Source organism: Panicum virgatum, chromosome 3N (genome assembly GCF_016808335.1).
Source record: "Panicum virgatum strain AP13 chromosome 3N, P.virgatum_v5, whole genome shotgun sequence".
In the NCBI taxonomy this organism is placed as follows: Eukaryota; Viridiplantae; Streptophyta; class Magnoliopsida; order Poales; family Poaceae; genus Panicum; species Panicum virgatum.
In genome coordinates, this window is record NC_053147.1 from 38853864 (window position 1) to 38925599 (window position 71736).

Below are 71736 nucleotides of genomic sequence, written 5' to 3' on the forward strand. Positions count from 1 at the left end.
CAAAGGAACTTAGTTGGATTCCTTCTCTGTTCTTATTGCAGGTCCAGTTTGTAGCCATCTGTATCTGCCTTGTTCAGAAAACAAAGACAGCAAGAGTGCCGTCCTACTAACCACCCTCCAATTTTCCTGATTCTTTCTTGCCCGAAATCCCAAAGAGAAAAAGGTCCAGTGTTTTGTTCTGATCGAGCTGTTCCTAGAGCCATCTTATAGCAAAACAGGTGTAAAGAGATCCTCAAACATCCTTTTCTTGAGATACCAACAACTACAATGGTGCACCCAACCTTGCCAGCTATCCTCAGATGCCTCACACTGCTGTGCATCTTGTCACTTACCGTGGCAGCTGATAACAATACCATGGACTCTGGTCAGATACGCCTAGACTGTGGAGCATCAAGCCCGACGGATACTTGAAAGGATCGGGTGTTCTAGTCTAAGAGGGGGAGGGGGTGAATTAGGCTCTCTAAAAAATTTAGATCTATGGCTCCAACTACTTTGCACAAAACTTAAAATAAAACAAGCTATCTAGATGTGCAACTATGGTTGTTCTAGTGTGAAACTTCTATCCCAAAAGAGTTTAGCAACCTATAGTCTTTCCTATCAAGAAACTACTCTATGAAAGTAAAGGCATACAAATTGCTAGTATGAAATGCGAAAGCTTAATGAGCGGGATAGAAGATAGCAAACTCTTGACGCGGGTGTTTATCCCATGGTTCGGATAGCCACAAAGGCACACCTACATCCACGTTGTTGTAGCACTCACTAAGAGTATTGCTACTCGGCCATCAAGTCTCTTTCGTGAACACAATCACGGTCACCTTGGCCCCGGGTTCCACTAAGGAGCTTCTCCACAAAGGATGGGGTCTCCACGTCCCCCGCACAAAGTGTCGTCGCCGCTCCACACCAAGTCGGAGGGTCGATGACGTTGCCGGCGAGCTTTACAGCTCCAAGGGGCCGGCGCACTAAGCTCTTCTTTTGGTTCACTAAAGAACCACAGCACAAAGGCTTAAGGCCTTACAATCTCACTCACTAAGAGCTAATCCTTTACACAACACTCTACAGCACAAAGGCTTAAGGCCTTACAATCTCACTCACTAAGAGCTAATCCTTTACACAACACTCTCAAATTATGCTAAGGGCTAAGGATATGATCACTATACTCTTGTATGGCTTGGAGGTGTTCTTGAGTATATGTGGGAAGTCCAGCAACTCCAGCAAGCTTCAAATGGCCGGGGGATGCCATATATATAGGCCTCCAAGTCGTAGAGCCGTTACTCCAACGGTCAGCAAAAATCTGCGTACCAACGGATGAACCGATGTCTCTGCATGGGGTAGCTTCGGTTCATCCGGTCACTCTCAGACCCGAAGTAGCCGTTGGCTTCTCTGACACAGTTGCATCAGTTCCAAGGACCATCGGTTGAACCGATGCTTGGGGTGTCGGTTCAACTGGTCACACACAACAACTGGACTAGCCGTTGGGCCTCCCTCTTCTGCTGATGTCATTACACTGGTGCTATGCTCCGATGCATCACCGGTTCAACCAGTGCAGAAGACTTGGCTCCTGCGCGCTTGACATCGTCTCTGGAATATAGTATGCCCAATGCACCAATGCCTGTCGTGATGCCGTCTGTTCAACCGGTGCCTCACATGATCTTCACTTGAGCTTCAGAGACGCTCAGACTTGCATCAAACACCAGGGCATCGGATCTTCCGACAACCATCGGATGCACCGATGCTTAGGCATCAGTTCTTCCGGTGCTACTGATTTCTGCAGAACTTGTCCAATTCAGCATTTCTTTGAGTTCTTTCTTCGTGTTTTGCTTTGCATGGCCTTTTTACTTCATCCCTGGGATCTAGAAATGTTCTCTTAACAAAACCATTAGTCCCATTGATTGCGTTGTCATTCGATCACCAAAATCACTCGAAATGGCATAAATGGTGCCATGTTCGTTACAATCTCCCCCTTTTTGGTGATTGATGATAACACAATCAAAGCAAGCATAATATTTGCAAAAATTGACAAATTTAATCGCTTGATATCAATTGAAACCAATTGAAACCACTTATACTTACTTGGATAATTACCACCATCCAATGATGGCTTGGCCTCCACCTAAAACCATGATTTCCCCATTTGTTCCTCCCCCTATCTTGCTACTTCTCTCTCATGACTTGATTCACTTAGGTATTTCTCCCCCTTTGGGATATGTCCCTTTGAGATATGCTTCTTCTCCTTAAGAAAATACCTTGCTTTGATCCACATTTCTCCTCCTTTGGAATTAAATCACCTAAAAGGTCTTGCTCCTAAAAAGGTCTTGCAAAACAATATAGCTCAAGAGAAGATTAGTAGACTAGGGAGTTAGTTCCATGACTAATGATCCAATTGTATGATATCAATGAAGATACCAATTGAAAATTTTCACTATGGTGGATCACAAAATCACGAAACTAGCATTACATGAGCTAACCTCTCCATAAGTATGTGCACAAAAAGATATTGTGAAAATCAAGTGCATAACTAGATGTTATAACTAGAGAGCTTAGATCATATCATGCACGGAGGTAGCTCCAAAAAAATATAAGGAATTGACAATGATATCAATTGAATGAATTTAGAACCTTGCATACCTCTGAGGGATTAATTTGTTTACCTTGCATGTACCAATTTGAAGGTGACTTGCATATGGTACCAATTGAAGTTGAATACCAATTGAAAGTCTTTGAAAGAAGAGCACTTGGTACACCAAGGTTAAGCAAATGTATGAGCACATAGCCTATGAACTTAGATACGAGCATTTAAGTTCAATAGAGCATGACTCAATATACATGAAAAGCACAATTTATCTAATCACTCTTATAGAGTTGTTTGTTCACATTGATCGTAAGAAACATTCTCTTAGAGTGTTAACTCCATCGTGATACTACAAAAGAAAAACTAGCAAACACATTAGTCTCAAAATCACAAATCATAAAGTGAACTCCCTCTAAATGTGTGCATTTAGTGTTTGAATCACCTAAGCAAATGTATGCACATTGATTTTGACACAAATGGGAAGTTTACCCTATAGCTTGTGCTCATGGTACACATATGAAATACATACATCATGAAGTCCATGTACCATGAAGGTTAATATTGTGTAGTTTTCTACACACTTATCAAACCATGTAGATTGCTCATGGGTTAGAGTCATGACACAAGCAACCCACCATATATAACACTAGGTGATGCAATGCAAACAACCTAGCAAGAGCAATGGAGCTATATGATGCTTGAATTGAAATCTAGCTACCATTACCTTATGGGGGACTTGGGCAACAAATGTCCAAGTTGTGAGCTTAGCTTGTTTTGTTTTGAACCTTCACTTCAACTTGTAAGCTAAGCCTCCAAATCCCCCGAAGCCATTCTTGGGCTTCAAGTCTCATTTGGAACCCACACCATTTGAGGCCCCTTCATATTGTTTATGACATTCTTGGGCACCCAAATGGAGTGATTCCAACTTCTTTCTTGCTTCCCAACCTTGTGAGCAACCACCTTACCATTGGTTTTCTTCTTGATCACATAGAAGGTGCTATTGCTTTTGTTCCTCCGGTTGGGCTTGGTGTAGATGAGAGAACTCTTGATTGTAAGCTTCTTCTTGTTCTTCTCATCCGAAAGCTTCTTCCTTGGTTGAGGGCACTTGTTGGACTTGTGGCCTTCTTTGTGGCACTTTGAGCAAGTCACGGTGGACACCTTCTCAAACTTCTTCACCATGTTCTCACGGTTATCTTGAGAAGGTTGGACATTGCTTTCTATGTCTTTGCCCTTCAATCTATACAAGTCCTTCATGAGCCTTTCCACTTCTTGCTTGAGCTCATCATTCTCATTGGCAATGAGATCATCACATGATTCTACAATAACATTCTCATTGCATCTCTCATTGCAAGGGTTAGAGCAAGGTTCATCGATTAAATCAATGCAAGAAGTTGAAGCATCTACCCTAGAAATAGGAATTGCACAAGGGATAGTTTGCTTCTTTTCCAAAGAGTCATTAGTATCATTAATGCTCTCAAATTTTAATTTGAGGTCTTCATGCTACTTGCTAAGCAATTTGAATTTGCACATCAAATCTTCAAAATTTGTAGCAAGAGAAGCATTTAAATCTTTGAGAGCACTAAGGTTTTTGATTTATTTTGATTGCTTCTTAATGACTTTTTGGTGCTCATGAACAAGGTCAAGAAGTTCATCAATTGAAGGAGAATCAGAGTCATCATCACTTAAATCGCTATCCATACCTTTGGCCATAAGGCAAGTGTTTGATGATGATCCGATGCGGGTGGTGAATTTCTTGTTTGATTCATCACTTGAACTAGCACTTGATTCTTCACCACTGCTAACCCATTCACCAAATATGGCAAATGATTCATGCTTGGGCTTCTTCTCCTTCTTTTGCTTGTTCTTCTTGAACTTCTTCTCAACCTTCATAAGTTGATGGTGAGGCCCATCTTTGAGGAAGACCACATACCCCATGGAGTTTATTTTCTTTAAGCATTTGTTCATCTTCTTTACTTGCTTGTAAAGGTAGGGGTTCATTGGCTCTTGATCATCACTTGAGGAGCTTTGGCATGCCTCCTCTTCTTCCTCTTCACTTGAGCTACCTTTGATGGCCATCTTCTTCAACTTTTTGACTTGCTAGCATGCAAGTGCACTATGTGTTGGTGAAGAAGGTGACGCTCTTGGCTTGATATCATGACGTAGCTCATGGGCGATCACCTTATTGAAGACTTGATTTGGTGTCATTGTGTTGATATCTTTCTCATATAGAATTGTGGTCACCAAATCATAGTCCGGCCTTCGGAGTGAGTGAATGATCTTGCGAATGAGTTCCAAATCTTCAATTTTCTTCACATCTAAAGAGTTAATCTCATTCACAAGAATATTCAACCGTGAGTACATAGTTTCGGCATTTTCATGATCAAGTTGCTTGAAGCTATTAAGTTTATCAATGAGAACATGATATCTTTCATTTGCAACATCTTTTGTGCCTTCATGGTTCTCACTAATAGTTTTCCATAGTACCTTAGCATTTTCGCAAGCAAACACACGGTTGAACACATTTTCACCAAGAGAGTTTAAAATAGCACACTTGGCTATAGCATCATATTGCTTCTCTTGTTGACCATTGCTTTTAGTTCCTTCACTCGTTACTCTCCAAACATTTAGGCCCTTTGCTTGGAGGTGTGATTGCATCAAAATCTTCCATCGTTGGAAGCCCATGCCATCGAAACGTGGAGGAGGTCCTAGAGAATCCATCCATTCCCCTAAAAGAGCTAACTCACTAGGCGGTGAAGACTAACCAATCAAGCGAGCCGGTAAACACAAATTTCCAATGTAATTGGCTTTCCTTGTGATAGAAGTGAGTCCCGGCTCTAATACCACTTGAAAGGATCGGGTGCTCTAGCCTAAGAGGGGGAGGGGGTGAATTAGGCACTCTAAAAAACTTAGACCTATAGCTCCAACTAGTTTGCACAAAACTTAAAATAAAACAAGCTATCTAGATGTGCAACTATGGTTGTTCTAGTGTGAAACCCTTATCCCAAAAGAGTTTAGCAACCTATAGCCTTTCCTATCAAGAAACTACTATATGAAAGTAAAGGCATACAAATTGCTAGTATGAAATGCGGAAGCTTAATGAGTGGGATAGGAGATAGCAAACTCTTGACGCGGGTGTTTATCCCGTGGTTCAGTTAACCACAAAGGCACACTTGCATCCACGTTGTTGTAGCACTCAGTAAGAGTATTGCTACTCGGCCATCAAGTCTCTTCCGTGAACACAATCACGGTCACCTTGGCCCCGGGTTCTACTAAGGAGCTTCTCCACAAAGGATGGGGGTCTCCACGTCCCCCGCACAAAGTGTTGTCGCCGCTCCACACCAAGTCGGAGGGTCGATGACATTGCCGGCGAGCTTCACAGCTCCAAGGGGCCGGCGCACCAAGCTCTTCTTTTGGTTCACTAAAGAACCACAGCACAAAGGCTTAAGGCCTTGCAATCTCACTCACTAAGAGCTAATCCTTTACACAACACTATCAAAGTGTGCTAAGGGCTAAGGATATGATCACTATGCTCTTGTATGGCTTGGAGGTGTTCTTGAGTATGTGCTGGAAAGTCCAGCAACTCCAACAAGCTTCAAATGGCCGGGGGATACCATATATATTGGCCTCCAAGTCGTGGAGCGTTGCTCCAACGGTCAGCAAAAATCTGCGTACCATTGGATGAACCGATGCCTCTGCATGGGGTAGCGTCGGTTCATCCGGTCACTCTCAGACCCGAAGTAGCCGTTGGCTTCTCTGACACAGTTGCAGCAGTTCCAGGGACCATCGATTGAACCGATGATTGGGGTGTCGGTTCAACCGGTCACACACAGCAACTGGACTAGCCGTTGGGCCTCCCTCTTCTGCTAACGTCATTACACTGGTGCTATGCTCCGATGCATCACCGGTTCAACCGGTGCTGAAGACTTGGCTCCTGCGCGCTTGACATCGTCTCTGGAACATAGTATGCCCAATGCACCGATGTCTGTCGTGATGCCGTCGGTTCAACCGGTGCCTCACATGATCTTCACTTGAGCTTCAGAGACGCTCAGACTTGCATCAAACACCAGGGCATCGGATCTTCCGACAACCATCGGATGCACCGATGCTTAGGCATCGGTTCTTCCGGTGTTACTGATTTCTGTAGAACTCATCCAATTCAGCGTTTCTTTGAGTTCTTTCTTGCATGGCGTTTTTACTTCATCCCTAGGATCTAGAAATGTTCTCTTAACAAAACCATTAGTCCCATTGATTGTGTTGTCATTCGATCACAAAAATCACTCGAAATGGTATAAATGGTGCCATGTTCGTTACAGCACTGATGCTGATGAACGGACTTGGACAGTGACATTGGTTCCAAGTTTGCGCCTTTACTGAAAGGAACTGCAGCCACTGCTTCATACCAAGACCCTGCGCTACCCTCCCCCACTACACCTTACATGACTGCTCGTATCTTCACTACTAATTACACATATTCCTTCCCCATTAGTCCTGGTCGCATGTTCGTCCGTCTCTACTTCTACCCTAGCACCTATGACAACTATGCTCCTGGAAATGCTTACTTTGGTGTCAAAGCCGGCAATCTGACCCTTTTAGATAACTTCAATGCTTCCCAAAATGCTCTGGCTATAAATGTCGCCTGCTTTTCTCTTGAATACTCCATAAATGTTACTGCAGACAGGCTAGACCTCACCTTTGCCCCATCGAGACACTACAATGGCTCCTACGCATTTGTCAATGGGATTGAAATCGTGCCCACACCTGACCTCTTCACAACACCAACTCCGACAATGGCCAATGGTGGAAACCCAAATCCCTTCCCAATCGATCCTTCAACGGGATTCCAAACGATGTACCGGCTCAATGTTGGGGGCCAGTCCATCTCTCCAAAAGGTGATATTGGCTTTTACCGATCTTGGGAAGATGACACTCTTCGCATATTTGGTGGTCAGGGGGTGACCTTCGGGAAAGACAAAAATCTTAACATCAGATATACGCCCACTGTACCAAATTACACTGCACCTGTTGATGTCTATGCATCTGCACGGTCGATGGGGCCAAAGCCAAACCCACAGGTCAACTTGAACTACAACCTTACATGGACTTTACCAGTTGACGCAGGATTCTACTACCTCCTGAGGTTCCATTTCTGCGAGATTCAGTATCCAATAACTAAGGTCAATCAGAGGTCATTCTTCATCTATATCAACAATCAGACAGCACAGCAGCAAATGGATGTCATCGCGTGGAGCGGAGGAATCGGCCGAACAACGTACACAGACTACGCTATCATCACATCTGATTCCGGTCAGATGGACTTATGGGTAGCCCTTCACCCTGATCTTTCGTCAAGACCAGAGTACTATGATGCAATATTGAATGGTCTCGTGGTCTTCAAGCTACAGAATTATGGAAATAACAGTCTTAATGGGCTCAACCCTCCACTTCCATCTGTTGAACCTAATGGGAAGCCTGGTGGAAGAAACTCAAAGGGTGTTCCACCAGGAGCCATTGGTGGAGCTGTTGGTGGCTTTGTTGTGTGCTACTGGTTTCCTTTGTTGGTGCGTGCGTCATCTGCAGAAGAAAGAAGAAGGTAGCAAAGGAGTATGGAAAATCTGATGATGGTCACTGGACTCCTCTTACTGATTACAGCAAATCACAATCAAACACCTCTGGAAAGACAACCCACACAGGCAGCCGCACATCAGTATTGCCATCTAATCTTTGCCGCCATTTCTCATTTAGTGAAATCCAGGCTGCCACCAATAACTTTGATCAAACCACTCTCCTTGGCAAAGGTGGGTTTGGGAATGTGTACCTTGGAGAGATAGACAGTGGCACAAAGGTGGCAATCAAGCGTGGCAACCCAATGTCTGAGCAGGGTGTCCATGAGTTCCAGACTGAGATTGAGATGTTGTCGAAGCTCCGTCACCGCCACCTTGTGTCAATGATTGGGTATTGTGACGATATGAATGAGATGATTCTAGTGTATGACTACATGGCCAATGGGACACTTAGGGAGCACTTGTACAACGGCAAGAAGACACCACTCTCATGGAAGAGTCGGCTTGAAATCTGCATCGGTGCAGCTCGGGGTCTGCATTACCTTCATACAGGTGCAAAGCATACTATCATACACCGGGACGTCAAGACCACAAACATTTTGTTGGATGACAAGTTGGTTGCAAAGGTTTCTGACTTTGGGCTTTCGAACACTGGCCCGAATGTTGATAACACCCATGTGAGCACGATTGTCAAGGGAAGCTTTGGATACCTCGATCCTGAGTACTTCAGACGGCAGCAGCTCACTGAGAAATCTGATGTTTACTCGTTTGGAGTTGTGCTGTTCGAGGTCCTCTGTGCGCGACCTGCCCTGAGCCCCTCACTTCTCCAAGTAGCAAGTGAGCAAGTGAGCAATTGCCGATTGGGCACTGCACTGCCAGAAGAAAGGCATTCTCGGTCAGATCATGGACCCACATCTCCAAGGCAAAATTTCTCCCCAATGCTTCATGAAATTCGCGGAGACCGCAGAGAAATGTGTGGCTGATCACAGCATTGACAGACCGTCTATGGCCGATGTCCTCTGGAACCTTGAATTTTCACTGCAGCTGCAGGAGAGCGCAGAGGACAATAGCAGCCTCACAGACGGGACATCATCAAACAGGTCACCACTTATCATGCCCGGGCTTCATTCGGACGAACCACCTACGGACACAACCACTACCACATCAACCACAACGAGCATGACAGGGCGGAGCCTTGCAAGTATGGAGTCGGATGGGCTGACCCCAAGCAGTGTCTACTCACAGCTCATGACTCCAGGTGGCAGGTGAAAGCTAACCGTAACTAACTAGTATATTTCCTGCTTCGTGGTAAAACTAACTAGTATAGTATCATGTGGTAAAACTAACTAGTATAGTATCATATAGACATGGTCACCTCATATTATAATGTCTTGTGCAAGAACCAGTATATATTTTTTCTAGTTGAAATCACTGTAATTGTATAATATTGCCAAGGTACTATCTTTCCACTGTCTTAGATAATCTGTTGAAGATTAGATTCTCAATTCAGGATCGATTTGTAATAATATCTACATGTGCAAACAAGGTGTCACTATTTAATTTCCTTGACAGTAATAATCAACTTATTTTCAGTTATTGGACCCAACTGTCCTAGTTCAGTGCAGTGCTTGATTCTGAGCCCATAGTAGTCAGAGAGCAGGGTAGCCATCTGCGTGTATATTTCTTTCTATCGCAAATAACAGTACTGTCTTATTAGGCTTCCAATATAAAAAAGGCTGAGCAATGCACCTCTTTTCCTTTGGCAGCGCCGTCACTTTGTTTTTTTTATCAGAAATATGACTCGAAACCATGACACAGTGTGTTGCTGGTTTGAACAAATTTGTCTCAAACGTTTTTCTATGTTCACACACATGCATGATAGTTTTTTCCTAAGCTTTAGTGTTACAATACTAGGTTAATTGGGCTTTGACTTTTTTAGTACATGTTAAATTGTGTTTTCCAATATCTACTCTTATATAAAAGTACATATTTATTCATCATTTATTTACCAAATTACTGAAGAGATTGTTTCAATCCTTTTAAATTATATGTTGTTATTTGGAGATGGACTAGAAACATGTTGCGCCGTTGGCGCCCCCGAGAGACCCGTCATGGTCGTATATATCCGTGCTTGTAATGTTTTGTTAGTTTGGGAAAGAGATTTTCTAGCTGAACTCTAACCATAGATCCAAACATGCATTTACTAAAGTTATACTGTGTGAAGAATAATGGATCTTGTGCGAGCTTAACCTAAATCCTAGTACTAAAGTATGGTAAATTTATCTTGCACATGCAACTTCATTGTATCACTATGCCTAGTTTACTCCAAAAATGTTTCAGTTCACTACTTCATACAATGCTGGAATTTTTATCATTCTTTAGTATTCAGCCATATGAAAACAAGTTCAATCTATTCCGTAACGGGATGTATCCTGTAGAAATCTTTCTTTTGCATGACGTTACGGCAAAGGACAAAATCTAGCAAGGCAAAGGCAAGACCAGATGGCATGCTCCTAATTTTTTCAAGTTCGAGACATTAAAAGTACTGACATGGCGCAATAGTTTTTGACCCAAATGCAGCAGTTCCTACAATCTAAGTCGCATCCTATCTTGTTTAGGACAAAAAGGGCAACGTTGGTTACAAATGCCCTTGCGTGTGCTTGCAAGTCGCGAGCATTGCGTGGGCTTGCGAGTTGTGAGCAGCAGGCAGGCTTGGCGCAGCTCGATTGTCTTCACTCTAATGGGATGGAGGGAGTCAGGAAGCACACGGGCGTCAGCAATCAGCAGCAGGAGGCGGGTGGAGTGATTCAGGAAGCACACGGGGAAGATGAGTACGCAGGCGCGAATCAACCGGAGGAAGAGGCAGGCGTCGTCATCAAGTCACGCACGCGATGCCATCGACCGCCGGGCCATCGGGTGGTCGCCGCCGCCGTCACCCGCTGGATTTGGGAACGTCGCGCAAGCTGCGGACGCCGCCTGCCGAGCGCTTGCCCGCATTCCTTGCAGCGTTAGAGGTGGAAGACGAAGCGGCGGCGCGCCGCGCGCGCCAGGGAGTGGAGCAAGGTGCCGCAAGGGAGCGACGACGGCGCGCGGGCACCGGCGCAGGCCAGCGGAATCCGTCGACGGCGGGCGCGAGCCAGAGGCTGGGGCGGTGGGGTCAGGGGGGAGGTCGGGAGGGCGACAGTGTGCCCGTTTCCGCCGGCCGCCGAAGGTCGACGCAGAGGGCGACGGCGGCTGCCGGAGCAGCGCAGAGAGATCCGCGTGGAATATGAAAAAATTTTAGAAGCGTAGGAGTATGGAGAAAGTTGGATAAATCCTTCCGTGGCCGTGTGTTTTGTCGTAGTGTACATGTTTGATTTACCGTTGGTTAACTGATCAACGGCCGGTAAAAAAGAAGCTGACGTGGAGGTCCGGAGCGTCGAGGGAATGCACCGGGTTTAGTTGGTATGATATGATATAAATGTACAAAGCACGAAGGATGAATGCCTATTTCCGTGGAGAGATTAATTAATTCATTCATATTGTGGAGAACCACGCAAGAAATGAGATGACACGGAGGATACATTGCCCATACAAAGCTTGCAAGAATTTGAGAGCATTCAACGAACCAACTATAATTAGATCGCATGTGTTGATAGGTGGTTTTGTTAAGGACTACTTGATCTCGATGTATCATGACGAGACGAGTACTCCCTCTCCGTTGATTAATCCACTCGATGAAATCATACAAGACGAGTTGTTTGACAGAATGTTTGATGCTTATGATGATTTTGATGATGGTGGAGGCGATGATGATAGTGGTGGTGGATTCCATGGTGATGATGTCGATGACGGGCCCATCAATAGTGGTAGTAGTGACGATGAACTTAGCATGGTAATTTTCTGAGCTCGTTGTTGCGTCATACCAAAGTGGAGCTATTAGTTGGTAGTGCCAAGAGGTATGCAAACTTTGAGGTGGTGCAAAAATCAGCAGAGGATAATGTATGCGAAAGATCAAAGGAATATTCGAAACACTACACCGTGCTTCATTTCATTCTTGAGCTGTTAATTTTGAAGGCTAAGCATAGTTGGTCACATGGTAGTTTCAACAATCTGCTGCATATATTAGCTTTAGGGATATGGGTAGCGAAAACAAAAAATTTCTACTGCATAAACCAGGACTACTGCAGTTATAGATCACGGGATTACCACTAGATGCGCAGGTGCGAAACTTCTGTAGCGCGTCGATGTAGTCGAACAGATCCTCACCGGAGAGTCCCACGAAAGGTTCATCCTTGTGCTGCAAGTGCAGCGCCTCCAAATTAGCAACACGTATAGAAAGAAGCGTCGCGATCCGGACTGCTAGGTCCGTGAGGGCGACCTAGGGCGTGGGCACATAGGAGGTGGGTGACCAGCAAAGGTGGCGGCAGCCTTGGGGTTTTACGGCCAAGAGGAGGGGCTTCAAGGGTTAGCCGTGGTCCCACCTACTTATATAGCCCCTAGGGGCGCCCCCCCTAGGTGGGCTCCTCTTGGGCCTCCTCTTGGGCGCCCCTCTGATCAGCTTCCCTGAGGCCTATTAGTGCACCCAAGCATAGTCTAATTTGATTTCATCTTTATTAGGCTTCTTTCTCTTAAGTTGTGACCCTATGTGCTGACGTGCGAATAGACATAGCCCGAGTACTCTTACTCGGCCTAATAGCAGACAGTGGCCTCTAGCAAGACATGTCAACTCCTATGCGCACGCAAAGATCATATCAGACGAGCACTACAAGAAAACATGCTTGTAGAGACATTATCTTTTGCATCTAGATATATTTTACATTGTCTTTACATAATTGTAGAGTCACTTTTTACTATATCGCAGAGGTGCCACTGTAACACCCTGTCTGGATACTCCGGCCGTACGCACGGATACTCCGGACATGGAGTTTCTAATTCATCTAAGTTTTGCCATCTGGGCCCCACAACCATTAAAACTAACTCATCTCTCTCACAGCTCCCTCTCACACACACTCTCTCTCTCTTGTTCACTCCCTCCCTCACCTGTTCCCTCAAGTGCTCCCCCTCTCCCTAGAGCCCTAAACCCCAAATCCCCACCCCAACTTGAGCTTAAGGCCAAGAAGGCTTCAAGATGGCGCGGAGCACCTTCTTCACATGCTCCTTCCCGGGATACTCTTGATTTCAAGTTCTTCGTTGTAACACTCTAATTTAAATTTCAGTATTAAATAATAAATTTAATTGGTTTATTTAATTTCCTAAGATTTAATTTGCTTAGCCTGGCATTTATAATTTATTTTTGCTTCATAAAGTAATTAAAATTTATCTTAGGTTCAACTTGTTTGTGCATTCATGCTGGTGCATAATTTATTTTGATTGAGTGTGATTTGAATTCAAATTCAAATTTGAATTCAAATAAGTTTAGTTTGGTTTGAATTAGAAATAGAAAAGGAAAAGAAACACAAAACCCCAACCCAACCCAGTAGCCCAAACCCGCGGCCCACCTCTCTTTCCCGCGGCCCGACCTTCTTTCCTATCGGCTCGGCCCAGCAAGCCAGCCCTCTCTCACCGCACGGGCCAGCTACCTGCACGGCGAGTCAGCCCAATACCAGCTCGTGCAGCCTCCGGCCCAGTTCGCACGCACGGCCGCTCTTGCTCTCTCCGCTTCGCCCGCGCGCCCGCCTCAGCCACTGCGCTCCTGGGCCCTCACGTCAGCACCCGCTGCCGTGATAGCGCGCTCGCCCGCGTCCCCGTCTCCGTCGCTGAACAACATGGGCCCACTTGTCAGCGCTTCCTTCTCCCTTTCCTTTCTTCTTCCCCGCGTCGACCGGCCTCTGTTCCACTCCGCCCTGCTCCGCTCCGCTCGGCCCTCCTCTATGTTGTGGGCCACCCTGGCTCCTGCAAGCCCACCGGTCAGCGCCACCGCACCCTCCTCATCTAGAAGCCACGCTCCGAGTCCAGATCATGCAACGCTAGTACGCGATCCGCTTCATCCGCGCAGCGTCCTCCCGCGATCCTCGCCGTGATCTCCGTCGCGACACCGCCGGGCACGTCTCCTCGAGATCCCTGGGCCTCTCCTTTAAACACCCCCGGCCTTCCCCTGCACCCGCACCTTCCTTTCCATGGCCACCAAACCCTAGCGCAGCCGCCTGCCTTGCTCTGCCGCGCAGCACCTCTGCTCCGCTATGAAACCACCACCCCGCTGCACCACAACCCACCAGAACCCCGCAGAAGCTTCGCCCAGTGCCCACGAGACTTGACGAGCTCATGTTTCCCCGGCCCGAGCCTTACCCTCATCGGATTTCAGCCTGAGACCTGCCGCCGGTGAGCTCATCCTCCGCTGCAATCCCACGCCGCCGATGCCGATCCGGCCAAGCTGACCCCTCCTTTGGCTTCATAGGGACTCCACGCGTCGACCTGTGGAGCCTAGGAGTCCGGAGCACCCCCGCATCGACCCTGTCACCGAGCTCCGCGCCGACCCGCCGCCCGGACCTCGCCGCCGACCACCCTGCGCTGCAGCTCCACCCACATCGAGCCCTCGATGAGCTTCGCCTTTCCATCCCCTCCCTGTTAGACCGGTAGTTATAGCCTGTAACCCGTTCCAGAGGCCGGAACGCCACCCACCGGTGTGCCTCCGCCGTGCGCAGTGCCGCCCTGCCGTTACGAGTTCACTAATGTGCAGTAGAACCCCGCACAGGCCTAGTCCAGGCTTGACCGTGCGGCACACACGCACACTGACCTAGTTTTGCCCAGACTCGAGCACTGGCGTCGCCCAGAACGCTCGCGCCAGCGAGCTTCGCCACGCAGACCCGCCGCCGCAGCTTCTAGCGCCGCCACAGACCTCCCCGAGCCCCGTTTAGAGCCCAGGTGGGTCACGCATGACGCGCTGACCACGCCTGACCCAAATCCTGGTCGAAACGACCCCCGGAGCGGTGGTCTTGGCCAAGTCCGGCGAGTTTTCCCCACGCGCCGCCACGGGACCTCTGTCCCGGCGAGCCCTGCCGCCGCCGTCGATCAGATTGGTCCTGGACCGCCCGATCTGGAATGGACGCGCGAGATTAGCTCACCTTTGGATCTGATCTGAGCCGCGAGATCTCGATCCAACGGATCATATCTGAAGATACCCCTTCGCCCTGGCCATCTTGCTGAAGAGCCCCTGAACTTCTTTGAATTCAACCCGCGGTCCAAGTCTGTTCAAAAGTATTTACAGTTAGGCCCAGTTTTTAGCGTTTTAACCCCTGAGTTTTCCCAGATTAGAACCCGCCGTCCAGACCTGCTGTTTTTGCACATTAGACCCTAGAACTAAGGTTTGATTATGTTTCGGCCCTCGGATTTTGCAGAACCCCCTGCAGCTCTGTTTTTCTTACAGTTTAGTCCCTGAATCTTGTTTTAAGAGTAGTTTTCACGTTCTAGTTCCGTTTTAGGCGTTCTTTATGTCCACGCGATCGTTGTAACACGTAGAACAGTTCTAGCTTAGTTTTGTTTGCTGTTTTTATGTATTGTTGTATTGTTTCTTAGCTTTTGCTCTTGTTTGCATGTATGTGTATGTGCTGGACTTGTTTTGGCATTGCGATCGTGAGTAGACGTTGCTCCTTCGGAGGAGTACCAGTACCCGGAGCAGCCACCATCTTCACAGCAGTTTGAGCAGCAGGAGCAGTTTGAGGAAGCCAAGTATAACATGAACAACACCTATCACTTTTAAATACAATTTCATACTGCATTTTAATACTGTATGCTTATAAGGACTTTCCTAGCCACTTTATATCATTTATATATATACCTTGGGTTGCATTTTGGTTAGTTGTGCTAGGTTGCTGCGCTATAACACACTTGGTCCTTTTTAATTAATTTGATTAATGGTATATGCAACTTAATTCTGGGAGTGGCCTGTTTGAGGGGCTCACGTCTCGTTAAAAATTGTTTTTGTTAGAAACTTGGTTTAGGGGGCTCGCACTGTGTTTTGTGCTAGCTACTCTCCATAAGGACCATACGTCATTAGAGCGACAACCTGGGACAACCGCGCAACCACAAGACTGGAATGGGACGGTCTTGGTGTAATAATTAGGTCTTTTTGGTTTGGAGTAACTTACCTGTGGGGCAGGGGAGGTAAGCTTCAATGGTCCCTGCTCCTCCGGCTTGGTCTGTGCTTGGTCTGGGCACCTGTGTCTTGTACCCCCGTGAGGTGGGCCCCATAGTCGCCGATCCACCCTCGCGGTTACTCCTTACTAACGAGATTGTTTGTAAAGGCCTCGTAGTGTGCTTGCTAGCCATCTCACCTAAGGAAGTATGATGAACAACTAGAGTTGCCCACGACTTGTGGGTAAAGATGTGCAACCTCTGCAGAGTGTGAAACTGGTATACTAGCCGTGCTCACAGTCATGAGTGGCCCAGATCCTCCTTTTGATTAGTGGGATTACCTTGGTGGTTTCGGTTGGGTTATCAGTAGTTCATGGTTAATTTTGGTTAATTACTATGTAACTGGGTTATGGTAAATCATCAACTTGTAGTAATCAGCTTTAATAAAATTTTACCAAGATTAAAAGCTAATGCAGTTAAGTCAGCCAACCTTAGAGCCTCATAGTTTGTGTTATACTTGTTGAGTATGAGTTGTGTACTCACCCTTGCCTCCTCTACACTTTTTCCTCTTGTCCTTTTGGGGATACTCTACTGCTGCTCAATTCCTACCGACGTGAGGGTGTTCACCCGGAGCTACCAGGAGTACGAGGACTTCTAGGCGTTCGTCTCCCAGTCGACGTCCCTGTGGTGCCCAGCTTCCGAGAGATTTCGTATATGTATTTTACGCTTCCGTTGTATCAGACATTTTGTCATTAATGTAATAAATAACATTTGTACTCATTTTATTATATCTTTTTACGTGATATGTGCTGTGATATATTGTTCATTCTGTTGTATATACGTGTGACTTGATTCTGGTACGTATATGATTGCTCGGTTTATGTCCTTTTATAAACCGGGTGTTACATTCGTGCAAGAAAAGCTCGTTCTAGGTATTCAAACTTGTGCCGGCCCGATCTATATTTCTAGGAGGTTCTAAGTGATTTCCTTTGGTCAATCATCTCGATGAACTAGGATTCAAGAGGGTTTCAATTTTGGTTGGTTAGTTTTTCCACCACGAGAATTTGTGTTCTTTGTAGAAAAAGTGCTGTCGGATCCGGAAACTCCGGGCTAGAGCACGGAAACTTCGGGCTAGAGTCCGGAAACTCCATACTTGGGGGTCCCGACACTCCGGGTATTGGTCTGGATGTTCCGGATCCCTGAAAATGTTGTCATTACAAATCATTACTTGGCGTGTTTTTGTGTAGATTATTAGTACTGATACGTGTTTAATGACTAATTTATCATTACAAATCATAATCGCATTTCTCATATCATATGCATAGGTGTAGCAGCCGCAGCGGAGGAGGTTGTGTACCAGGTGGTTGCGGAGCCACAGGAGCCGTCGGAGCAGGCCCAGCAGGAGGAGAGGCGTGAGGATCAGGCCCAAGGCCCAGTTCACCCCAGTATAGAGAAGCAGCCCGAAGGCAAGCCCCGGTGCATGTCCTATTATTTTAAAATATGACTCTCTCTCTCTCTCTCTCTTACACACACACACACATATATATATATACATATATATATATACATATATATATACATATATATATATATATATATTAGTTGTGCATTACGTTGATAGGAATTGAATGAGACTCTAGATGCATAATCCCTAGGTTCCATGAGTCTTACACTAATAGATGTAGGACGATAGTCTTGCTATGCTAAATAGGATTCGATAGAAGTTGAGTAATTTCCTGTTACTCGCGAGATATAGGTTGTATTTATGTTTCCGTATAGGATATATACTGAATTTATGAATGAAAGGAAGTGAAATTTTAGACCGGACGGGGGGGGGGGGGGGGGTTGTAGCTCCGTCTGTGTCGGTTAAGGACCGTTCATTGTCTGGCCCTGTTGATCGTGTTTGAACTATACTAACTGCATGCCGGGAGTAAGAGGTAGTCGAAACCGGTAAGCCTAGTACTACCTCGCTTCGAAAGTACAGGACTTCAACTCACCTCCTGGGGTAGTCGAGTAGTCGCAGAGAAATGGGATGCATGTATTTACTATTAGTGGTCTCACGTTGAGCTCAGCTGACCATATGATGGTGGGGCGGTCCTGTAGTTCGAGGTGGGGAGGGGAATGGTTGGTGCGTGTGGTCCGATGGGGCTTTTGCGTGCCGTGATGGTTAGGTCCACCTTGCAAGGTTAAATCGGATCGATTCACCGCCAGTCGCTCTCGGATATGAGCACCTTGATTGCTGCACCACATCATAGTAAGGAAATGAAACGAAATGAGTTGATAAATGTTGATGTTATATGATCAATTATTAATTTCTCCTTGATTGTTATAGAAAGGAAAATTATAGATGTTTAGCAAAAGTTATTACTATAATTTGAAGCTAAAATCTGGAAATTAAGGATCCTTTGTAGATGCTATCTCTGCAAAATAAACTACTAGCCAGAAAGCTTTGCATGTCTAGATATGTGGGCTAAGTATACCCAATAGTCGGGTAAGTCTTGCTGAGTATTAGTTGCTCAGGGCTTTGCTGCAAATTTATTACAGGTCCTTCCCACATCGATTTTTGTCCCTGCTGTGCCAAGTTTATCCGCCGAGATGCAGAAGGTTGGGTAGTAGTTGAGTCTGAGGAGTTGTTCCTGGAGTTGGCGGGGTGCACGCTTTTGGTCAGTATGGAGGAGGGGTAGACCTTTTTATTTCTAAACTTGGGTTTCTTATGTTTTAAAAATTTATAAAATTATGTAAATATCTGTAAACCGGTTTGTAAAACTTAATGTTTTATAATCGTATTGTAGTTGTATTTTAAGTATTATCGTGCTTGTACCATCTGCGCTCACCTTCGCGTGAGACTACCGGTGTTGTTTCGATCGGACCGTGGGTTGAAAAAGAGCCGTCAAATTAAGCCATTAAGCTAATGCGCTTGATGTGTTCAAATAACGGCCATTACGCTTAATTTAGAGTTTTAATTTGGCGGTTCCGTCATAGCTAGTATCAGAGCGAAACACATTGGGGGTGGTACGAGCATGACTAATTTTCAGAAATTATAAATTAAAAATGAATTTTTGACATAGAATGAAAGTAATTTAGTAGTATGGGGGGAATTATTCGTAATAGCCCTATATAGCTCTGTATAGTTTGTGTTAGAGTTGTAATTAGAGGATTGGTTTGGTTGAGAGATTAACGCAGAACGTCCATGCATCATGTTAAGTGTGTTATTTCGCTTGCATGTGGAAGATGACTTCGTCCATGCATCATGTTAAGTGTGTTATTTCGCTTGCATGTGGAAGATGACTTTGGTACTCATGCATCATGACATTCATTAATTGAAAAGTGCATTTGGGAATTTATTTGGGGGTTATCACTTAAGACTTAGAATTTCAATTCATTTCCTGGGGGCAGACCGGTCTGACCGGTCCTTGCCACCGGTCTAACTGGTTCTTCTATGTTGAGCCGATAGTGTCAGGCAGACCGGTCTGACCGGTTGGTGGCACCGGTCTGACTGGTTGAGGCAGTCAGCACATATGACAGTGGGTCTACATGTTGTAGCTTCTGCAAATTCTTCCTTGATTTGGATATTAGTTGCTATCGTGATTATTATTTCTATGTAATCATGATAATGTGACTAAACCAATCATGGTTGAATGCAGAATGGCAAACGAGGTTGGCGGAGCGCCACCGCCACCCCCGGATTTGGTTCTGGCCATTGCGGCCATACTCACTGGGCGTGACGAGCAGACGGCACTCCACCGCCGGCTTATGGAGCAGGGGGCAGCAGCGCGGCCAGGACACCAACCGCCACCTGTTCCTGGGTACCAGGAGTTCTTGGGGACCCATCCGCCAGTCTTTCACAAAGCAGATGAGCCACTGGAAGCGGACAGTTGGCTCAAGACCATCAAGTCAAAGTTCACCCTATACCCATACAATGATGATGACAAGGCAGGGTTTGCAGCACAGCAGCTCAGGGGTCCTACACGCACATGGTGGGACAATCACGTGGCAATGTACCCAGCTGGCACTCGGTTTTCTTGGAACAAGTTCAAGGAAGCTTTTAGAGCACACCATATTCCTGCAGGGGTTATTCGTAGAAAGCTCACTGAGTTCTTGGCTCTGAAGCAGAGCAACAACAGTGTGATACAGTATGCACAGGCTTTCAACACACTGTCTCAATATGATGGGTACCATGTAGACACTGATGAGAAGAAACAGGCGTGCTTCAGGTAGGGGCTTAGCTGCAAGCTCCAGGATCGCCTGGCAATGTTCAAGTTTAACACTTTCAGTGAGCTAGTCAATGGGGTTATCGTTCCGGAGGTTGCCCACCTAGCTCACAAGGCAGAAAAGAAAAGGAAGGCACCGGCAGCGGGGACCTCTAGCAGCAACCCCCAGAGATTCCGCCTCGTGCAGACTGGGCCACAGAGAGCCCCCCTTCCAGCACCAGCCTGCATCCAGGCCAACGCAGCAGCAGTGGGGCTATCGGCCACCTCAGTACTTACTGCCGCAGGGGGTAGCCAGGCCTCCTGTGCCACAACAGGTTGAGCAGAAGGTCTGGGTGCCGCAGCAGGGGACACATCCCAATCTTTATCCATGCTACAACTGTGGGCAGATTGGTCACTTCGCACGTGACTGCCAGATGCCGCCCAAGCAAGGCCAGCAATCAAGTCAACAGAGTCAGAATGGTAAAGTTGTGCACTTCAAGCCGGGACAGGTGCACTACACTACCCTTGAGGGTATTCCCGAGGGAGCTCCGGTGATGGCGGGTACGTTTTCAGTAAACGACCAACCTGTTACAGTTTTGTTTGATTCTGGGGCGTCTCACACATTTATTAGCAAAGAGTGCGTTCTTAAACTTGGGTTGGAAATGGAATGTCTAAAAAGTCCTTACAGTATTCACTCACCTGGGGGTCAAATAATCACAAATCAAATGACTAGGCAAGTGCCTCTACAATTGCACGGGAAAGTCTACCCCACGTATTTCATAATTTTACCAACACATAAGGTAGATATTATTCTTGGCATGAATTGGATGAGGGTTCATGGAGTCATTTTAGACACTATATCACAGTCTGTGCACATCAATTCTCCCATTCATGGTTCGATGACCTTGCACCTTGGAGGTCATAAATCATTGAACCCTATTGTCAATCACACTGAGAGCAAAAGTTTGGCAGAAATACCGGTGGTGTGCGAGTATCCCGATGTTTTTCCGGATGACTTACCGGGAATGCCACCAGATCGCAACATAGAATTTGTTTTTGAATTGCAACCGGGAACGACACCAATTTCCCGAAGACCTTATCGGATGCCACCCAATGAGCTGGCAGAATTAAAGAAACAATTGCAGGAATTGCTCAATAAGGATTATATCCGTCCTAGCACGTCACCATGGGGCTGTCCTGCACTCTTTGTTAAAAAGAAGGATCAAAGCCTCAGGTTGTGTGTGGACTATAGACTTCTGAATGCCGTCACAATCAAGAATAAATATCCACTTCCCCGGATTGACATCCTATTTGATCAGCTATTTGGAGCCAAAGTATTTTCCAAGATTGATCTCCGCTCGTGTTATCATTAGATCAAAATCTAAGTTGAAGATATTCCTAAGATGACCTTTTCTACCAGATATAGACTTTATGAATATATGGTAATGTCTTTTGGATTAACAAATGCTCCGGCATATTTCATGTATCTCATGAACTCAGTGTTCATGCCCGAGCTGGATAAGTTTGTCGTGGTTTTCATTGACGACATCCTTATATATTCCAAAAATGAAGAAGAATAAGCGGAGCATCTTCGTATTGTTCTCCAGCGTCTTAGGGAGCACAAGTTGTATGCTAAGTTCAGTAAATGTGATTTCTGGCTCACGGAGGTCCAATTCTTGGGCCACATCATTTTGAAGGATGGAATTTCTATGGATCCTAGCAAAATTCAGGATGTCCTGAATTGAAAAGCTCCCACCTCCGTTCCATAGATCCGGAGTTTTCTTGGGCTAGCAGGTTATTATCGCTAGTTTGTACCGGACTTCTCCAAAATTGCTAGGCTCATGACTGAATTGCATAAGAAGGGGGTGAAATTTAATTGGGATGACAAATGCGAAGGGGCTTTTCAAACTTTAAGGAAGCTATTGACGTCGGCCCCTGTTTCGGCCCAGCCGGATATTGCTCGGCCCTTTGATGTTTATTGTGATGCATCAGGCACGGGAATTGGCTGTGTTCTCATGCAAAATAAGCGGGCGATTGCTTATGCCTCCAAAGCCCTTAGACGACATGAAGAGAATTATGCCACCCATGACTTGGAACTAGCAGCAGTGGTACATGCATTGAAGATCTGGCGCCACTATCTTCTGGGCAACCCTGTTCATATATACTCAGACCACAAGAGTCTCAAGTACATCTTTACCCAGAGTGAGCTAAATTTGCGCCAGAGATGGTGGTTAGAATTAATTAAGGATTATGATCTGGAGATTCATTATCACCCGGGCAAGGCTAACGTTGTAGCCGATGCATTGAGCCACAAAGCCTGTTGCAGTTGCATCTCGGCCACAGGGGTGCCTGCAACTTTATGTCAGGAGATGGAGAAGTTAAATCTGACTATTGTAGCTGAAGGCACACTTGCCAATATTACCCTCACACCGACGCTTCGAGATCAAATTGTTGCCACACAGAAAAACAATGCAGGCATGGAAAAGATCAGACAAAGACTTATGGAAAATGATCCTACGGCTGTATGTTTTCACCAAGACGGTGAGGGTGTCTTGTGGTTTGATAATCGCCTGGTAGTACCTAAAGATTTGGAGCTACAGAAGTAAATTCTCGATGAAGCTCACCTCTCTAGGTATTCCATCCACCCTGGCAGCAATAAAATGTATCAAGATTTGAAACAGCGATTCTGGTGGACAAGGATGAAGCAGAAAATCGCCAGGTATGTGTCGGAATGTGACACCTGCAGGAGGGTTAAGGCAAGTCATTTGAAACCAGCCGGTCCTCTTCAGCCACTGAGTATTCCATCATGGAAATGAGAGGATATTAGTATGGACTTCATTGTGGGACTTCCTAAGACTTCAAAGGGGTATGACTCTATTTGGGTTATTGTGGACCGCCTTACAAAGTCAGCTCATTTTCTTCCCGTGAAAACTATATATAGGGCACAACACTATGCCGAGCTGTATATTAGTCATATCATGAGTTTGCATGGGGTACCCAGGACAATCATTTCAGATCGTGGTGCACAATTCATTGCCCGGTTCTGGGAACAATTTCATGCCGCCTTGGGTACTCAACTGATCCGCAGTTCAGCGTATCATCCTCAGACAGATGGTCAGATAGAGAGAGTCAATCAAATTCTGGAGGATATGCTTAGAGTGTGTGCACTCACCTACAGTCAAAAATGAGATGAATGTATACCTTTAGCCGAGTTCGCCTATAACAATAGCTATCAAGAGAGCATACGAATGGCTCCTTTTGAGGCATTATATGGGCGAAGGTGTAGAACCCCATTAAATTGGTCAGAAGCCAGTGAAAGAAATTTCTTTGGGACTGATATAGTTGGTGAGGCTGAAGAACAAGTTCGGGTTATTCAGGAAAACTTAAAGATTGCAAAATCCCGACAAAAGAGTTACGCGGATAAGAAGCGTTAATCGATTTCATTCCAAATTGGCGATCATATCTATTTGCAGGTATCTCCAATGAAAAGGGTCCAACGATTTGGTTTGAAGGGAAGGCTCGCCCCTCGTTATGTTGGGCATTTTCCTATCATTGAGCGATGTGGGCCTGTAGCATATCGCTTGGAACTTTCTGCCCAATTATTCGCGGTTCATAATATATGCCATGTCTCTCAGCTCAGGAAATGCCTCCATGTTCCAACTAAGGTGATTGACATGGAGAATCTACAGTTGGAGCCCGATCTTGTTTATTCAGAGCATCCTATCAAAATTGTGGACCACAAGACTAGGGTCACTCGAAACCAAACCAGTAATTTCTATAAGGTGCAATGGAGCAATCACTCCGAGCGAGAAGCCACTTGGGAAACGGTGAAATTTGTTCAGTCCCAATGTCCTGAATTGCTCCAAACTTACCAAGGTACATAATTTCTCAATTTCCTTTCAATTTAGCACCTTCAACGTAAATCTCGAGATGAGATTTCTTTTAGGGGGAAGGATTGTAACACCTTGCCCGGATACTCCGGACATAGAGTTTCTAATTCATCTAAGTTTTGCCATCTGGGCCCCACAACAATTAAAACTAACTCATCTCTCTCACAGCTCCCTCTCACTCTCTCTCTCTCATTCACTACCTCCCTCACCTGTTCCCTCAAGTGCTCCCCCTCTCCCTAGAGTCCTAAACCCCAAATTCCCACCCCAACTTGAGCTTAAGGCCAAGAAGGCTTCAAGATGGCGCGGAGCACCTTCTTCTCCACATGCTCCTTCCCGTGATACTATTGATTTCAAGTTCTTCGTGCAAGAAAAGCTTGTTCTAGGTATTCAAACTTGTGCCGGCCCGATCTATCTTTCTAGGAAGTTCTAAGTGATTTCCTTTGGTCAATCATCTCGATATGCATCCTTGAACTAGGATTCAAGAGGGTTTCAATTTTGCTGGGATAGTTTTTCCACCATGAGAATTTTTGTTCTTAGTAGAAAAAGTGCTGTCGGGTCCGGAAACTATGGGCTAGAGCCCGGAAACTCCGGACTTGGAAGTCTCTGGAGGAAACTCTGGGCTAGAGTCCGGAAACTCCGGACTTGGGGGTCCCGACACTCTGGGTATTGGTCCGGATATTCCGGATACCTGAAAATGTTGTCAACTAGTACTGATATGCATTTAATGACTAATTTATCATTACAAATCATAATCACATTTCTCATATCATATGCATACGTGTAGCAGCTGCTGCGGAGGAGGTTGTGTATGAGGTGGTTGCAGAGCCACAGGAGCCGTCGGAGCAGGCCCAGCAGGAGGAGAGGCGTGAGGATCAGGCCCAAGGCCCAGTTCACCCCAGTATAGAGCAACAGCCCGAAGGCAAACCCCGGTGCATATCCTATTATTTTAAATTATGACTAAATATATATATATATATATATATATATAGAGGGTCCGACTAATGGGAGCCCAAGGCTTCCAATAGGAAACGGAAGCCTCGGCCGACCAGCCGGACCTGTGCCCCCGCCCCCCGCGAGCCCCTGGGCAACCAGGGCCCCACGCCCCCCATGTGCCCACCCATGATTCAAATAAAAGGTACCCCACGCCACCACCTGCACCTCACGCAGTGGAGAGAGCAGCGCGTTACAGAATTCAAAATAAAAGTTTTTTCATGCTAGTTTTTTTTACAATAACTATTCACTCAGACATTCGCTTCACAAACGGTTTTCACTACTAATTTACTAGTATTTTTCTACATCATATGAAATCCATTTTGAATATTTTGTTGAAAAATTTTGAAATTTAAATCTAGGCATCATAGAAACCCGTATTTATAGTCGTAGATCCAATTGTCCGGACATATATCCGGAGTATTCGGGTTGTCGATCGTATGTCCGGACATACAGCTGTAGTATCCGGGTTGCCGATCTGAGTCAAGCGTGTTTTACGTTGTTCATTTTGTACTCTATATAGTGTCATAGAAGGCAGGGATACATGTCATAGAAAGGCAGCGACACAGGTCATAGAGGATAGGTCATAGAAGCCAGTGATGATGCAGATCATTTTATATTCTATACAGGGTCATAGAAGGGCATCAATACATGTCATAGAAGACAACAAATATAGGCCATAGAAGGTTTATACATATAACACTGTCATACAGCTCCGTATAGAAAAAATTTAAAATTTTATACTCTATACAAAGTCATAAAAGGGCATCGATACATGTCATAGAAGACAACAATATAGGCCATAGAAAGTTTAGATATATAACACTGTCATACAGCTCCGTAGAGCAAAAATTTGAAATTTGAATCTAGCCATCATAGATACTCATAGTTAGTCATAAATGCATCTATCCTAGAAACATGACATATAAACATATGCGTGCAGTCATAAAAACATATGTGCAGAGGCACAAATTTGTTAGATTAATTGGGCCTATAGCCTATTAAGTCAATTAATCAAATAATTCCAAGGACAAAAAGGGATAGCAGGATACTCCGGAGTATCCGGACATATACCCCGGAGTAGCATGTCGTAGAATTTGATCTTCGAATCTTCTTGACCCATAGAAATCACACTATCGTACAAGTCATAGAATGCAGCAATTCAGGTCATGGAAGGTCATAGATAGCAGTTTGTACGATATATGTCATATAAGGCAGGGATACGAGTCATAGAAGGTTCTATAGGTCATAGAAGGCAGCGGTGATACAGGTCATAAGAGGCAGTTTATACTCTATATATGTCATAGGAGATAGTGATTCAGGTTATATAAGACATGTCATAGAAGACAGCGGTACAGCTCATAAACGACAGCGATAACAGCGATACAGGTTGTATAAGACATGTCATAGAAGGCAGCAAGGTGCATATACTCAGACATAACAGCTAGGGGATGAGAAATTTGAATTTCTAATCTAATTTGCTCATAGGAATCAAAAGTAGTGGACATAAAAACTAGTATACAGAGGCTATGCAACACATTCAAAAAATCATGCACAACGGCATCAATCATAAAGCTCATACAACATAATTGTAAATTCACCAATGACGATCATAGAATGCAGTAGTGACAATCGTAGAAGGCAGTGGTGACAAATCGTAGAAAAGCGACTATGATTAAACAACAGGTACATATGATCGATGCAACTAACATGCCTTCCATAGAATATTATGCATGTAAGCACAGAAACAATGCCTTGCATAAATATCCGAAAACACAGTTTAGCATGTATAGAAATCTATACTAGAAAGCATAGAAACGTAAACCTAAAAGCCCACAAACATAGCCATAGAAAAATTAGTTTCTGGTTCTCTGATATGTAACCATTAACTCATTCAGGCATAGAAACACACGCTCATAGCCATAGAAACATCAGTTTTTTATCCTCTAAAATAGAATCCGGATGACCCCCGTGCAGTCCCGTTGCGTGCCCAAGGTCACCATCCTGTTCGCAAGCCTGTCGCTTTCCATGGAGCCCGTGAGCCTGCTGCTGCCTTAGCTTCGGATCTGATGGCGGCCTGCTTATTGTCTATAGCAATGAGTCAAGCTCGTCAGTCAAGTCAGAACAGGCGTCAGGCAGCAGGATCGATCTGGGAATCCCTGCAGGGACACCAGTTCACCACGTCAAAAATAAAAAAAAGGATTAAAAGCATGTAATCAAATGAAATTGTGTCCACCAAGTCATAGAATCCTAAACATATGGCCACCAGCGTCAGTTTAGAATCCTATACTACAAGTCATAGAATGATATGACAGTGTGAAATGAAGCCTAATCAAAGTGATATAGGTAAGGGTTTTTTTCGCAAAAGATCTGCAATTTGAATCCACCAAATCTCCCTCCTCAACTAATCATGCACAGATCGGTTCCTAGCTCCAGCTAATTAGCTCAGCATCACGAAGATGTAAAAAAATATCACCTTGAGGGGCACTGTATTGCTGCGGAAGAGTTTTGTCATCGTTTGTGACCTTGTCGATGGTGGCCCCGGATCCGCGCCGCCACCGCCTCCTACAGCAGCCACCGCCGGATCCGCACCTCCACCGCCGAGCGCCTAGCCGGGCCGCCGCGTTGCCCCCGTGCCGAAGCAAGCCATCGCCCTTCCAGTCCTGCGCGCCCAGCCGCTGCCGGATCCGCGCCTCCGCCGGCCGAGCGCCTTGCTGGGACGCAGCGTCCCTCTCACGCCGACGCAAGCCGGCTGCCGCCCAGCCGGGCCCGCGCGCCCCAGCCGCCACCGGATCTACCTTGCCAGGTCGCCGGGGTGAACCGCCGGCACCTCCTCCCATCTGCTCACTATCATTAGCAACTCCACCAAGCGTAGAATCCTATATATAGAAGCATAGGAAGTAAGAATCAGTGTTTTGAAACAAAAATTATAGAAAGGAAACAGGGAGGATGAACGAGCTGGAAACAATATTTCTTCCGCACATAAACCAACAAGAAAGCAATCCATGGTATGACGAGCTGCTGCCTAAATGGCATATGGTCGAACACCTGACATGCAAAGGTTGTTCTGTCATCCATGGGGAGCTCGAGCGCCATGGTCTCTGCTCCTGTCGTGTGCTTGCTTCTTGGACAGGAGCTAATCGGCATGCCGTCTCCGCCGCAGCTGCTGGCCGGCCGCCGCCTCCCCGTGCTGCAGCAGGACGCAGCGGCCTCCTCTGCCCCCATGCTCCTCACGGCCACTCTTCCGCGCGGCAGCCCCCTGCAGGTGGCCTCTGCGCGCCCTATTGCTCCTCGATCCGGGGATGAGCAGCTTGCCTAATTCAAGGAGGATGGGTGGATCAGCGCTGGCCGCGTGCCCCGTGTACTATGCGCGACAGCACCGGCCGGGACCGCCCCGTGCAGGCTGTACCGCCGCCACCGCTTGCCACCAATGCTGCTCGCCTCGAGGCAGCGCCTCCCACCGATGCAAGCCGTCGCCGGGGCTGGAGGTAGGGGGCCTGCGCGCCACGGGGGTGGGGTTGCAGGTGGTGCGCCATCAATCTCTTTTTTTTCTCTTTCTCTCTCCTTTCTCCCTCTAATTTTCACGAACTCCGCCACTGTTACTTCTAAAGAAACACCAGCAACTAACCTCTGTCGACTACAACAGGCAGCTAGTAAACAAGACGCATCGGGCCAGCTCCGGATGGGCGCGAAAGCTGAGACAGGCAGCCCAAAGGAGCCTAAAGGCGATGCAGATAATGATCCCCCCGGCTCAAAGTTAACGTGCAATCTATGTGTGGTTCCTGTCAATGATGAAAGGGGGAGATACCACACATGATGGTCACACTAGTTGTGCATTACGTTGATAGGAATTGAATGAGACTCTACATACATAATCCCTAGGTTCCATGAGTCTTACACAAATAGACGTAGGACGATAGTCTTGCTATGCTAAATAGGATTCGGTAGAAGTCGAGTATTTTCCTGTTACTTGCGAGATATAGGTTGTATTTATGTTTCCGTATAGGATATATACTGAATTTATGAATGAAAGGAAATGAAATTTGAGACCAGACCGGGGGGGTGTAGCTCCTTCTATGTCAGTTAAGGACCGTTCGTTGTCTGGCCCTGTTGATCGAGTTTGAATTGTACTAACCGCATGCCGGGAGTAGGAGGTAGTCGAATCCGGTAAGCCTAGTACTGCCTCGCTTCGAAAGTATAGGACTTCAACTCACCTCCTGGGGTAGTCGAGTAGTCGCGGAGAAATGGGATGCATGTATTTACTTTTGGTGGTCTCACGTTGAGCTCGGCTGACCATATGATGGTGGGGCGGTCATGTAGTTCGAGGCAGGGAGGGGAATGGTTGGTGCGTGTGGTCCGACGGGGCTTATGCGTGTCGTGATGGTTAGGTCCACCTTGCAAGGTTAAATCGGATAGATTTGCCGCAGTCGCTCTCGGATATGAGCACCTTGATTGCAGCACCACATCGTAGTAAGAAAATAGCACCACATCGTAGTAAGGAAATAAAACGATTGAGTTGATAAATGTTGATGTTATATGATCAATTATTAATTTCTCTTTGATTGTTATAGAAAGGAAAATTATAGATGTTTAGCAAAAATTATTACTATAATTTGAAGCTAAAATCTGGAAATTAAGGATCCTTTGTAGATGCTATCTCTGCAAAATAAACTACCAGCCAGAAAGCTTTGCATGTCTAGATACATGGGCTAAGTATACCCAATAGTCGGGTAAGTATTGCTGAGTATTAGTTGCTCAGGGCTTTGCTGCAAATTTATTATAGGTCCTTCCCACGTCGATTTCTGTCCCTGCTGTGCCAAGTTTATCCGCCGAGACGTAGAATGTTGGGTAGTAGTTGAGCCGGAGGAGTAGTTCATGGAGTTGGCGGGGTGCACGCTTTTGGTCGGTATGAAGGAGGGGTAGACCTTTTTATTTCTAAACTTGGGTTTCTTATGTTATAAAAATTTATAAAATTATGTAAATAACTGTAAATCGGTTTGTAAAACTTAATGTTTCATAATCGTATTGTAGTTGTATTTTAAGTATTATCATGCTTGTACCATCTGCGATCACCTTCACGTGAGACTACCAGTATTATTTCGATCGGACCGTGGGTTGAAAAAGAGCCGTCAAATTAAGCCATTAAGCTAATGCGCCTGATGTGTTCAAATAACGGCCATTATGCTTAATTTAGAGTTTTAATTTGGCGGTTCCGGCATAGCCACTACATTCAGTGTCTCTTTGATTGAAGAGATACTTTGTTAATTGTCTCTATGTTCTATAAGACAACTTGTAATGACACACTATTATGTGTCTACTCTCTAGGTGCACTAAATAATATATAAAACATGATAATACTTGGAGTTTTGATTCTTCGAACTCAAGACCTCACACCATATTGCATAATCCTCAACTTGCAAACCATCTCAACCTTACAACAACTATTACATACACACTTAGTATAATTCTTAGGACTATTCAATAATGTGCCTCAATGATCTAAATAGTGTCTCAAGATATTAAAAAGAATGACTCAACATATGTCTCTATGAGGCTAAGGTCAAAAATTAAAGTGTCTCAAAATTGCCCCTAATAATATGTATTGGCATTCTATGAAATGACTTAAAAAATTGTCTCTATGATTTAAAATGCCTCAAATAGTGTCTTAATACATGTGACGCTTTCTAAAGTGCCACAAAAAGTGTTTTTACAATACATTATGACATATTTGTAAAGACAAATTGTAAAATGACTATACGAAAGTGTCTCTAAATAAGATTTGTGTTGTAGTGGAGCCATCACAATGTGGATCGGCGTACCGAACACTAGGGCCAGGGAGATCTTCTTTGCTCCATCGTACCGAATCCTGATCGGCGTGCATGGTGTGCGCTGACGTGCCAGTCTGTTTGATCATTCAATTGTCAAGGTGAAGATGATTCTTCTGTAGTCAAAGGCGATCGGGAGGCCGATATGATCCCGGCACCAGTAGCGATAACAACATAGTAGGACAAGACGTGGTAAACGAACAATCATCCATGAGGCCGATTCTAGCATCCTGATGAACATGAGCAGTTCATCGGCTATTCAATCTAGATCTATACGATTCATGACAATAAAGCACAAAAGCTGTCGGTTAGAAAGCCGATAGGGAACAGAGCACCGTTGAAGTCTTTCTTTATGAATAGAACCATAAACCAAAAAGTTTCAACTAACATTACCACAAATATTTTCTTAATGAAATGACAGTGATGCGCTCAGAAGTTTCAATCCAGAAATACTACTAGTAAGATAAGAGATTAATTGAGACTCCACGAGTCGATAGATCTACCCACAATAGGACTTGATTCCAATGGCACATGATCGATAAATAAGATTACGATGCAACAGACCATTGAATAATATATCGCCTATTGCTAATGGATAAAAGCTAATCAAAGCAATCTGAATAGCGAGACGATAGACTAAAGGAAAAAAAATCAGCCGATGCAAACTTAATCAAGGTTAGGGTAAGTGTGATTTTACCACATCTAGCAAGAGATGACCATGCTCACAAGATACGGAAAAATCGATAAATGGTGAATACCGTAGATTTGGACAGAAGCAATGTGCCATCGGTCGAAGATCTAAGGTACTCGATAAATGGTGGATAAGAACCAGATTCAACAACAGCGATGCACCCGGAAGTTGAAATCTGGGATACCTGGTGACGGTAACTTGTGGCACACTGGAGATCGAGACGATGCAGCCCAGCTTGTTGAAGAACTCATCAAAGATCTAAATTACTCCTACTCCTAGGGTAAAAATAGGTAAAGGTACTAGAAAGGGTAAATATGTTTTGTTGATCGATGTGATGAGTCTGATTACAAGCCCGTAGGTTGATATTTATAAGCTACAAACGCTAGTCGATGACGACACAACTTGACTAATAAGAAATAAACTTTCAAAAACAAACTAGATCTGACACGATTACTTGACGGCGCAGCTAGCCAGCCCAATTCTTGCTCCATCAGTTGCGACGCTCTTTCGGCCCACAGGTCCAATGCGCTCCATCTTTCCTTTGCTCCTTCATCGGCCTTCTTCCACTGGCTTCATACAAATCTGCGAAGTATCGGCATGAATGCCCACTCGTTGTACGTGATCCTTGCCGATGCACACTAATTAGCCGATGATCTCCATACTTTAGATTGCATCGGATTTACCAAATTCCGGTGTCAACAATTAGCAATATGAGTGTAAGAAATGTAAGCTTATCCATTTATTTTGATATTATTGACGCTCAGAAATGGTCGTTTGAGTGTCAACACCTTCCTCTGGGTACCTGACAGGTGGGCCTTGGTCATGATTCTCAGGTGTATCTTCCTTGGTGCGCCCGTTTGCTCTGATTTGTGGGCCCTCCTTGTAATTGAAACACATGTTACGATCTTCTATGCATTTTTCTTATGTTCACTTTTGTTTTCCTTCATGTTTCAGCTGTGGGTGACTGCAGATTACAATTCACGAAAACTTGTGGAACCAAATAGATTTAAATTCTATAACTAAGTTTTATGACTGCAGATCAAGGTTGTGGAAGCTGTGGATGTAAATGGGTACCTGCCTACCTCGGCCTTGTTTGGTTTGGTTAGAATTGTAGCGCTAGTGAATAGTGCGCAACTTTGACCATTAATTATGGTGTTAAACAAAGTCAGTTTACAAAACCAACTTCAGAACCCCCGCGCTAGTGGCTCTGAAGAATCTAATAAGGCCTTTGACCGCGTGATTAGAGGATGGTTACTGTAGCATCACTGTAGCTAATCATCGATTAATTACCGTCATTAGATTCGTCATGAAAAATTACACTCATCCCTAAAATTTTTTTTGCAAATATACTTCATTTAGTGCTTCATGCATGCGAGATTCTTTTTTCGGGATGCGTGCGTGCTAGAAATCTAGCACACCCAAACAAAGCCCTCGTGCACCATCTCCATCACGTCCGGCAGCCTGTAGCAGATCCCTGGCCCCTTGCCCCCAGCTCCCACTGCTACTTCTGCTGTGGTGGTGTCCACCTGCCACAATGCTGGCGAGACCCCCTTGGCGGCTGAGCGCGGGTACCTTGCGGCGTCGGTGGCAGCATTCGGTTCGATTGCGGTGGGACGGGCCCCATGCGGAGGACGGGCGACGTAGATGGATGAGAAGGGGGCGTGCACAATAGTGCACAATAGGGAAGGGGGGAGCAGCGGCCCGGGTCTTGTTGATGGGATTAGACATCCCGCGACTGCCTCCGCATTTCACCTCAACTACCAGAGATGGATGCATAGGCTAGGACGAATGACAAGAACTTTACCTTTGGCCATGGCAACATAGTGTCAGTGCCAGCTAAGGCGATGTGCCCTGCCGTCGACTGCCCGCGCCTGGCACTGTTGTAAAAATAGATAATTATAAGTTTAAATTCCGATTAGATTTAATATGACGAGGATTAAACCTAGCATGTAAGACTCTAATATACTAGATAGTACGAATATCATAAACATGATTTCAGAAAATATGATTATGAACTGGATCTGATCACGAAATACATACTGAGCTGGAGCCAATCTGATTCGCCCTCTCCTGGTGCAGGATCACAAGAGCGAGCGGTTCCGCAGACCTGCTCTCCTGGTAGAGGCTGACGGGTTAGATATATAGAAGAGCCCACAAGCCAGACAGCGATCCCTTGGGGGAGGAGGGGGGGCAGATTTCGGCGGACCATTCAACGCCTGCGTATTTCGCCCCGTTCCCCGGCGAGGCGAGCGAGTGCGCGTGTGGAGCTCCCCTTCTCTCCCCACACACATAGATAGGAGAGGTGAAGACAACCTCCATATTTATGTTGGTCATACTTCACTTCAACTAGCAAGATGGACTAAATGATTGCACCACTAACTCACATCCTCGTGCACACAAATGGCGTCGCTGCGATCGTGCGAGCACCGACCGAGAGGACCGGTAGCACATGATTAGTAAGCGGTGAAGGAGGGATGGTAATGGAGCCGTGATTTGTGCGCAGGAGTTGACGTGGGTACAGTGGGCAGGTAAGGCTTCGCTCGCAATGATAGAAACTTTTGGTTTTTGACGGAACCATTTTAGAATGATCGATTTTCATCGGTCTGCACTCGAGTGGGCTAACCCCCGCGCTGACAGATGGGGCTGTTGAGAGGGGTATTGTTACTTTCCAGTGGAAAAACGTGTACTTAAAAGTTTCTTTTATCTTTATACTATAGATAGATTCAGGTTTTGCTAGCTTCTTCGTACGGCCATGAAACTCACAAGAAAGAGAAAAGAAGGAAACACACCGGCATAGATTCTCAATAAAGAAACATTCACAATGGCTCATTCACGTCACGGAATTCAAACCTAGGTTTCAATCACCACCACTAAAAATGCTACTTGCATTTAGCACATACACACACACACACACACACACCTGTGTGTATATATGGGTTTAGTGTGTGTGTGTGCACACAATGACAACCAGGACACCTCACCATTGCCACTTGCCGGTCGTAGCTTTGGCCAACTATCTCTCACGTCCCTTGCGACATCAACCACCCAAACAAACATAGATTACTCACCCGTTAACAACCGACCCTTCTCCACTTGACCAATCAATCAATCATCTCTGGAACACGAGACCTAGCCCACATAACCACTTAAAATTAACCAATCATCACTGCTAAGTAACAACGAGATGACAAACCAAACCAAACAAGGAGCTAGCGGAAAGAGGTCGAAGTCTAGCCAAGAGTTTCCCAGCACGCAGGACAGAGACGGGGGGCAATATCCTAGCTAATCCTTGGGATTAATCTAATGGCGACGGTGATCCCAATCCCTGCCAGGGGCTCCGCATCAGCCCCACCGCCGCCGGTGAGCCAGATAAAGATATGGCGGGGCTCATAGCGCAGCAGTGGCCCCCGCCGAGCCGCCCGAGCTCGGAGCACCCGGCGATGGAGCCTTGTTTATTGCCGCTGCCTGGATTAATTATGCTAATAAGCACCATCAGTCCCTCAGCCAGCTCTTCTTCCGCGGAACACTTTGATTTTGCACCACAGGCTTGCACTGGATTACTACCTTGCCGTGGCGGACGTGGAGCCGTCCTGGCCGCGAGCGAGCTTGGTTTACCTTTTCCTTCCATGGTGGTTGACCCGGGAGTCTCATCTCCGGCGGATTATTCCTTCCTTGGGAGGGACCGGCGGCCGGGGGATATTTTTGTTTACTGCGTTGTGCGGTTGATGGGGTGGATGAATTGGTCACCCTGTTTTAGCATCATGGCTAGCAAATAGCAATCGATGGTGAAGCACGCATCTTGTTATCCTTTTGCGGTTGGTCGGCTATCCAAGAGCTAAAATAATGTGCTCGCTAGGTGTAAATCAAATTATTACAGAAGTGCTCTCCTATGATTCATCAGTTTCATCAATTTCACCAGATGCGCATAATGTTGCCTATCTCACCTCCGGAAACTAGTAACAAAGTTCTACCACTTAAATTTTGAAATGGCAAGCATTTTTTTTACAGAGGCAAAGTAGCATCGACAATTGATTCTTCAAGCACTATATATAAAACGTTTAAACTGCCTTTTCAGTACATATAAATTAAAAATGTCATGGGCTTGTTACGTGTTAGGTCTCACCTTATCGAGCCATTGTTCGATTACCATTAAATCTGGTCTTATTGCCTCTAAAAAAGGTCTGGTCTTATTGGACTCGTGTATGATTTTAAAGATGCACTTGCCAATTCCCCAAATTTGAAGGACTAAGTAGTGTGTATTTGTTAATTTTCGTAGTCTCAACTGTAGAAAAGACAAAAAGCTGAAAACCCCACGTTACCACTATGGCACACAGCAAATCCTCCAGAAACACAAGGACATTTTCGTCCATGCGCCATCCCGAGCTATAAATTCAGGGAACCTACAGTGTTGTCCCCTGCCATCATCGCTCACCTCACATTGCACACACACCAGCCTCCACTGTTCTCCTCTGACCTCCGCAGCCTCCTCTGCTCGCACGCAGCGACGTCAGCATAGCATCCACACGCATCCAAGCATCCATGACAAAAGTTCACCCAAACGGCGCGGCAGCGGCATCAGCAGCGCCCGCAGTTGCTCCGGCGGCCGTGGCGGAGGAGAACGGGGAGGCCGTGTCGCTGACGGTGTGGCGGCGGTCGCTGTTGTTCAACGGGAAGGGGTTCACGGTGTTCGACTGCAAGGGCAACCTCGTCTACCGCGTCGAGACCTACGGCGGCGGCTCGCCCCGCGAGGTCGTGCTCATGGACGCCGACGGCCAGGGTCTCCTCACCATACGCCGCAAGGTACCCCTCAAGTTCTTGTCCTCTGTTTCTTCGATCCGGGAGGATTTCATGCCTGGATAAAAGTTTCTTGGGAAGAAGAACTCTTGATTAATTTGGTGTCGGTCTCATGATCTCGCTGCAGAAGCTGAGCTTGGCGGACGAGTGGCTCATATACGACGGCGATGCGACCGCGTCCCCGTCGGCGGCTGCGCCACCGAAGCGGTTCACGGCCCGGCGGCACGTGAGCCTGCGCCCGACCAGGTGCCTGGCACACCTGTCCCCGCCGCGCAGACAGTCCTGCGCGGACGCGGGAGCTGCGCCCAGCTGCCGGTACGACGTGGAGGGCTCGTACGCCGGGCGCAGCCTCGACGTGTTCGCCTCCTCCGTTTCAGGCGGCGAGCAGCGGCGGCGCGTCGCTACGGTGTGCCAGAAGGAGGCCGCCGTCGGCCCGGACGTGTTCCGCCTCGTCGTGCTGCCGGGCTTCGATCCGCCGTTGGCCATGGCCGTTGTCATCCTCCTGGACCAGATGAACGCATCCTGAACATGGCCTGGGGATGGTGTACATGCACGAATCTTGCAGCACTCGGCACCACCGTGGGGCACCGCATGGTGTGAAAAATTGGTCACAAAACACCTTCTGATTGCTTTTAGCGAATGAGGAGCCTCTTTTTTATGCTTCATCGTTATTGTCTCATCTCTCCTGAGCAGAGATGATTGATGGAAGCATTTGTCCCAGTCCCAGGGGCGCGACCCTTTTATGTTCGGATTTCAGGATATGCGTACTGATGGCAGCCATATTGAGGTGTTCTATCTATATGTGCCGGGTTTCTTTTTACTTCATGGCCTAAATAAATCTGCACACATAGGAGGTGATAGATGTATAGATCAAATCTAAACATTCAAGTTATGTGTGGGTGTACAGACAAGTCCAATCCTTTTTGTTTCCTTGAAATTGAAAGGAAATTACGATGACTTTGTTGTACAACATTTCATCAGTTATTGAACTATGGTTACTCGCGTTTCGATCTGATAGTGTTGAATGATGCTCTGCTTCAGTTGGACGCCTGGATCTGAAGTGAACAAAGCAAATTCTAGTTGTTCTCCGGACAAATCTGGATTGTTCATTTCCTAGCTTCTGACATGATACTACCTGATAGTGCGTTTGAAACCTCTACTCAGCAATTGTTGCCAAGAGCTTGCCTTGTTAACTATTTCGTGGAACAAAAGTGGAAACCTCATATTGCACTCCATAATTTCTGGAGAGCAGGACCTCTTTGTGCGTTTAGAAGCGAATGGTGTGCGAGAAGATACAAGGATTATATTGGATCGGGCATGGCAATGACGGCTCAAAGCCTGGCAGTTCGCGGCAGCTCGTGTACCTTGCATTGTTTGCAATAGGGGTGTACAAATGGTCGAGAGAGGGATGGGCGTCCCAAGTCTCTGATGTAAGCGAGTATGGGAAACTAAGCTGTCGTCTAGTAGGGGTAGCCACAAGGCTCGAGACGATTGGAACTCCTGCTGTGCCTCTTCCAGAGGGGAAAATATCTGTGTGTCTGTGTGTGGAAAAAAGTCTCCCCTGCGGGGACCATTCTCTCCCATTTATACGACACGAGAGGGAATGGAGTACAATAGAGAGAGAGAGAGTCTTGCGTTCTCTACCACTCCGGTCGTCGTGGGCTCACCTAGGTCTGCCGTCGTTGCCCTCCTCCTCCGCGGCCAAGTCCGTCCCGTCGGGTTGTTTGCAGAGTGAAGAACGTGGAGGCGCTTCCGTTGAGGGACAACACACCCCTACCCTACGGCCTATACTATCATAGGCCATGACTGGGAGGGACGCTCTACTGTTCGCTATGTCAGGGCACGTCTTCTTGTCTATCTGCCCATGCCGCTATCAGTCTCCGTGCGACGCTGGTCATGGTGGGCCCTCCCATAGGTCAGGCGCGTTCCCCTCATTTGATCATCGGTTGGGCGAGGTGAAGCCTCCACCCGCTGGTCGGACGAGGCGGAGTCCTCCCGCGTAGGCCGGACCACCTGGTTGGGCCCGATCGTCCTTTGACCTAACGAAGGGGCATATCTACTAATCCCTCATCTTTAGGTATAGGTATCCCTAATATTGATACCTTGACACTCTGAGATTCATATTTCGATCCATGGGAAATCAGGGCCATGTTTGACTGCTAGTTAGCCAAGACAGGTTATTAAGCCATGTTGCCATTTTACAGGTCAAGCAGTGAGGTAGTGGAAGGAATGGAGTACTGTGCTCCAAACAGGTGTACATAAGCCTTTTGTGCGCATGAATAATTGATCACTGCTGATGTGTTGAGACAGAGACGCTGGTGGTTGGAAATGAGAATATCAGAAGATGACCAGCGCAAAGAAACAGAGGGAGCCCACGAAGATGACAAAAAGAATATAATACCGCCCACAAGTAAATAGAATATGATAAATACACCTTTCCTTGCAGAGTAATCAAAACAGAAAAAATTGTTGCCGAGTGCACTTCTGATTCCGACGAAAATAAATCAGTAATTCTTAGCTGCCCCATCCATTTCAAATTATAATTCGTTTAATTTTTTAATCCAAATTTGACCGCTCGTCTAATTCAAAAAATTATGCAAATATAGTCAAATTTATGTCATTCTTGTATAACTTTTGTTAATAAGGCACGGCACTACAAAAAAATGATATTTTGCATAAATTTTTGAATAAAACTAGTGCTCAAACTTGAGGTCAAAAAAATTTAAATAAATTATCATTTGTAATGGAGAGACTAAATACCAACGAAGACACTGGATATGATGCTGGGAAGCAAAAGCCATGTGATGAAAGATTTTGCACGAGGCAGAATTCCAGCGGGAGACCATAAGGCACACATTCCAAGCAAGCGAAGCACCGGAGCCCTCAAATGAAACGAGTTTAGGCTAGTCTCATTGTGGAGTATCATTGTACAGTTACCAAAACTGAAAATTTGTTAACTGTACCGGAGGAGTCAATGTGATGACCCTTCTTTCTCAACCTATGAAACCCCCTTGCTCTCTCCTCTTAAATGACTCTATCAGATCAGCAAATTTACTGATGTGGCATGACATTTAATGCTCATGATATTCTATAACACTCCCACTGAAATTGACCTTAACCACACCGGTCGAGGAATATCTGAAGCTTGATGAAGCCTCCATTTAGTCCAAGGTCCTGCTGCACCTTGAGAACTTGGCCACTGATGCTTGGCCCAGAAAACCACCTCGACGGCTGACGCCAACATTGCAATAATCACCTCCTACTTTCCAATAGAATGCCTTCCCAATTGAAGGGATTGAACACTCACAAAGGCCAGCGAGATCGACGAGTGGTGTGACCTCTGTGGTGTACATTGTCGGTGGGGACCTCGAGCGGTCACATTGAGTGAAGAGGTCCTTTGCCGTTCGGCAAGATTTATGACTGTAGAGTATGAACGAGTGCAGAGAAACTGAATTTAGAGGAGAGAATATTGATGACCAGGACAGAATATATCTTTTAGAAGATGAATTTAGAGCATGACGAGTGCAGACAGCCTTAGGCAGCTCGCACTGGCGTGAGTTATGCGCTCCTACAGTACCGGATAGAGGAAACTGTTGTTACAGCGGGGTACTCTATCCTGTCCTCTACCCAAGCGAAAGGGGAGCGCTTCTTCCAAATCCATAGGAATGGAGTTACTCCGCTATCGGCACAGCATGGCACGGGCCCCGTGCACCAATGGCCTCTGCGCACCATCTGAGCTTCACCGCACAGCAGGGAGGCCGTGGATCCGCTGCCCAAATCCGCTCGAGCGCCCAGAGGACCTCGGCGTGACGGATCTGCTCGAGCTCGACGCCGTCGAGGCCGAGGTGGTCCGGTGTCTCGCCGTAGAGGAGGGTCTCGCAGGGGAGGGGGAGAGAGAGAGGAGGAAGGGAGGGAGGGAGGCGCCACCATTGTGTCACGCAGGCCCGACCGTGCTGCCGCCACGCACAAGCGGCGGAGCTTGAGGAGGGAGGAGAGAGGCCGGTGGAGGGAGAGAGAATGGGAGGCGGAGGTCGAGCGAGGGCCACCTCACCGCAGTGCGCTGGCCGCCCTCGTCGACTAGCGTCACCTCACCACCACGACACAGGGGCTGCATCACTGCCGCGACGTAGGGGCCCTGCTCACCTCCGCCACCTTCATCGCCGCCGCTTGGTGAGGGAGGGAGGGGGCGGGTCCTCAAGGCCTCAGCCACCACGGGTGCTGTCGCCATGGAGAGGAGAGGTAGAGGCCCAACCCGCACTCACAGGTGGGGGAGCTAGCCTCATCACCACTGCCCCTAGGGGATGGAGGGGGCGGCTGCGGCCGGTGCGCCCGCCACTCCCACCACCTTCAAGGGGGAACGGAGGAGGGGCGCGCCGAGCAAGCCTCACCCCACGTGGCTAGGGAGGATGGAGTGCGCCAGGGCTGGAGGCTACGCCTCTGCCCGCCGCGCCGCAGGCGCCTTGTGCTACCGCGAGGAGGGGCGTCACCACGAGTAGGGAGGAGGAGGGGCGCCGCCGCGGGGAGGGGTGCCGCCGTGAGGAGGAGGGATGCACCGCCGCGAGGAGAAGGGAGGAGGAGGGATCTGGCCACCGCTGCACTTGCCAGTGAGGGAGGATAGGGAGGAGGGGCGCCAGTGATGGAGGGAGGGAGGTGCGGCGCCGGCCGACATGATCGAGGTGGTCGGGGAGAGAGATAGTGGAGGGGACCGATGGGTGGGGGAAAAGGTATAAAAAATCTGACGGTTGGGCCCTGCGAGCGGTAGTTGTTATAGAAGAGAGATATAGAGGATGGATGGGTGCAGGAGAAAGTAGTATAGAGGAGAGAATCTCGATTATTAGACATGAATATTCTTTTTAGAGGATGTTTTCAGAGTATGATGAGTGCATACAGAGGTGACCGTATGTTTGTTCTCCGGAACGGCCGAACTCTGGCCGAGCGCCTCATTCCCTATCCATACGCATTTGCCCTGCATCCTCTGCATGCCTTATCCTATCCCTCCTCCTCCCATTCAGCCATTCTCATCCACTCACTCATCTGTCACTGCCTCTCCCTGCCCCAAGCTCAAGAAGGATGACCACGAATCCGCGTACTGCCCCCACCCCTCCGCTAATGGCATGGCACCCGTACCCCCCGCCGCCTCCGCTGCTACGAGAGGGGCGCCGCCGAACGATGACAAGGAGGAGGCCATGGTGGAGGAGGCGGTCGTCTCCCTCGTCCTGCACCTCGAGCATGACATCAAGCGCTGCAAGCTCAAGCTGCTCCACTACTAGTTCCTAGTACACGCTCCCACGCTCACCGCCGCCCACCACCGGTGTAGCTTGACCTCCGTCCACCGCTCGCTAGATCTCACGCCCTGCCGACGGCCACCGACCCAACCACCTTGCTCGCCCTTCAACCTAGAGGACTTCAAGGTATATACGCCCCCTATTACTCCCCGTCCTCCCTCCAATCGCGGCTGGCATGCCGGCAACCCCCAACCCCACCACCGCACTCTCCCTCACCTTCGACCTTGAGGACTTCAAGGCATATACGCACCCCTACTGCTGCCCGTCTTCCTCCCTCTGATCCCGCTCCGATTCTGGCCATCTCCGCCGTGGCAAACTCTCACCCGTGCAGTACAAGGGACTTCTCTTTCGATGCATTGTTCGGGGTCTGGTGGACTAGCTGCTCTCGGAATACCGCAGGGAGGATGAATCCTCGATTGTGTCACCCCCGCCCTGCCTTCTTCCCCGCCGTCGACGAGCTGCTCGGCCTATTCAAGCACTCGTGCAAGGAGCTTGTTAACTACATGCAGGTCCGTCGTGTCATGCCCCCTTCTGCCTGTGGCACTGAATGCTGACTGTGTCTACATTCAATCGCCTGACTGAATCGAGTGGGTTGTTGGTTCTTGGAGATGTTGTTGTGTGCTCTGATGGTGTGGTGTTTTTCTATTTTTGGTTGACATATTGACAAGCAACTCCAGAATCTGAAGGAGGAGGTCGCCATGCAGGACGCTAAGCATTGCAAGACACGGACGAGAAGGCCAGTGCTCGAGTAGAACAACTCGCTCATCCTTGCAAACTTCGTGTAATTCCTCTACCTGTGAAGAACGACCACAACTGGTAGGTCCCCTCAGCTATGCCTACCAACATCTTGATGAATTGACAGCACAATCATGGTTACTGCTACTTCGAGCAAAATCAGGCAACTCAATACATCTCACTAGGCAAAAATATGTTAAGAACAAAGGAAACTCAGTGCATTTGTCTAGGCAATTTTTTTTTCTGATTTCATATGTGCAACTCAATGCATTTTATCTAGGCAATAATGTGCCAAGAACAAGGCAAATCAGTGCATTTATCTAGGTATTATTTCTGATTTTCATGTATGCAACTCAATATATATATATATCGAGACAATAATGTGCTAAGAATGAGGCAACAATGTGTTATTAACAAGGTAGAATAATTCAAGTCCTTTGGCAATTTTATCTATCATACCTCACTGTTTTCACTGCACTGCAAGTATCCAGCAGGAAAGGAAAACTGTGTGAGATCAAATACTGCAGCAGCCAGCAGGCACGCCTACAGCTTTTAGTAATCGTCACTGTCAAATTCTTTGAGCACCTTTCTCTCCCCCCTTCTGTTGTGCCGATGCACTAGATTTAAGGAAATACTTTTCTTCGTTATACCTCATGTGTGCTTAGGTGTTTTTTGAGATCGTTTTTTTTTCTTACTATCAGTTGGATGTATGCCATCATTTTGATGGATAAAAAAAAGGTTGTCATTTTTTTGCTACCAGTGGGACATATGCTATCATTTGTTTGCAAAGTTATTGAAATTTATTGTAGAGTAGCACTTGTTGACTAGCCCATCTAGCTCAGGTTCAGGTCCTAGAAAAATCCACCGAGTGGCTTGTGATTTTGGGATCAGAAACGAGGAGCTGTCCTTTGTTTTTGTTCGCTAGAATCTTGTGACCCCCGGTAGTGGTGATCGGGGCTTTAGGGGCTAGTCAACCAGTGTATCTACTCTTAGTTGTGGGCAACTTATACTAAATTAATAAGCAAATTATTCAATTCAATTTAGCATTTTTGTGTTTTAGATTTTAGCATTTCTTGTGCTCTGCTTTTTAGTTATCGAGCTCCTACAGTACACAAAACTCTCCTAGAATGAACCTGCTTTTTTTAACGATGATCCCGCATTCTCCTCTATCCTAGGAATTCTCAGTACGATGTCAAGAGCACAGAAGCAACATCAAGGCCAAGCAGGTGGGTCGTCCCTTACTCATCTAATTTTTGTAGCCTTTGTAACTGTAAGTGCAAAGTATAGATTTATATTGTTTCGTTTACAATTATTGTAAACCAGCTTGGTGGCTTGACAAATAAGCAACTGCAAAACATCAAACAGGATGTAACACCCAAATTTAAAACTTTGTTTGAATTCAAATGTTGTTTGAGCTCTAAAAAACAACAAAACTTTCTCCTCTCCTTCTCTTTCTAGCCCAACCCAACTTTCTCTCCTCTCCCTCCCTCCTTTCCTTCCTGCATAGCAAAACTCGCTGACCCAACTCTTTCTCCCGGCCCATTCTACCTTACCCTCTGTCTGTCACTTCCAGGCAGGACCCACCTGTCAGTGCCATCTTCTACCTCCCGCCGGCCGCCGCTTCCTCCACTCCCATTTCTTTTCCCCGCATCGTGTGTTTCCTTCCTCTTTTACTCCGAGCTTTGAATGCTCGTGATGAGCCCGCATTCATCCCACCCCTCACCCCCTTCCTTCCTCGGCCCGTAAACCGCGCCATCACAGCCATTATGGTCGGCCATCAAGTTCACCACGTCCCTTCCCTTGTCGGGCGCTCCGCTCCTTCCCTTGCCCAATAAATCGTGCACCCGAGGACCACTGCACCCCCTTTCCCACTTGATGCTTCGCTCCCCGCTCCCCTGCTCTGCTGCTGTGTCGTCGCCACTTCCCCAAACTCAAGCTCATCGTCGATCTACCGCTACGCCACCTCTCCTAGACAGTTGACCGCCGCTAGAGCTTCTTCATGTGGTGAGGATTGCCACCAATCCCTTTACCCTCTTTTTCCCACTCTTCCTTGGATGCAATTGCTAGCCGAAGCGAGCACTGTGGCTCCAAGCTGCGTGCAGCCATGGCGCCCTTCTCTCTGGCCACTTCAGCGCCCCTCTGAACCCTCCATCGCGCATGTAATCACCTCCTCTTCATCCTCGACCACTCTGCACATGAAACTGAGCCTCGAACGGCCGGATTCGGTCACTTCGGTTAGCTCTATCGTCCACCGTCGCCATGCACCATGGCGCATTTCCCTCCTAGACCTGCACTCCCTCACCAACGTCACCATTGGTTTCCTCTTCGCTCCCTCGTTCTCCTCGGCCAAATCCCGGACCAAGCCGTGCCCCGTAGCGCCGTTCCGGCGAACTTCGGCGTGGCCGCCGCCACCTCTGCTTGCCGTCGGCGCCTTGTGCCACTGCCAGAGCCGCCCCGAGCCCTCCGTCGCCTTCCCTTTTGCTCGCTCTCTCTCCTAGGCCTTTTCCCGAGCCGAATCGTTGCTTGGAACGCCATATCGACGAACTCCGGCGGTTCCGGCACTGTGGCCGGCTCGCCGCCGATGATCCCCACCGCCGCCAACGCCGCCCGCGTCGCCCCAAGCGCCCAGAACCATCGGATCAAGATATAGGAATATGAGGTAGCAAAAGTAAAAATTTTCTACCGCATAAACCAGGATTACTGCAGTTATAGATCACGGGATTACCACTAGACGCGCGGTTGCGGAACTTCTGTAGCGCGTCAGTGTAGTGCAGATGGAAGCCGACAGTGCAGTTGCGTGAACCACCTCACGAATGGCTCGTCCTTGTGCAGCAAGCGCAGCACCTCCACGAAGTCCACACGTATGAAAAGAAGCGTCGCACTCTGGATTGCTAGATCCGCAAGAGCAACTAGAGCCTGATGCACAGGAGGAGGAGCAGGAAGGAGGGAGGGGGGGGGGGCGCCAACTTAGAGGGGGCGGCTAGAGTTTCAGTCTTGGGCGCCCCCTCCCCCATCCTCCCCTCCTTTTATAGCCCTGGTGGGTGCCCCTAGATGGGCTCTAGTGGGCCCCACCTTGGGCGCCCTAGGTAGGCTGCCCTTGCCCCCACCTTAGGTTCCCCCTTGGCGGATTGCTATGGGCCCCACCAAGGGTCCAACCTTATGGGCTTCTCAAGGCCCATTAGTGCATCAAAGCCCAGTCTAATTTGGATCTCATCCTCATTAGGCTTCTGGCCCAGAGATATCTCTCTCTTGTAGAGAGGGGAAAATCCCATCTTGACCGACTATATCTCACAGCATGCTTCTTGACAGACCCGAAAGCCACCTTTATAAATACCCAGTTACGGTGCAGCGTTTGATGGCTCCTAAGTAAGTCGGTTCACATCTTGAGTACATACGACGTTCTCAGGTCTTAGGACACAGCGTACATATTGTGTAATGAGAAGTCATCATCTCGTGTTGGGTCAGTTCAGTCTCATGTCTCACATGAGCCTACATTATTAGTTTGACATCTCCATGTCCATGACTTGTGAAAAATAGTCAATCAACTAATACATGTGCTAGTCTAATATTCATGTGTGTCCTCACACGAACTCGGACTAGGAACATTTTAGAATATACATACAAGTAAAAAGTCTCACAAATACTTCACATAAGCATTAATCAATACAAGTTGTCATCCATGGATATTCAAGGAACACATTGTTAATCATGAATACAAGGAAATATTATTGTCTCTAGGGCATATTTCCAACACAAGATCCGACGGGTCAATCTTGATCCGGCCGAAGTCAATTTCCAAACATACCTGTAAATCTTTGGCATTTTTTTTCTAAAGAACCCCTCTGTTTCATCAAAATCAACCCGAGGTCCAGTGTAGTTCATAAATAACTATATTTAGGTCATGTTTCTTTTGTTTAGGCCCCTGACCTTTCTGGTCTTTGAACCCGAGGTCCCTGGACCTTAGTTTTACATTTTGGACCCTCAATTTATATGTTTAATTATTTTTATCCCCTGGTTTCATTAGATGAGACCCTAGAAGTTTAAATTTATCGCAAATAAACCCCTGAACCCTTGTTTTTGCCTTATCTTCTTCGTTTTAACTCCAATTTCAGCGATTCTCGCGCTCACGCGATCCTTGCATTATGCTCTACAACTTTTTCGACTTATTCACTTCTATTTATACTATTTTATGTATTGTTTCTTATTTTTGTATATTTTTATTTGTGTGATCGTGTAGATGACGTGTGTTGACGGTCGTTAAGTACCAAATCTGGCTGTCAACTAGACTCAATAATAAAGGAAAACTATACACCTTACTTGCATATTTGTATCACTAACCTAGTTCCACAACTATTTTAGAGTTTTCAAGATTTCAGATTAGCAAGAGCGGAATAAGAAGAAAACATGATGAAGACGCCACACAACTACATAGAAGACCGCATCTGGTGTCACACACTTACAAAGAGGGCCCACCTGGCAGAGCAAACGGGGGCACCATGGAAGATGCACGAAAGGATAAGGTTGAGGGCCCACCTGTTAGCCTGCCAGAAGAGGATAAGGATGAGGGGACACTAGGTGTGGTCGGCTGACACCACAGGTCGGCCGAACTTGGCCTGGTTCCCGTCCAGGTTCATTTCGAGGAAGAGTCGCGGCCGAGGCACCTAATCACCTTCCATACTTGCATTTGGCGGGAATCGACCTCCAACAGTATAAATAGGGCCTCTCCATCCCCCCTCACACACACACACACACACACTCCATTTCACACACCCACTCCCTCTCTTGCTCTCTTGCTTAGGTAGTGGAGCTAGGCTAGTTTTCTCTTAGCAAATCAAGTCATCCTCAGAGTCATTGAGCGATCCTCGGCTCCCGGTATGGCTTTGTATTCTATCTGCTAGCTTTCTATTCAAAATATAGAGTTATGCCATGGTTGCTTTACTATCTCGATAGTTTATCAATCCATGCTTTGGTTATTCATGAGTTGTGCTACGAATATGGTTAGGCCAGATGATCCGGGTATGGATATTGGTTCATTATGCTTTTGGGCTTGCTCTAGTATTTTACTTGTCCATCCGAAGGGTGGGAGATCCGGGGATGCTAGAGTAGTGACCTCATACACGAGCGTGGTGCTCGGGTATGCGGGATCCTTCGTATATAACTGTGCTCCACGATGTGACTGGGGTAGACGACAGGAGGTGACAGCCCTGTCCATCCGTCGTAACAGTTGTGTTGCGATTAGTGCATTCCCCGATGTTCAGGTACTGTGTAGGAGTTCATGCAAAGAGGTAACGGGACTGGATGTTCTCCAGTGCGGGACCTTCTCCACGCTATCCCATTTTCCTGGCACCCAGCCCTAACCATGTCCTAACATAACTTTTGCTTTGAATATAAGCAATGGGATCTCTAACCTAGCTTAAGCTCCAGCTAACTTAACATAGGATAGTTTAGTTCGTTCTTATGTTCTTTTGTTCTTTTATCATTTTCTTCCTAGGGTGTTAGTTGTGTGCTTGTGTCACATTACCCTGATTTATTTTCTTGATTATGGCTTACCCCTATTAGAGCTATGCCTATTACTTGAGGAACGATGCCATGATTAATGTTAAGTATAATACCTTTGCTACAACCATCCTTTGGGAAAACATAAATCACGATACCCTTACTCTCTGGGTGAAATGCTACAACGGTATATCCGTGCGCTTGCGGATCCCATCTGTAATCGTATAGACTATACCATGAGAATGGCGTTTCTTCGTGTAGTTGCTAGGGATGGGCTTAACACCCCCGTTCCAAGTGATTATGCTAAGAAAAGTCAACAAGCATTTTTGGCGCCATTGCCGGGAACTAACAACTCCTGGTGGCGATGTTAAGAAAGGTCAACAACATGCCTTTCGAGGGCGATCAAGAGCAAGTGTTTGAGGAAGAGCAACAACAATTGGACGAGCAAGGCAAGTGGCCCTCTCCCTTTGCATATTCTGTTTTGTCATAATAATATCATGTTAGATTACTTTACTTTATTGGTGTATTGCTTAAACTTGATGGGATAGCGATTAAGGATTTACCTAGTCTTTTTACCCAAGCCTTGAAACACCCATTTTAATCTTTTGTTGGGTAGAAATTGCTTAATGCTTTATCTTGGGATGGTTATGGTTATAAACTTTGTTTTATTAAACATGACTTTATTTACTATTAATTTATGGTTAATGTACAAGATCACCTTTTTTATTTGGAACATGGAGAACCACCCAAGATAACTATACAACCACAATGTCACATGGCTCTGACCTTAGCCAATTAATTAGACGCATAGTTGACTGATGGCCTTACCAAAAGGGCAAGGAGGGGGTTGGTGATGGTGTATAGCCTGGTCCTCTTGGCGTAGCAGCCTTTGCTAAGGTGCTGACCATTAGGGAGGGTTATGGTCCACTCCGCTACTGAAACTCTAGCAGGTTGTTGGTTTTCTCCGTGTCTTTGTAAAGGCTTCGTAGTGTACCCCTCGCTACTCACAAAAGGAAGTGTTTAAGGGCCTTGCAAACCCGGGTGGCACAGGCAACACGATTTGTGGGGAAAATGTTCAACCTCAGCAGAGTGTAAAACTAATATATCAGCTATGCTCATGGTCATGAGCGGCTTGGACCCTCACATGATAATTGAACTTGAAGAATAATTAACTTGTGGTTCCATATGTTGGTTCCTTTATGCTTATGCTTAAGTGGGTTGGTATAAACTTTTACCTAGTAATTAGGTGCTTGCTAATAAAATCTGACCAACTAAAATGCTAACTACTTTGAACCTTAGCCTTTCCTTGATAGCCTTGCATCATCCCCCACTTGTTGAGTACCAACCATAAGTGTACTTACCCTTGCCTAATTGATGTTCAGAAGAGAACAATGAAGTGGAGTACTTTAGTGAGTTAATGAAGCTTTGTTGAAGATCTTGTACAGGTTATTAGTGGAACATTAAGACATTCGTGTCTATCATTCGGAATGTGTAATAAAGTAATTATTCTCTTTTGTTTACGTTGTTGAACATTGTCTTTGATATATTCACTTATGATGTCCTTCATATGTGTGTAAACTTGATCCTGTCGCACATATGTGATACGTCTGGTCTTCTTTTCAAAACTAGGTCTGACACAGGATGTCTGCAACCAACAAACCTTTCTACTAGCATTATTAGAAGCATTTTAATGAATTATAGTAAGCATTTAAATACTATTTAGATAGCATTTTAAATATTCAGTTCAAGCTCTTTTCATAAGTCTTATGATAGACTCTCTATCTGGAACCAAGTCTTTATATTATTACAATCATAGGCCAAATAGATTTTAGGTATCAATAGATGAACAAACACATGCCTTTTCTGAATCAAAAGTGTCTTGCTCATTTCTCTATACATTTTCGGAGGTGTGTGACTCGGTTGACTTGCAAATCCTGCACTTATTCCTGTTTGCTTGTGCATTCATCCCCTTAGCTATAGCATATTTTTTCTTTTTTGTACCACTTGACTTTTGATCATTGTGGGTTTTTTATGTTGGGCGATTTAGTTCCACAACCAACGGCAGCTAGATTAGTATGGGTATCATGGTTTATAGTTGAGATGCCACAAACATGACATGCCTGTAGGTGCATCTAATTAGTTACCGAACATCATTAGGTAGTTAGAAAATAATAATAGCTATGATAATAGACACATTAATATACTATAATCAAGCAAATATTGTGGCAAGGTCAAGGCAATTTTTACAGCATTCTTTCTTCTCTAATTCCTCTTTTCTATTCTTACATTGCAGGTTCCAAAATTATCCAGCAAGGGAGGTCATGTATAAAGCATGAAGCATATATGATGTGCAGTATGAACCAGGTCAAGCAAATTTTTACATATGCAGTGAGAGTAAGTACATTTATTGTATTTTTTTGCCTAAATATGTACTTCAATAGATAATAACATTGTTCTAGATTAGCCAAATTATGCATTTGTTTAGGCAATAATATGGTTTTGAATTAATAAATAATATGATCATGAATTAGGTCATATAGAACTAGCACTGTTTGTTACCAAAGGTATTCAACCATGCTGATATTCACTCCTAAGACTAACTGCATTTGTTATTCTTTCACTAATCTATGTTTCCTTTCCTTGTTTCAGCCACACAAAACTTGATATTATTTCACTAATCTATGTCTCCTTTCCTTGTTTCAGCCACATAAAATGATGTTTAGGACCTCAAACTTGATGCACCTTTTTTCTGGCTGAAAGTTTCCTCGGTGAATTGGCACTATAACATGCTCTTCAGCTTTCTTAGCAATTGAAACATGAATATATTTTTAATTAGATATAATATTCAGATTTGTTTTAGAATATATATTCATATGGTATAATGCAACTACTCGTAGTTGTTGCAATCATAATCTGTTAACTTATTTTTTGAAGATTTAAGTAAATCTTAAGATGCATAGATGTAAGTGAATCTCGATGGACTTGTACAATTGGTTACTAACATTTGAACTTGTGCATGGACATTGTAGGGCACTAGTTCATAAGTTGAAGGTGGTGGGTGTCGGTGTTTACCGCCAAGCCTGCTCAGGGATATCCTTAGCAGTAAAGTTTGTAGGTAGGGATCGACTGCTATGGAACTCGATGGTGCAAGGAACACAAAGATTTAGACAGGTTTGGGCCGCGAGTTGCGTAATACCCTATGTACTGTGTGGTTGTTTGTATTGCCTTAGGTGTTGATGATTTGGAGGGGGTCTCTGCCCGCCCTTATATATCCGGGGGGACAGGGTTACATGGAAAGTCCTAGCCGAGTACAGTTGGAGTCCCTCTACAACACAATTGGGTAGTTTCCTTTGTACTTCAGCTAGTTCTACACCTATTCGGGTAGTTACAAGAGAGATAAGGTACATCCATGAGCCATCCCTTACTCTAGAACATTCTATGCCCATAAGCAGCCCCGCTGCCCCGGGTCTGACAAGCCCCCGAGCTCTTCGTAGCCGAGTCCTGCAGGCGTCGAGTACTTGGCTGGGCGTCTTCGAGTACTTCAAGTAGTCAGAACATCCTTCTGGTTGCTCCTGGGCCTTCCTTCAGATATGTCGAGTAGTCCTTCAATTACTTCCGGTTGCTTCGAGGCTGTGAGGTGCTCAAGCCCCGAAATCTTGATCATATATGGTGTGCGAAGTACTCGCGCTCCATATGGAGTAACCCTGAGCCTTAGGTTGAATCACAGAATCAGGTTGAGGGTCACTTCAGTCTTTTTCCTTCATTATTTTCCAAAAAATTGGAAAATAAGTCTCTGATGCACATATCCCGTAGCCCCCGAGCCTTAAATCAAAAATCCCTTATACTGCGGGTAGCCCCCGAGCAAAGATTTGGAAATAAGGATTTAAGACGTGGCATCAGATTTTATTCTTCAAATATTTGTAGGATTTATCAGATCTGGTGTATGAAAAGACCTCTTTTTCGGGTATAAAATCCCAGAAAAATGATACGATTGGATACGCCACACTGATTGCACCCAAAATAACTTCAGAAATAAAACCCGGGATGTACGGCTCTTTACTGTATGCTCACATGGGATGTTGCTGTATGGAGAATCTGCATTATTGCGTTCTTGAATGCGTCCATGAATGTTGTAACTATAGCGCCACGGGTTTGTCGGTGTTTACCGCCAAGCCTGCTCAGGGATACCCTTAGCAGTAGGGTTTGTAGGTACAGATCGACTGCTCTAGAACTCGATGGTACAACGAACACAAAGATTTAGACAGGTTCGGGCCGCGAGTTTGCGCAATACCCTACGTCCTGTGTGGTTTGTATAGCCTTAGGTGTAGATGATTGTGTGGAGGGGGTCCCTGCCCGCCCTCATATATCCGGGGGGACAGGGTTACATGGAAAGTCCTAGCCGAGTACAGTTGGAGTTCTACTACAACACAATCGGGTAGTTTTCTTTGTACTGCAGCTAGTTCTACGCCTATTCGAGTAGTTACAAAAGAGGTAAGGTACATCCATGGTCTATCCCTTACTCTAGAACATTTTATGCCTATAAGCAGTCCCGCTGCCCCAGGTCTGACAAGCCCTCGAGCTCTTCGTAGCCGAGTCCTGCAGGCATCGAGTACTTGGCTGGGCGTCTTCGAGTACTTCAAGTAGTCAGAACATCCTTCTGGTTGCTTCTGGTCCTTCCTTCAGATATGTCAAGAAGTCCTCCAAGTACTTCCATTTGCTCCGAGGCTGTGAGGTTCCCAAGCCCTGAAATCTTGATCATATATGGTGCGCAAAGTACTCGCGCTCCATATGGAGTAGCCCCCGAGCCTTAGGTTGAATCACAGAATCAGGCTGAGGGTCACTTCAGTCTTTTTCTTCTTAATTTTTCAAAAAATTTGAAAATAAATCTTTGGTGCCCATATCCCGCAGCCCTCGAGCCTAAAATCAAAATCTCTTTTGCTGCGAGTAGCCCCCGAGCTTCGATTTGGAATTAAGGATTTAAGACGTGGCATCAGATTTTATCCTTCAAATTATTTGCAGGATTCATCAGATCCGGAATCCGAAAAGACCTCTTTTTCGGGTAAAATCCCAGAAAAATGATATAATTGGATCCGCCACACTAATTGCACCCGAAATAACTGCAGGAATAAAACTCGGGATGTACGGCTCTTTATTCAATGCTCACGTGAGACGTTACTGTTTGGAGAATCTGCATTATTGCATCTTTGACTGTGTCCATGAATGCTGCCATGAATGCGTCCGTGAAACATGCACTGTTGATTCACAGGTTCTCCTCAGTAAGCCCCCTTGTGGATATAAAAGGTAGGGGAGAGGCCTTTGCCAGAAGCACCAAAGTGTAGCGACCATGAGTTTTCCTTGGTGTTCTTGCTCTCGCCCTCCTGATATTTGTGTAGTTCCTTCCAACAAAAGATGCTAGAAGAGAACTTGCGAGTGACAAGAGAAGTCCCTGCTATCTCATCCTACCACTCCCATGCTCTCATTGGATCCATTTTGGACATCATGTCCTTGTATCTTTCAATGAGGTAGGTTCTTTGTAGACTGGTTGAGTCTAATTGTGTCATACTCTTTGAGTTCCCAGGTTGAGACTACCCAAGAACTGACATCTCTGGTGGGGAAGCTTAATCTTGCCACAACATATTCTGGGAGAAGGAGAAGTTTCTCCAGAAGATACTACAATAGTACTTGCGAGGTGATTACTGTAATCAGCCTTCATACTCTTGAAACTTTTCTCCCAGGATACATGTATCATTATTCCCTTGATGGGAATAACAAGTTTGTACTTTGTCACGGCCTCGGGCCGATCTAGCTGCAGCAGGCTTCTCAGGAAGCCAAGAAGTGTGCGTGCAGACCGAGTCATTTGTAAAGTTATGTAATAAAAAGTACTCGAGTTGTAATGTCGAGTAGTTGTACTGTGTCGAGTACTTTTCCTTGTTTTCGAATGTAATCCCAGTTAAGGAAAAGAGTGTCGAGTAGTCAACTAGGAATGTGAGTGTTTTCTTTTCTAGAATGTAATCTCAGAAAAAGGAATGTCTCTTTTAAATCCCGTTTTTTCTGCGATTTGCAACGGACTATTGGCCTGTTGGGTGTTTTTACCATGCTGCCACTGCCATTATAAAATGAAATGGTAACTTAGGTTTTACCCCACCGGCCACCACTTGTTTTTACTGCTTTAGATCTGTCTTTTCACTCTCGAGCTCCCAGATCCAAAGTTCTTGCTTCCTTTTGCTCCCCGCTTTCGCCCTAGGGTTTCCGCCAGTGTATGTGCGTGAAGCGATCCGTAGATTTCTGGATGGCCCCCAAGAAAGCGACCAAGGGGAAGGGTGTGGCTGCAGAGCCAACCCATGATGAGGGTTGGAACACAAGTAAGTGTTCTCAATCTGACTTTGATTCTCTGGTGTCGCAGGGTCTTTTGGTTCCCAGATCTATTATCCAATGGCGTCCTGCCTTGGGGAAAGATCATCTATATGAAAATACGGGGAAAATCGTTGCTTTTATCTCGTACTTGGAATGGGGATTGGGGTTTCCTTGCTCTTCTTTCTTTTCTGGACTCCTACGCTACTACAAGATCCAGTTGCATCATCTAACCCCAAATTCCTTTGTTCATATGTCTATCTTCGTGCATTTGTGCGAAGCTTTTCTGGGCGTCGAGCCCCATTTTGAGCTCTTCCGCTATCTTTTCCATTTGAAACCGCAGCCCGACTCCTTCGTTTTAGATGTAGTAGGCGGTGCGGGTCTCCAGCTCAGACAATGGAAAGATAGAGAGTATATTTCTTATAAACTTAGCAATAAAGTAATCGAGTGGAAGCCTAGGTGGTTCTATGTCGAGAACTAGTTAGGAAACTTTCCTCCAATTACTCCAGGCCCTCCAATTTAGTGGCCTGAATGGAATAAAAAACCAGTCGATGAGAGTCAAATCCCCCAACTTCTCGAGCGAATTGCGTTCTGAGGCAGAATATGTTGATTGGGGAAGCAGTCGTATTCGACTGGATGAAGCGAAGAATCCAGCCATTGCAGGCTCGGGAATCGCTTGGATTTCAGTACCAAGGAACAACTGATCCGTCAAGATACTCGAAGGAAGAGATCTCGGATGATGTAGCATTTAGTCGAGTACAACGACTGCTAAAGAATGTAAAGAAAATCCCAGTTGTTCCTGGTGCATTTTCTGCTGTGAATCCTCCGAAGCAGGTAATTGATAAGAGTAGTCGATACGTAGAAATTAAGTACTTTACCATAGTGTAAATCTGATAGGATTTGCTTTCTGTAGGAGGACGTGGATCGCTTTAAGAGTAGTCCTTCGCTACCAGGCATTTATTCGCCCTTTTGTTCTTCCAATTTCCTCGATCTGTTAATCAAATCTTAGTATGCTCATATGAAGTTTCATATAAACAGTACTGATGTCTAGCCTTGGTTGTGCAGATGAGGCAGCATTTGGGAAAAGGAGTGATGGGGAGCACAGCCCCACCCCGAGTGCTGATACCCAGACCGAGCGCCTAAGGAGTACTCGGTCAGTGGCGAGTGTTGACGCTCCTTAGCGCCCCAATTTATGTACCGCAAGCGCACGGATCGTGGTAGCTTTTCCCTTAGAGTATTCCCCCAAGGTTTATCAATCCGTGGATCGACAAAGAACTACCTAAGGTTTTCCATCTAATCTAACAGATCTAACCTAACATGAAGCATGAATTGCACATATACAGTAACCTTTAATAGATATGAGTGTTGTGTAAAGGTTGATCTTATCCATGAACATAGACGTAACCATAGTAAAACCAAAGACATGACTAGGCCTATTATCATTTAGTTGTAGTTCAAGCTAACGAGCAAATAAATCATGCATCTCAATCAATGGCATCTTTAAATCAAAACCTCCAATCCAATCCCTCGGGAACCCCCCTACTCAGGCCACGCCCTGTCACGACACTCCCTTTGGACAAAAGCACCCTGAAGCACGCTAGACGTGTCGAACCCCCTTGCGTAGATCAAGTATGAACTCCTAGCCACCATAGCTACAAGAACACCCCATGCAATCTATCTCGAGAATAGATCTAGGAATAAGCGCACCCAAGGCAAGAACGAAATCAAAAAGGAGAGACATGATCGCTAATAGATTCGGAAGACATGATTATCATTACTCACATAATAGATTCATTTGGATCGTCACCACCGAGTACATACCATTGACGACTCCAACTAGCTCATGAACTCCACCGTGGCACAACCATGCAGGGAGGCCATGGCGGCTAGGGGTGGCCTAAGCCATCTCCTAGACAACTTCGAAGACTTGCGGCGGCCGTTGTCTCCCTCCGGTCTTGGCCCTAGGTTTTCGTCGAGTTCTGGGTGGATGGATGCCGCGAGTTGAATAAGGTGCGAGTTGTTTATGAGCAGAGGAAGCCACCAGTCGAAGGGGTGGCCGAACCACCAAGAATACAGGCTAGGCCGGCCAGCTCATGGTCCTAGGCCGGCCGGCCTACCCTCTTTCGGGCCCGCCTCGGTCTCATCTTTCGCGTGTGGACTCCTCGTATCTTCTAGAGTTTATGTCCTTCACAATTGCACCCCTTTGGACGTCGTTATCTTGGAGATATCTTCGAGGAAAGGATAGGATAAGGAATTCTTCCTTAAATCTTCATTTGCTTTGCTTAATCATGAAGTATCTTGATCTCATCTTCATGGGCTTGGTCCTTTGGGCTCTCTTGGAGGATGGATGTGCATGAATGGTCTTCGAATCAACATGGGCTTTGGTCCTTCCTTTGGGCTTTGGCCTTCGTCTTTCTCCGTATTAGCGCTCGATCACGGGCCTCGTCATTTCATGCTCCAAAATAGGCCAAAAACCTGCAAAAAAGAAGTTCCTCCAAAATATATGTGCAAATGTGAAAATGACCAATAATTAGGTCGGGGTTAGGACGGCTAGTGATTTTGATATTAAATTCATGCCATTATTAAGGATGAACAAGGGATAAAATGGGTACTTAAGGAGCGCCAACATTCCCCCCATGCTTAAACCTTGCTCATCCTCGAGTAAATCCAGGAGCTTTGCTTATAAAGAAATCAGTGTTGCCCCTCAATGTCCTCTCTGCACTTAGTCATACATAACAAGACATATTGCTCTCTCAAGTATTTAGCATTTAAGTTCATGTTGTGACCATCTACTTTTTCATTATGGAATATAGACTAGCAATTAAAGAACAAGCCACAATAATAAATAAATGCCATGCTCTCAAACTTAAGCGAACTTCAAACCTTTACCTTATTTCATCGTGAAGAGTTTTCAAAAGAATGCATATCAAACATAAGTGAGGTTCTCTTGCAAAAGATCATGGAAACACTCATCTCATCAAGTAGCTCAAGCCTACATTAGATTGTCTTCAACCTATTCTACTCATATATAAAAGTGGAAGGCTTATGTGGAGCTTGGTAGGTAAAAAGAATCCTAGCAAAACATTATACTTGAAATATTATCAAACTAAGAGAGAGATCTAATGGAATTACCGAGACTAGTCAAAAAGGCCATTGGAGAATAATGTTGGAGAGGGAGAAAGATGAAACACACACATTTAGATAGGTGGACATGTGCAAGTGGCAAATGGATGATCCCGAGACACAAATGAAGTTCTCGTTATCGGATTACACATGGTTGGAAGATTTGAGTATGGAATAATTCTTCAAAGTAACTTGGAAAATTAATGAAGCCAATAAGAGTTGAGGAGCATTTTATTCTTCTCTTTTTTCTTTCATTTTTCTTTTCTTTTCTCCTTTTTTTTTCATTTTTCTATTTTTCTCTTTCTTTCTTTTTTTCTTTCTTTTTGCTCCTTAGAACTTTTGATAACATAGAATACTTACCCAGCCATCCCCCCATGCTTGAACGAATGCTCGTCCTCGAGTATGAATAGTGGCAGAACCAACTAGGTAGGGTAAGTATCTCAAATTCACCTTCTTCTTCGTAGAACCTCTTGAATCTCCGGGGAGCTTTGTCTCCCAAAACTTTTCTTTATATGGTGCCCTTGATTCTTTTGATTCCGTCGAAATGATAATCCATACTCAAATTGGGTTGTGGTCAAGGAGGTAATCACAAAAAGATATTTTTGGTTTAGGGTGGATATCCAGCGAGGTTTGCAAAATTTCCTAAGTAGAAACTCACAATGCATGGATAAATAGGCTAGCAGAAAGAAGGTTACACAAAAAAACGGAATGACCAGCTTCTTAGTCTCACACCAAAGAAATCAATCTTAATCCAACTCATCAAAATATAAGTTTGCAATCTAAAGGTTTCATCATGAAAGAATATGTATGTATAGGCTTTGGTAGGTAGAACTTTGCAAGAGATTCACAAATGTAGATAGCATAGGAATTAAGTTTTCAAATTAAACAACACAAGGTGTAAGGTCATCAGTAGACTTAAACAAAGAGCAACATAGAATATGTGGGTCTAGAATTTAGTCATTTAACCTCCACAGATAAAAGAGCCAGTATTTAATCATTTTAATTCCATTTAATTGAGAGCAAATGGTCAAGTCATATACAACATAGCGTAGGTAAAACAAAGCAGCAACTTTCATCATTTTTCCATAAGCATAAGGCATTGCCAAAATGTATCAATGTGGTGAGCACAAAGTGATGGTGGTTATCATTCATTGAAAACAAAAACAAATCTAGGTTGTACTCCCAGTAGCCATGTTATTATAACGAGCAAATAAATCATGCATCTCAATCAATGGCATCTTTAAATCAAAACCTCCAATCCAACCCCTCGGGAACCCCCCTACTCAGGCCACGCCCTGTCACGACACTCCCTTTGGACAAAAGCACCCTGAAGTACGCTAGACATGTCGAACCCCCTTGGGTAGATCAGGTATGAACTCCTAGCCACCATAGCTACAAGAACACCCCATGCAATCTATCTCGAGAATAGATCTAGGAATAAGCGCACCCAAGGCAAGAACGAAATCAAAAAGGAGAGACATGATCGCTAATAGATTCGGAAGACATGATTATCATTACTCACATAATAGATTCGTTTGGATCGTCACCACCGAGTACATACCATTGACGACTCCAACTAGCTCATGAACTCCACCATGGCACAACCACGCAGGGAGGCCATGGCGGCTAGGGGAGGCCTAAGCCATCTCCTTGACAACTTCGAAGACTTGCGGCGGCCGTCGTCTCCCTCCGGTCTTGGCCCTAGGTTTTCATCGAGTTCTGGGTGGATGGATGCCGCGAGTTGAATAAGGTGCGAGCTATTTATGAGCCGAGGAAGCCACCGATCGAAGGGGAGGCCGAACCGCCTCGAAAACAAGCTAGGCCGGCTGGCTCATGGGCCTAGGCCGGCCGGCCTACCCTCTTTAGGGCCCGCCTCGGTCTCATCTTTCGCGTGTAGACTCCTCGTATCTTCTAGAGTTTATGTCCTTCACAATTGCACCCCTTTGGATGTCGTTATCTTGGAGATATCTTCGAGGAAAGGATAGGATAGGGAATCCTTCCTTAAATCTTCATTTGCTTTGCTTAATCCCGAAGTATCTTGATCTCATCTTCGTGGGCTTGGTCCTTTGGGCTCTCTTGGAGGATGGATGTGCATGAATGGGCTTCGAATAAACATGGGCTTTGGTCCTTCCTTTGAGCTTTGGCCTTTGTCTTTCTCCGTATTAGCGCTCGATCATGGGCCTCGTCATTTCATGCTCCAAAATAGGCCAAAAACCTGTAAAAACGAAGTTCCTCCAAAATATATGTGCAAATGTGAATATGACCAATAATTAGGTCGGGGTTAGGACGGTTAGTGATTTTGATATCAAATTCATGCCTTTATCAAGGATAAACAAGGGATAAAATGGATACTTAAGGAGCGCCAATAGCGAGGAAGCGTAGTAGCTCCTCCCACACTACTAGTGACAGGTAAGTAGCTAGTTGTTTTTGCAATCGAGTACTTTCTAGTTGTCGATTTGCATGTTTTGATTTATATTTTGCTTTTTCAAGTCCGGCGGCTAAAATGCCACGGATATAATCATCTGGGGATGATACTGCGGTGGGATAGACTGTCCCCTCCACCACAGTGGACCCGTTAAGTGGGACCGGGACTACTCTTTCGGCGAGTAGTTCCGATGAAAATGTTGCCGGCGAGGCGGGTAAGCGGGCTATGATTGTAAAGCCTGCCCGCAGATTTGGCATCAAGGGGCTTGCTCTGATAAGAGCTCCTACGTAAGTTCCTTAGAACTTGTATGTATAGGATCTGTTTTTATGTCTAGTAGTTTTTTAACTACTTTGTGTTTGCAGAGATGCAATCCTGGATTCGAGCGTGGAGGCTGAGAGCCACTCAGTCTCCCAATCGGGGTTGGAGAAGCCCCCGAGCACTCCATGTATGAGTGCTCATGATGCGGAGGAAAGGGGCAATGATGAAATCCCAGAAGGTGACGGAAACGGCAGGCTTCCAGAAGGGGAAGAAAGCAAAAAGCTTCCTGAGGGAAACACTGATGAACAGCCCGAGAAGACCCCTGCAGGTAAGCTTGTAACACCTTGTAGGGAAGGTATCTTTTTGTTACTCTTGATGTAATTAAGTAGCATGTTCTTCCTTTAGATTCCCAAATTACAGGGAATACTGTAGGGAGAATTGGAGATGTGCCCAAGAGGGCTGTGGCTGAGGTGCTGGCGAGAACTTCCTAGGTCACATCGGGAAGTGTCTTGCAACGAGAGAAGGTAGAGCTTGCTGTCAAGCTGCTAGAGGTAAGTAGTCGAATACTTCAAGTACTTTTTGTAGTAGATCGAGTAGTGTACCGATCTTTTATTTTGCAGGAGGCACTGGGACGGGATCGTGGCCAGTCCCAATATGAGATAGAGCTGAATGCTCTGAAAGAGAGGGTTAAGATGCTCTCGTCTAAGAAGACTGCTCTTGAGGGAAAGCTAAAGAAGCTTTCCCAATCTAAGAAAGGTTAGTCTTTAGCATTTGATATGCACTCAACTAGTAGATCTACTTAGTTTTTTATAAGATTTTCTTTCTATCGAGTACACAGCTTGTGCCAAATATTTAGAGATTCAGGAAAGCTTGGTACTGGATTTAAAGATTCTTATGTACCGAAACGCAGATGAAATAGAGAAGCTTAAGAAGATCAAGGAGGACTCTGATTGAGAGGCAGCAACGATGCTGCAATAACTCAAGACTCTGTCAGAGTCTCGAGACTCGATGCAGCGGGAGCTTGTGGAGCTGAAAGAAGTCAGAGATGCCGCCCTCGATATCCCACGAAGAGATGGAGATGACCCACTCACACTGGTCGGGAGATTCCGCAAAGTCCCCGGGGCCTTTGAGAGGTTTGTCTCCACTATCACCCGCCAGTACGTAGGTCACGTACTTGGGCTGGTGAAATCTTATTGGCCAAGTACTTGTCTGGATGCTCTTGGACAAGGAACCAAGGCTGATTGTACTGATGATTAGTTCTGTCAGTATTTGGCAGAAACTTCTAGAGTGGCTGATCAAATTGTAGAGTCCTTGAGCAGGGCTGAGTCTCCTTGAACTTTTATTATAATTGAGTTGGCGTGTGAGCCAAGAGTACTGCTGAACAAATGTTGGATATTTGTGTAGAGTCAAGTACTTGTTAGGATTGTGGAATCCCTTGATGTGTTGAGTAGTTGTACTCGAGGGTCCTGAGTGTAGGCAGCATCACGCCCACTCAGTTATAATAGTAGATACGATGCATTGTATCTGCGGGGGCCTTGGGAGGCAAAATATTCTTGAATCAAATTGAGTTTGTATGGTTCTGAAACCATGGTGCCGACCGGTTAGGATTGAATCCCTCGGGATTAACCAAGTGGGAATAGCACTAGAAGTTGAAAGAAGCCGTAGCTTAGAATAGATTTCCTTTTTGGAGGAAAATTTTCAATTACCACGCGGCTAATATGGACTTTGTTGTCCAATTGGGGGGAGAACTCTTATTGAGTATTTTAGGAGGTATAATAAGTTTCTTGATAGATAAGAAGACAGGCAGCTCTCGGCAACTACTCAGGGTACTAAGGGAGAACAGGAGTTCTTTTTGTATCTCAAGCAAGCGAGTAGTACCCGTCAAGTACTCGAGGCAAAAAGATTTTGTATCGAAGATTCCCATAGTAAACTAAGCAAGCGGGAAACTTGTGTCGACTTATTTTAGAGTATCAATAACTCATCTGTACTCCTTGAAGCATTTACATAGTTGACCAGTTAGGATAGACCTTGTTTGGTTACCCAGATAGTATGCAACTGTTTGCGAGAATATCCAAACTACACGATCGTATCGAGTAGTATGTCCTTTTAATGGACTGGATTGATTTCTAGAATAGGACTATTAGGATTGAACTCCGTCGAGTTAACCAAGACATGAATATTCTAGAAACATCCTAAACTTACTCGAGCAGGGCGATTAAGGTGTCCTACTTGAGGACTGGAGTAACTCTAAGGCAAGTCTATTAGGTACTAACCCCGTCGGGTTGTCCAAGACGAAGGTGCCGAAAGAGTATCCAAGATCTACTCGAGCCGGCAAGTAGGGTGTCCTTTAACCAAGGACTGGAGTAATCCTTAAGACAGAACTGTTAGGTACGAACCCCGTCGGGTTGCCCAAGACGTAAATGTCGAAGGGATATCCAAAACTCACTCGAGTGAGGCGAGTAAGGTGTCCTTTTAACCAAGGACTGGAATAATCCTTAAGACAGAACTGTTAGGTACGAACCCCGTCGGGTTGCCCAAGACATAAATGTCAGAAAGATATCCAAAGACTTACTCGAGCGAGGCGAGTAAGGCATCCTTTTAACCAAGAACTGGAGTAATCCTTAACACAGAACTATTAGGTACGAACCCCGTCGGGTTGCCCAAGACGTAAATGTCAGAAAGATATCCAGAGACTCACTCGAACGAGGAGAGTAAGGTGTCCTTTTAAATAAGGACTGGAGTAACTCTTGGGCAAGTCTATTAGGTACTAACCCCGTCGGGTTGCCCAAGACGAAGGTGCCAAAAGAATATCCAAGACCTACTCGAGCAGGGCGAGTAGGGTGTCCTACCGGAGGACTAGAGTGTCTTTTAGGACAGAACTGTTAGGTACGAACCCCGTCGGGTTGCCCTAGACGTAAATGTCAAAAAAGCACTCGAGTGTGAACCATGAAAACTACTCAATAGCTGCTCTAATGATGAGCGAGGCTTTCGAGATGGGGTATTGGTCATGTGAGCGAGAGCCAAGTAGTCGATATAGGAGAAATCAACTTTATTTGGATATGTCGAAATTGCAATAACTGTAAAGTGACAGACTCTGACTATTAAGACCTACCCCTTGCTCGTTGGACGTGAGCAATGGTTTACATGACTGAATAAAACTTATTCGAAGATAGTACTAGTCGATATGTGGGTCGACTAGATTTGTGGGAGGATGTTCTTCAGGAGAGGTGCCCCAAGGGCCTTGCGGAGTGAGTCACACTGGAAGATCATGTGAGAGCTCTTTGGGTGGATAAAGCACTTGTGTAGCAGTACTTTGTTGATCCTGTTTCCGCTCTGAGACGATTCACCTTGATGTTGGGTGCGTGGTTTCCTTGAGGACGGGTGCTGATGGTTGCCGGCTTGTGCTTCGTGAAAGATGCGGAAGCCTTTGGCGGGATGCGGTAGTTGGAAGAAGGGCTATATGCCTCGACTTCCTCCCGTTCCTTTTCTCCTTGAGATGATGATGTTGCGCGCATCGTGCCCAATGTTGATCACACTGCGGAGGTCATAGTTGGAGTAGTCGTAGTTGTCACTTTGTTGTTCTTGTAGGGTGTTAGCAAGGTGCTAACGCCTGAACACCCTCTTCTGGTTGAGCTGGCGACGACGTTCGTAGAGATCTTCTATTGGGTGCTGCTCATCCAGTTGGACGGTGATGGTCACTGTTGGAGGAGGGGGAGGAGCGGGTAGATCCTCCTTGGTAGTAGCTTGGGCTTCTGTGATTGTAGGAGGAGTAGTTTCTATGTTGTCGGAAAGGTACTCATCGAAATCATCAGAATTGTAGTCGTCGAGGTTGAGACGCTCCGTGGGATCGCCCTCAGGTTCTTCGGTGATACGAACCATGAGGATTTCAAGGCAGAGGTCTTGGACTTCTTGGTTTTGTTTGCTTGAGGACGGGTCTAAAGGAGTGATCTGTTGGTAGGGCAGATCCGCTGGCTATGAGGCGGAAGCGTTGGGATCTTGAGCCTTTCCTAGATGCACTGTCCGTCCTTGCGGTGTTGCATATATGATCAGGTTAGGGAGAGAGTCCTGATCAGAGTTGGAGTTCTTGGCCAAGTTGGACAAAACTTGCTTGCTGTACTGGATTAGATTATCCAGCTCATCCTCCAAGTTGGAAGAGTAATCGGGTTCGGAATCGGCTAGGCCACCAATTTTGGAATATGTATGCTTTGGGTGAGTGAGAAGCGGGATGCCCTTCTCTACACGGAGGGCGTTCTCGTTTATCCAATGTAGCCATGATTGAGTAGGAGTCAGCCCTTCAAGCTCCTTGATCCAGGGTTTGTCATAGATTAAATTGCTGGATTGTTCTGGAGCTTTGGCTTTTCCCTTTTTAAGCTTGGCCAGTTCCCAAAGAGCATCAGCATGCTCAGTTGGTTTAGCCATAGCATCCATTACTAGCTTGACACTGTCTGACCAATCTTCGAGATCGTCGAATGGTTCAAAATTCTCGAGATTGTTCATGAAACGATCGAAGTCCTGATCGAACTTGGACTCGACTGGTTTCGGAGTCCCAGTGTGAGCAGGTTTAGGCGAAGGGCTCTGAGGTATCCTGGAGATAGACGGTCCCATCCGAACAAGCCAGCGGTTTGTCTCACCAGCTCCCCCGCAGATTCCTCCTCCCGATTTCTGCTCTTTGTTTTGCAGAGTGCTTTCAGCCACCTTAATGCAGTCGGCAAGGTTCGAATTTACCCGATCGATCCCTGTGAGCATATCGCCCGACCTCTTCTGCGGTGGGTTTAGTGCTTTAGGGTTCTGCTGTGGCGCAGATGGTCTGAGAGCGGTTTCTGCAAGTTTGATGCAACCCTCTATCGACCGTGAAACTTGATCCACTCCGGCGAGTAGTTCTGAGTTTTTGATCTTAGGGCATTTGATCGTCTTGAGATGAGCCAGGTATTTTCCGAGAGTTTTGGAAAAGTGAGGCTTTTAGGAATCAGAATTTGTGTCGAACTCGACTGAATCAAAAGTTCGGTTTGGAGTTGTCATGTTTTCCGGGTTGTCCGAGTCGAGTTTGGATTGAACTCTTTTCTCGTTGAAATCCGTAGACTCGCGGACGTCGGCGAGTTGGGAGCTGGTTTTCGATTTAGGCGAGTTAGGCGTGACCAGGTGGCTGGAGAAGCCTCCCGTTCTGTCAATCGTGCATGCCCAAGAACCAAAAACGAGGGTTGTGCCTTCCGGCACGTCGTTGACGTCGCTTGATCCGGCCATCGAATTCGTTAGTGAACTAGCCGAATCCCCTACCTGGCGCACTAGCTGTCGGTGTTTACCGCCAAGCCTGCTCAGGGATACCCTTAGCAGTAGGATGTGTAGGTAGGGATCGACTGCTCTATAAAGGAACACAAAGATTTAGACAGGTTCGGGCCACGAGTTTGAGTAGTACCCTACGTCTTGTGTGGTTTGTATTGCCTTAGGTGTAGATGATTGTTTGGAGGGGGTCCCTGCCCACCCTTATATATCTAGGGGGACAGGGTTACATGGAATGTCCTAGCCGAGTACAGTTGGAGTCCTACTACAACTCAATCGGGTAGTTTCCTTTGTACTACAGCTAGTTCTATGCCTATTCGAGTAGTTACAAAAAAGGTAAGGTACATCCATGGTCTATCCCTTACTCTAGAACATTCTATGCCTATAAGTAGTCCCGCTGCCCCGGGTCTGACAGGGTTGTCCTCCAGTAGGGTCCCTTGTGGCTATAAAAGGTGGGAGAGAGGCTTTTGCCAGAAGCACCAATTTGTAGAAGCCATGGCTTATCTTTGGTGTTCTTGCTCTCACCCTCCTGAAGTTTGTGTAGTCCTTTCCAGCAAAAGATGCTAGAAGAGAACTTGTGAGTGACAAGAAAAGTCTCTGCTACCTCATCCTGCCACTCCCATGCTCTCATTGGATCCCTTCTAGACATCATGTCCTTGCATATTCCAATGAGGCAGGTTATTTGTGGACTGGTTGAGTCTTGTTGTGTCACATCCTTAGGGTTGCCTATCTCTGGGTGCCCAAGAACTGACATCTTTGGTAAGGAGACTTAATCCTATCACAACGTATTCAGGGAGAAGGAGAAATTTCTCCTCAAGATGCTACAAGAGATCTTGCGAGGCGATTACTGTAATTTGCCAACAAACCCTTGAAACTTTTCTCCCAGAATACAAGTATCATTAAATCCCTTGATTTGAATAACAAGTTTGTACTTTGTTATGGCCTCGAGCCGATCTAACTGCAGCAAGCGTCGACTAGAAGCTCCAAGAGATCCAGGCGGTCTGCGTGCAGGTCCGAGTCATTGTAAAGCTAGTTTAGGAAAAAGTACTCGAATTGAATCGAGTAGTTGTAATGTGTCATGTACTTTTCCTTGTTTTGGAATGTAATCCCAGTCGAGGAAAGGAGAGTCGAGTAGTTGACTAGGGATGTAAGTGTTTTGCCATATTGCCACCGCCATTATAAAATGAAACGGTAACTAGGTCTAACCCCACCGGCCGCCATTCACTTTTACTGCTGTAGATCTGTTCTTGCCTTCAAGCCCTCAGATCTACAATTTCCTTCTCTTCCTTGCTTCCCAACTCCACCTTAGGGTTTAGCCAGTGTATGCGCGTGAAGCCCTCCGTAGATTTCCGAATGGCCCCCAAGAAAGCAAGCAAAGGGAAAAGTGCGGCTGCAGAGCCAACCCATGAAGAAGGATGGAACACAAGTAAGTGCTCTGAATCTGACCTAGAAACCTTAGTTTTGGCTTGTCTTTTGGTTCCCAGATCTGTTATCCAATGGCGTCCTGCCTTGGGTAAGGATCATCCATATGAGAATACGGGGGAATTTGTTGCTTTTGCACCTTATCTGGAACGGGGATTGGGGTTTCCTTGTTCGTTTTTCTTCTCTGGGCTCCTGCGCTACTACAGGATCCAGCTCCATCATTTAATCCCAAATTCCTTTGTTCACATTTCAATCTTCGTGCATTTGTGCGAAGGTTTTCTGGGCATCGAGCCCCATTTCGAATTCTTTCGGTTCCTTTTCCATTTGAAACCGCAGCCGGATTCCTACATTTTAGATGTAATTGGTGGTGCGGGTCTTCAGCTTAGACAGGGGAAGGACAAAGTTTACATCCCCTATAAGCTTAGCAATAAAGTAATCGACTGGAAACCTAAGTGGTTCTATGTAGAGAACTAGTGGGAAAGTGTCCCATCGATTGCTCCAAGCCGTCCGATTCAGTGGCCTGAGTGGAATAAGAAACCAGTCGATGAGAGCCAAATTCTTGAGCTGCTCGCGTGCATTGCCAACCTTAGGCAAAAGAATGTGACTGTGGAGGCAGTCATGTTCGACTAGATGAAAAGAAGAATCCAGCCACTACAGGCTCGGGAAACGCTTGGTTTCCAGTATCAGGGGACAACTGACTCATCAAGGTGCTCGGAGGAAGAGATCTCAGATGAGGTAGTGTTTAGTCGAGTACAGCGACTACTCAGGGATGTAAAGAAAGTTCCTGTTGTTCCTGATATGTTTTCAGCTGCGAGTCCTCCGAAGCAGGTACTTGATAAGAGTAGTCGATGTATAGTAATCGAGTACTTTACCTTAGTGTGATTCTAATAGAATTTGCTTTCTGTATGAGGATGTGGAGCGTTTTAAGAGTAGTCCTCCACCACCAGGCATTTATTCAATCTTTTTATTTCTCCTTGCGCTCTCATACTGTCAACTAGATTGTAGCATGTTCATATGAAATCTTATATAAATAGTACTGATGTCAAACCTTGGTTGTGCAGATGAGGAGGTGGCTAAGGAGAGGAGTGACAGGGAGCTAAGCCATACTCCGAGTACGGATGCCTAGACCGGGCATTCCAAAGGAGCTCGGTCGGTGGCGAGGAAGCATCGTGTAACACCCGGTTTATAAAAGGACATAAACCGAGCAATCATATACATGCCAGGATCAAGTCACACGTATATACAACAGAATGAACAATATATCATAGCACATATCACGTAAAAAGATATAATAAAGTGAGTACGAATGTTATTTATTACATTAATGACAAAAATGTCTGATACAGCGGAAGCGAAGTACAAATACGATAAAAACTCTCCGAAGCTGAGCAGGGCACCACAGGGACGTCGACTGGGAGACGAACGCCTAAAAGTCCTCGTAGTCCTGGTAGAGCTGAGCGAACTCCCTCGTGTCGGTAGGAACTGAGCAGCAGTAGAGTGTCCCAAGAGGAAAAAGAGTAGAGTATGCAAGAGTGAGTACACAACTTGTACTCAACAAGTATAACACAAACTATGAGGCTCTAGGTTGGCTGACTGACTGCATTAGCTTTTAAGTCTTGGCAAAATTTTATTAAAGCTATTTACTACAAGTTGATGAATTACCTTAAACCCAGTTACATAATAATTAATCAAAATTAATTATGATACTACTGAGAACCAAACCAAACCAAGCCACCCAGGAAACCTGCCTCGTCGAATGAAGATAACCCCACTAATCAAAAGGAGGATCTGGGCCGCTCATGACCGTGAGCACGGCTAGTATACCAGTTTTACACTCTGCAGAGGTTGCACATCTTTACCCACAAGTCGTGAGCTACGTCAGTTGTTCATCACACTTCCTTAGGTGAGATGGCTAACGACTCACTACGAGGGCTTTACAAAGAATCTCGTTGGTAAGGAGTAACCGCGAGGGTGGATCGGCGACTATGGAGCAGGTCTAGTGGGCGTCAAGACACGAAGCACAGACGAGGCCACTCAGCACGAGGGCCATAGAAGCTTACCGCCCCTGCCCCGCAGGTAAGTTACTCCAAACCAATAAGACCTAATTATTACGCCAAGACCGTCCCATTCCAGTCTTGTGGTAGCGCTGTTGTCCCAGGTTGTCGCTCTATGAACCGGTCCTTATGGAGAGTGGCCAACCAAGCACTAAGCACCGTGCTTGCCCCCTAAACCATGTTTCTAACAAAACATATTTTAACGAGACGTGAGCCACCCAAGCACGAAGCACAGAGGGCCACTCCCAGAATTAAGTTGCATAAACCATTAATCAAATTAATTAAAAAGGACCAAGTGTGTTATAGCACAGCACCTAGCACAACTAACCAAAATGCAACCCAAAGGATATATATAAAGGATATACAATGGCTAGGAAATCCTTATAGGCATATAGTATTAAAATGCAGTATGAAAATGTATTTAAAAGTGATAGGTTGTTCATGTTATACTTGCCTTCCTCGTACTGCTCCTGCTACTGCTCAAACTGGTCAGAAGACGGCTGCTCCGGGTACTGATACTGGGGCTCCTCAGATGGATCAGCGTCTACTCACGAACACATGGCCAAAACAAGGCACAACAATAAGCATACAAGAAAACACTAACAAAAGCTAAGAAATAGTACATCAATACATAAAAACAGCACACTAAACTAGTCTAAAGCTATTGTATGCGTTACAACGATCGCGTGGACATAATGAACGCCTAAAACAGAGCTAAAACGCAAAATCTAGGCCAAAAACAAGTTCTAGGGACCTATTTGTAAGAAAACTAAAGTTCCAGGGGGTTTCTGGGCAAAACCGAGGACTAAAACATAATTAAACCTTAGCTGCAGGGGTTAGTACACAAAACTGCCAAGGGTGGACTGCGGGTTCTAATTTAAAGGAACTCAGGGTGTTAAGTGCTAGAAACAGGACCTAAATCTAATTTATTTTGAGCTGGCTAGGAGCTCGGGTTGAATCAGGGAAAATCCGGGGGCTCTTTAACAAAATCGCCAGCCCGAACCGGTACGCGCGAACGAGGGCCGCTGGATCTGGATCTAACGGTGCAGATCCAATGGGACCTTGATCTAATCTAGCGCGTTAGATCTGGATCGGACGGATTTGATGCAACAGGGCGCGGAGCGGCGGCGGAGCTCGCCGGACTTGAGTCCCCGCGGCGGCGCTCCACCGGGAACTCACCGGAGAGGACGGTTTAGGCGCTACAGGGGGTCTTTTGGCCTGGGGTTTGGTGCAAAAGAATGAGCGCGGCGTGCATAATTCACTGGTGACTCTAGCGAGTCACGGGAAGGTCCGGGGCGGCGCGCGCACCAGCGACGGCGGGCGGGCGTGGCGAGACACGCCGGCGAGCGGCGGTTCGGGGTCTCCCGGGGCTATAGCTACCAAAAACTAGCGCCAAAAGAAACGGGAAGACGTGTAGGTTCTCACCGAGGGTTTGAATCGAGCGGGGGTCCGTGCAGAGGGCGCGACGGCGGCGTTCGGTGGCGAGGATGGTGCGGAGCTCGTGGAGGTGGCGCTGCAGAGCGTGCTCCGGCTCCTGGAACTCGTGATCCGGTCCGCACGGATCTTGTGAAGGTGGTCCAGGCGTCAAATAGGCACTAGAGTCGACGGCGGTGAGAAATTGAGCAGGCGGCGCAACTCACCGTCGAACGATTCGGGCGCGATTCCGGCGAGGTGGGGCCTGGGCTCCGGGGTAAAGGATTTTGGGAGCTCCCTGGGTGCTCGACGGTGCTCTTGCGAGGCTTATTGGCGGCAGAGGCACGGCGGAGCGGCCGGAACACGGCGGCGCAGGGGACTCGGCGCAGCGGAGCTGTGGCGGCGCGGTGGGTCTCGGGTCTGAGCTGTGGTTTGTGGAAGGGTGGGCGCAGGAGGAAGGCCAGGGTGGCGTTTAAAGAGGTGGCGCCGTGGATCTTGGGCGTGTGCGCCCGGCGCTGGCTAGCGCAGAGATCGCGGCGTCACGGCGGAGGAAGCGGATCACAGCAATAGCTGTTGCGCGATCTCGGGGTTCGGGTGGGGAATCTTCTAGAAGGGGGGCGTGCGCGGGAGGATGGCCAGTGGGTTCTGCAGAGCTAGGATGGTCCACGGGGCAGCGGGCAGCGGGGAGCGGCGCGGAGCAGAGGCGCGGGTGTCACGGCGGGGAAGAAGGAGAATTTGAATTCAAACCCTAACCAAACAACAAGAGAAAAAGATGCTCCAGCATGAATGCAACAACAAAGTTAACCCTATGATAAATTTTAATTATTTGAGGAACAAAATTGAATTAAATGCAAACTAAGCAAATTAAATCCTAGAAAAACAATTAAAGCCAATTAAATTTATTATTAAATGCTGGAATTTAAATTAGGGTGTTACACGTCGCAGCTCCTCCCAGACTACTAGCGACAAGTAAGTGGCTAGTTGAATGAAATCGAGTACTTTTATCTTCAATTTGCTGGTTTTTATTTGAAATTTTTCCTTTGTTCAAGTCCGGCAGCTAAGATGCCACGGACCTCAGCATCTGGGGATGATGCTGTGGTGGGACAAACTGTCCCTTCCACCACAGTGGACCTATTAAAGGGGACTGGGACTTCTCTTCCGGGGAGTAGTTCCAATGTGGATAAAGTCGAAGATGCGGGTAAGCAGGCCGTCATTTTGAGGCCTACCCGGAAATTTGGCGTCAAGGCGCTTGCTTTGAAAAGAGCTCCTATGTAAGTTCCTTGAAACTTGTAATTGTAGGATTTGCCTTTGTATCAAGTAGCTAATTTGTCTTTT

At 46.2% G+C, this 71736-nt stretch overlaps 2 protein-coding genes, 1 long non-coding RNA gene and 1 pseudogene across 6 annotated transcripts; 3 read left to right on the forward strand and 1 right to left on the reverse strand.

Annotated features, from left to right (window-relative positions):
• LOC120665924 overlaps window positions 1–9672 on the forward strand; it is a 10574-nt pseudogene extending 902 nt beyond the window's left edge.
• A 17273-nt stretch (window positions 9673–26945) lies between these two features.
• LOC120665925 lies at window positions 26946–28881 on the reverse strand. 2 transcript variants are annotated; one of them, XM_039945645.1, is made up of 3 exons: window positions 28301–28881; window positions 27729–28131; window positions 26946–27340 (listed from the first exon to the last, which is right to left on the reverse strand). In XM_039945645.1, the coding sequence occupies exons 1-3, from the start codon at window positions 28475–28477 to the stop codon at window positions 27249–27251; spliced, it is 672 nt and encodes a 223-aa protein (XP_039801579.1). In that variant the 5' UTR covers window positions 28478–28881; the 3' UTR covers window positions 26946–27248. The 2 variants fall into 2 exon arrangements, with proteins under 2 accessions (XP_039801579.1, XP_039801581.1); XM_039945647.1 differs by having other exon boundaries at window positions 26946–27411.
• Window positions 28882–36170: 7289 nt separating this feature from the next.
• Window positions 36171–37574, forward strand: LOC120665926 (protein LURP-one-related 8-like). Its single transcript, XM_039945648.1, has 2 exons — window positions 36171–36568; window positions 36690–37574. Exons 1-2 carry the CDS (start codon window positions 36308–36310, stop codon window positions 37086–37088), a joined length of 660 nt encoding a protein of 219 aa, XP_039801582.1. The 5' UTR covers window positions 36171–36307; the 3' UTR covers window positions 37089–37574.
• Window positions 37575–41641: 4067 nt separating this feature from the next.
• Window positions 41642–51053, forward strand: LOC120665927. 3 transcript variants are annotated; one of them, XR_005671444.1, is made up of 5 exons: window positions 41643–42356; window positions 42525–42663; window positions 43758–43808; window positions 50372–50472; window positions 50782–51053. It is a non-coding gene; the product is annotated as an uncharacterized LOC120665927 (long non-coding RNA). The 3 variants fall into 3 exon arrangements; XR_005671443.1 differs by having other exon boundaries at window positions 41643–42663; XR_005671445.1 differs by lacking the exons at window positions 50372–50472; window positions 50782–51053 and adding an exon at window positions 46942–48527 and having other exon boundaries at window positions 41642–42663.
• The last annotated feature ends 20683 nt before the right edge of the window (window positions 51054–71736 follow it).

Bases quoted from the DNA above. Each gene is read 5' to 3' on its own strand.
- LOC120665925 (XM_039945645.1), bottom strand. From the start codon at position 28,477: ATGGGGGCAGAGGAGGCCGCTGCGTCCTGCTGCAGCACGGGGAGGCGG. The intron at 28,132-28,300 runs GTGTTCGACCAT...TTCTATATATAG, and splicing joins GAACAACCTTTGCATGTCAG to GATTCTACGCTTGGTGGAGT. The intron at 27,341-27,728 runs GTGATATTTTTT...TCATTGCTATAG, and splicing joins GCAATACAGTGCCCCTCAAG to ACAATAAGCAGGCCGCCATC.
- LOC120665926 (XM_039945648.1), top strand. From the start codon at position 36,308: ATGACAAAAGTTCACCCAAACGGCGCGGCAGCGGCATCAGCAGCGCCC. The intron at 36,569-36,689 runs GTACCCCTCAAG...ATCTCGCTGCAG, and splicing joins TCCTCACCATACGCCGCAAG to AAGCTGAGCTTGGCGGACGA.